Source organism: Gordionus sp. m RMFG-2023, chromosome 1 (assembly GCF_954871325.1).
Source record: "Gordionus sp. m RMFG-2023 chromosome 1, tfGorSpeb1-WG-v2, whole genome shotgun sequence".
Taxonomy (NCBI): domain Eukaryota; kingdom Metazoa; phylum Nematomorpha; class Gordioida; order Chordodea; family Parachordodidae; genus Gordionus; species Gordionus sp. m RMFG-2023.
Genome location: NC_088775.1, coordinates 30,768,918 through 30,841,006, shown reverse-complemented (window position 1 = coordinate 30,841,006; position 72,089 = coordinate 30,768,918). Strand labels below are relative to the sequence as shown.

Below are 72,089 nucleotides of genomic sequence, written 5' to 3'. Positions count from 1 at the left end.
TCCCAAGCCCAGGAAAACTCAAATATTTTATTTTGATCCAGAAAAATAGGTCTGATGTAAGGGGTTTATAAGAATTAAATCTGTCTAATTTCAAAATTATCATCAAATGAAGGGTAAATATCTGACTTACCTATGATTCTACTGGTGAGCTCCTGGTATTTATATGAAATTCATGAATACACATTAAAGTACCATTCTGAAATTATGTTCATCCTAATTTAAATTTTAAACAAACCAAATGATTTATTACTTAGTTACAAAATATAAAATTAAATTTAAGAAATTATTATTAAATTACAATAGAAAAAATAAAAAAATATGTCTAAGTTAACAAATAATAGGAGGTAAACTTCAATCATAGTCAAATTATATATAAGTAAAACAAAAAGGTTATACATTTAATCAAAAATGTTATAATAAGTTATGAATAACATACATTCTACAATTATGAAGTTATGAGTAAATATACAAAATTTTCCTATCTTATGAGGTTTTATTTAAAAATTTATATTTATTTTGGGGTTGTTTAAAAATGATATATTTATTAATTTTATTTATTTGTATTTGTAATTTATAATCTAAAAATTTATTCTTGCTAGATAAGAGTTTTGTGTTATCAAGGTGTGCTTTGTCCATTCCATATCTCTCTTATCTTTTCTGAAACCCCAATATAATGGTATAAAATCCTAAATTATACATAAATTCAAGAATTAAAATAGTATTTAAATAAATCTCTTATTGGGTACTTGCCATTTATAGTTCTACCTTATTCCTATTGAATTGGTACTTGATGCATTTAAAGTTCTATTTATCCCTAAATATTCAGGAATATGTATAATATTAGGTGTGTATTCAGTGCATTCAATGCACAGGCAAAATTTAAAAAATGTCAACTATAATTAATTTATGAAAGTTGCATGGGATATGGTTTTTTGATCAGGCCTGGCTATGTCTGCAACAAAAATTTCAGACCAATCTATAACCCATATTTAAAATTCAATTTTATCCAATATGATTTCCATCACATTTTTAAATTTTGATATTTCTAATACATGCTCACAGTATACATTGCAGCAATTTTACCTATTTTTCTCTTAAATTTTAATATTTATTAATAAAGTATATTTAATACCATACACATAAACTAAATAATTACCCTTCAACCCCATCAGCTAATATGGAAATAATAATAAACGATAGAATTTTAAAAATATCAGATATTAATTAATATCTATATAATTAATATTTTAAATTTAATTATATTCAAGTGGGTGCATGCATAAAGCATACGCCTTTGAAACTTTAATATATATATATAATTAATATATTAAATTTATTTATATTCAAGTTGGTGCATGCGGTAAAGCATATGCCTTTGAAACGGGAGGCTTGTGTTTCTCGTTGAGAGCAAAAAATTAACATTACACTATATAGTCTCCTTAAATTTAAAATACATTAGGGAGATAAGTAAACGATCGTGTTTTGATTATGGAGATAAAATTAACATTACACTATATAGTCTCCTTAAATTTAAAATACACTAGGGAGATATGAAAAATATCGTGTTACGGATTATGGAGATTATATATATTAGATATTTACTATTCCAATTATATAGTAAAAGTTCCCTTGTTAAAAAAAAGTCTATTTTAAAATTACAGAACAGACATTCAATTTTATTGTTAAATAATTGCAAAATCAACGTCGTGTTTAAAACAAATTTATGGATTATAATCACAATTGATAATTTAATTTAAATATATAACAAAATAGAATATTAACAATTTGTGAGCAGTAAGTATATTTGATTCATATATTTTTCATTATTATTATTTCGAATCCGAATTATTCCGCAAATCGAGTCGAGCGTCAAAAAGAAGCGTAGAAATTCCGAATAAAATAAAAACGCAAGCCCCAATTATGGTCACTTAAATATTATGAGTAAAGAAAAATAAACGTTAATTTAAATTTGTGAATAATATCCTATAAACTATATCAATAACCTATTTCCCAAAATATTAAACATTCCCCTTTAAATAGTGGATTACAATATATAATATGTAAACAGATAACATTCGCTAGTGATCAAAGGCGCTGTAATTTATGAGCGTTTTTACCAATTAGCAATGTAAAGCATTACTTATGAAAAAGTTTTTATAATTTACTTTTTTAAAAATAGTTATACATAAATTATAATTGTGCATGTGCCGATTGACAAATTTTTAAAAATCAGATATTAATTACCGATTCGATTAATTTTTATCTACCATCCTATATTTGAATCAATGTCATAAATAATCAATATTTCCTGGCGTAAAAAATTCCTAACTGTAAACTATAGGCAAAACAAAACACTAAAATTTTCCGCTTCTCATGGTCAAGGCAATATTTGGGGCATCATTATTCTCCAAAAGTTAAATAATTTCTTTATCTTACTTAAATCATGAACAATGTTTGATTTTAATGTTTAAACCAAAAAACAATTAATCGGTATTTTGTAAAATGTCGGCCTAATATTTAATATTGGCATAGCCCTAAAATAAATGAATATACTAGTTCTATACTTTTGAAATAGAATGCTTTCAACTGTCAAGGATTAACTTTTTTTACAGCACTGGTGATCAATAAAAAAAAATTTTAAAAAGAAGAACCTAATCTGACGGATAATTTAGTCGATATAAATCTCCCCGACATAACAGCCAATAGGGTACATAATGAATGACCAATTATGGCTCCGATACTGACACCTTTTATATCCTGTATACAAAACAAAATTATTTATTTTATATAAATATAGGTTTGTTTATTTTTTTAGAAGATAAAAAAAGTTACCTCTTTGGCCGATAATACTATAGTAGCGATTTGGGAACGATCGCCCCATTCCGCCAAAAAAGTTAGGGTAAACGCCTGAATCCCGACCGTACATAAAAGTCGCATTAAATTATCATTTTTAAAATATTTAGAGCACGTGCTCGAGATAAGACGCTTGTAGAAGGATCTGGTGTTGTGAATTATATTCCCTTCCTCCATTGACTCGAGTTCGTTGAACGAGGAAAACTACATTTTAATTATTAAAAAAGGAGACTTTATCAGATATTTATACAAAAATTAGAAATAACTTGTTGCTCTTTGCGCAAAATGTCCTCTTGAATTTCTTTGTACTCTTCTTGGCCTTCGTTGGGAGACATATAATACCCTTAATGTTTATTTTAACATACAAACGAAAAATAGGTCGCTATTCGTGGTTATCATTTAAAATAACCAAAGATTCTTGCAATTCATATCATTATATAATAAAATAATAAATTTTACTAGTTTTGCTAAATAAATTTTCGCCAACTCCAAAATGGCTTAGCCAAGTTTTTATTTTATTCTATAAAAATTCGTCCTAATCCTTAAGTTGAGGTTAAACTTAGAAATTTTAAAGTCAGTTTTTCAGGACTAAAAGTTTGATTAAGCCCCCTATTTGAGTTAGCCAAAGTTAGATGATTTAACAACACTAAATTTTTACAAAGTCAAAACACTCATTCTATTCTTTTACGAAAGAAATATAGATGCTCTACCAATAAAAAATATAAGAAAATTTCATCATATTTCAAATCATTTATACATCGAGCTAAAAATAAATTTTCAAGATTTTATCTAAAAAAGTTTAATTAGTCTAAAATATTTTTATAACATAATTATATATTTGCATGACAGAAAACTAATGATTGACTGATTTAAATATTAAAATGCATTAAAAAGTGTACAAACCTTAAAATGCGCCATTAAATGGCATTCAGACGCCATTGAAAATAACATGACTAAAGCTGACTTCAATGTATGCACCACTCGAATAATCAGCCTAAGTTAGTAAGATTAATTATTGGGATGCATCGATTTTAAATATTTGGATCAGCCCGATCATTCGTATTTTTTTAAAAACCCGCCAATGCCAATATCGCTAAATTGAATAGCCCGGTATATAAAAACGGCGGATACAAATTTTTGCGATATAATATGAGGATCATTCTCTTTAAATTTGAACAGTTCATTTAATGTAATATCCAGTTATTGTGTTGGTAAAATATATAAAACTCATAAATAGACATGTACGCCGGCCGCCGACTTTTTTGGTTATGCCGAAAACGCAGTCGCTTATGAAAATCACGCCGATTTCTTTCATATTTTATATTTTTTTATTCTAATAATTGGTCAACATCACTGTTAATTTTTAATGAATCAAGATTTTGATGAATTCTTATTTTCCACATATTTTAAAATCAAAAATATATTGACGTCATTATAAGAATTCAAGCAAATCTAAAATTCCAAAAGTTACCATAATTTTACATATTTTTAAAATGGATGCGTTAAAAAGCCCAAATCGAGTCGATAACTAGAAACGGCCCGATTAATATTAACCAAAATAATATTGTGTAAGCCTGATGATTTTGCTCATAGATGGCCGAAAGGTTTGAGCTTCTACTTACCAAATCTTGAGGCTTACACAATACTATTTTGGCTAAAATCTTGATTTAGCCCTTTTCAAAGACCCAAATCGGGCTTTTTAACATCACTAGAAGCATCTACATTTAATAAATCTATAAATAATTTTAGTATTATAACAGTAAATAATAAAAAATCATTTGTGTGGAAATTTTTAGGTTTCTTACACTTAAAAAAAGAAAATAAAACAATTTCCATAATTTCTGACAAATTTTAATGTAATTGTTAATTAGAAAAGGCTATTGTAGATGATCATGATTCAAATAAGCCATGTTCACCGAATATTTTTTAAAACATTATTTTTTATATTAAGCCAAAATCTTTAATAAATTATAATATATGTTTTGTAAAATATAATCTAACTATATTATAAACTTTTCAATCAACATTACACAGGAAATTTGTTAAAACACTTGACTTCTGATCATAATATTAAAGAAGATACTTCATCAAAATCGCAAAATTTAAAAAAAATATTTTATAACCAAACCAAAATTCCAGACAAATTGTAATACCTCCAAAAAATGGATTCTAGCAAGACACTATGTGTTTTTTGTTGTGCTGACTTATTACCTTTTCAATCAATTGATAATATAAGAATGAAAGATTTTTTGAAGGTATCAAATTTATAAAAAAATTGTTATATTATCTATAATGGATCTACCTTTATGTCTTTTTTGGTCTGAAATAGCATTGGCTGCTAATAGTTGAATTTCATCGCCATGCTAACAATATGATTACACATAGACATGAATGATTTAAATAATATTGGATAAACGCATATTAATTTGTCCTAATTATCTTTGTTTCTTTGTAGCTTTACAACCCAGAAAATTTTTAACAAATTTATTTCTTGATAAATTCTCCCTAATTTGTTTTCTAATATAAATTAAAGATATACAGTAAAAGGGGGGATATTTTTTACCAGATGTTAAAACAAAATAAAATGATATTATTATATTTTTATTTTAATCATACTTAAACATTAATCTGTTAAAAAAATATTAAACAACTTTTTTAAAAGATGCCACTTGAAGTTTGTACAATTAAAAAAAAATTAATTTTACATAAAAAGTGTATTTACAATATTTTTTATATATTTTCATATTTAATTTAATTTAATTAGTTACTTTTTCGATGTATAATATCTCATAACTTTAATAATTCTCCTCTACCCAATTACTTCTGAAATTATTCCTTGCCCATCTCAGATGAGAATGAGATGGAAAATTATGAATCATATTCTAACATTTCAACTAATAAATCTTTAGCTACCATTAATGAAAATACAAATCATCCTCTCCTCCATTATTCCTAAACCCAAAAGAACATATCATTGTTGGAACAAAGAAAAGATTGAGATGGTAATGAAAATTTTAGCTATGCCAGAGGAGGAACAGATGAAGATTAAGGACATAGCGAAATTTGTTAATAGGTCGAAGGCCTCGATTCATAAAATAAAACGGGATTCATTCCCATAAATTATTGGTGATCCCTTAAAGAATTCACTCTGAAACAAAGAGGGAGAAAAATAAAGGACACATCAAACATTGAGAGACAAATTACTATTTGGAGCTGGGCTATCGTAGACTACTAATTGACTAAAGTAATCTAATTATATAATAAATTACGATTAAATTTTAATTGAATAGGTACTACTTAGCAAGAAATTTGGGATGACTATGAACTACCATAAATATTTCATATTTTATATAATCAATATTCATGTATTAGTGTAATTTCTAATATATTTCTTATTATAATATGTAATATATGAATTGAATAAAATATTTGATAATTTATATCTCAAATATGATAAAATAGAGTGGGAGAAAAAAAACTATATTCAGAAATAAAAGATTTTGACTAAGATCTAATAACTAAGATGAATATTTCATCATTATTTTTAAATTTATTCTATATAAAATATCTTTAACTAGGTAAAAGAAAATATGTGATGACAAAACTTTTTATAAAAAATTTTTTTTAAGTGTGACATTTAAAAAAGTTGTTTAATATTTTTGTAACATAGATTAATGTTTAAGAATGATTAAAATAAAAATATAATAATATCATTTTATTTTATTTTGTTTTAACATCTGGTAAAAAATATCCCCCCTTTCACTGTAATAATTTTCTGTTATAAATTTCAAAATACTTAATTTAGAAATATCAAGTTATCAATTCTAATTCTGATTTGCCAGACAGGACAACACTAAGCCGTACTGCTCTTAATATGTTTACCTATCAATGAAGCAATGAAAGCACATGTACAAGTACAAATTAACTCAGGACCAAAATTTTGCACAATTATATTCGATATGTGGACAGATCAATACATGAGAAGAAACTATATTATATTTACACTTCATTTAATAAATGATAATTTTGAAATAATTTACTTTACTTTAGCAACTCATTATTTAACCCAAAAACAAACAGGTGAGATTATTCTAGCAGATTGATAAAATAGAAGAGGAAATTAGTTTGAAAAAGAAAAAAATACAAATGGTCACAGATGCTGGGCCTAATGTTATAAAGGGTGTTCGATTAGGTGAATATAAACACCACTTATGTTTAGGTCATGGTTTACACAATCTGGTTACAGTAGATGGTATTAAAAAGGTACCCTTTGTTGAAAATCTCATCAAAAGAATTAGAGAAATTATTACTGCTCTAAGAATAAAACTGCAGGGTTGAATTTGAATTCGAGGCAGATCAAATGCCGAAGTACAATAGATTTTAGATCTTGACAGCACTGATCCATACCCGGATACCTGTTTTCAAATTGGCAATTCCAATGATAATAATAAAAATAATTCCACGCATATGAAAACCTTAAAATTAAATGTCCTCACACGTTGGCATGGTATATTAATTATGCTAGAAAGCATATCTGGATTAAATAAAAATGTAATTAATAATGTTTTGAAAAGAATTGGGAAAAACTTTCTCAAATTATCAAACTTTGAATATGATAAGAATTATTAGCATTTCTTCAAAATTTAAAGATACTTTCAAATTTCATTCTGTACAAAAAGGGCCTACTTTAAACTTGGCGTTCCTTTTTAGAAGTGAAATTGAAACACATTTAATAGTAAATGATAGTGATAGTTCTGAAATCATTTCACTTAAGGAAAATATGCTAAAAAAACTTGCGTTACGGTTTCCGGTTTGTGATCTGCAACGTAATAATATGTAAATATATTCATTTATTTTTTATTTAAAAAATTATCTATGTATTGGCTTTTCTTTTAAATCCAAGATTTCAAAAATCGACAATTGAGTCAAAGTATATAATAGAGCAAAATTGCTCAGCTTCAGAATTTATAATAAAACATCTTAAACTATAGAGAATGATGATATTCAGGTAGTAAATATAGCTATTGAGAATCAAGAGGAATTATTAAATTCAAGATATTTGACAAAATTGGCAAATAGGCATTCAACAAATATAAATTAGATTCAACGTTAGGTGACTTAGAACAAGAATGCGACATTCTTCTTGGAAAACGACATTCACAAGATATGGATGTTTAAATTTTTGGAGAGAAAAGAAGAGTGACTTCCCAATCTTTCCAGGCTTACCGAAAAAATTCTTTGCATTCCGGCGACTAGCACACCTAGTGAAAGAGTTTTCTCTACCGCTGGGTTGATGTTAAATTTAAGGAGATCATCATTATGTCCTAAAAAATTTAAATAAAATACTTTTTATACATGATAATTATAAAATTACGAAATCGATCTTGGATTTATGAGTTTTCTTTTAATTAAATATTAAAAAATATGCCGAGATATCTGTAGAGTAGTGTATATTTGTTTTTTTTATAAAAATTTATTAACAATTAAAAAATTTTATAACTGCGCCCATTTACGCCGAATTTGTTGACGGCGGCTAAAAGTCGGCGCGCAGCCGGCCGTCGATTAGATTTTTGAAAATTGCGCCGGCCGCCTATAGTTTCGTCGGCGCACAGGTCTACCTATATCCATAAACCTTTTTTAATTATTGTAGAAAAAAAAATTAAATTAAATCAATATAAATATCGGATCGGTATCAGTTTTGAACCAATATCGGATCGGATAGGTGAAAAATATGTGGATCGTCACAGCCCTAGTTTTTTTTAAAATATATTTGAATCGAATAGATATTTATTGAAATTCAAACGAATAACTTACTATTCGAATTCGTTTTATCATCAATATTTCAAAATATAAAATAATTAAGAAAGATTAGTATATCATTTAAAGTTGGAAATTACGAGACCCGCCCAGAAATATTTACGCCAATTTTTTTTGCTGAGTTAATTAAAATAGTATCCATTAAAAATATCATAATCTTTCTCACATATTAATAAAGGGGCGAGTCGCGATGGGCCTCTTTTTTTATATAAAAAATTTTCCTATATCGCCAAAAATAAGTCCGGGTATGGGTTCTAATTTCTATATTAAAAGATTATCACCTTTTAAGATTTCGCCCACCAATTTTATGGTTTATAAAATACTTGTTTGTCAAATGTCAATAACAATGGTGACTGATGAATGTATGAAAAAATCCTAATTTCCTATACTATTCATATTTATGACCTAATAGGGAGTCGACAACTGATTCTGGTAAAAGTATTATATTTATTTTACAATGTTATACGATGTCAAATAAGTCAATAACAACAAAAATAATTTAAGATCGATAAATAAAACATTGAGAAATTAGATAAATAAACAAGCAAGATATATTACTCCTCCAATTTAAAAATGAAAGCTAAAACATGCCAATAAAATAATACCTGATGAGCCAATAACATAAAAAAAACAATCTTATCATGACTTTAAATAATATAAATCCACTCACCACGCTATAATCCTAAATAATCGCACTCATATTTTTTCTTGGGTGGGGGGGGGGGGTGCGCTAAATTAAATTCTTCCATTTGAATTAATTAAAAATTCACAAGAAATAACGTTTACTATCAGTGTTGTTAAAAGCTACTTTTAAAAGAGCGGGCTATATTTCCATAATGTCAAAACTACCCTAAGTCTAGAGCGACGATCAGAAAGTATAAGCTATGGCTAGTATTTTTAAACGGCTCAAATATAGATTAAGCCTAAGATTTAGCTAATAAATCTTCAGGCTTGTATAATATTTATTTTAAATTGAAACGTTTAACAAAACTAGCTATGACTAAATATTTTTAATATAACATATTTTTTATATAAGAAAAATCGTCAAAAATATTCATTTGAGTATTTTTAGATTTAAAAAAAAAATGTGTCTAAAGGATTTTCAATAGCATTATTATTTATTTTAAAAAAATCATCCATAGTAGATGGCGTTTTTAATCTAGCTAGGGTCAGTCTAAAATTATAATGTTAATAGGATAAAAAACTATGTAGGGAATAAGTGGATGGTCATGTTTGCCATCTAGCCAGGCCATCACCCTTTAATATTTTATCTATTCAACTAATTTTCTCAAAATTGGTTAAAATGTGAAAGGATTGAAGTAAATATTTTTAGCATGTTTTGATAAAATTTATAAATATATAAATAGATGAGAGGTTAGTTTTAAGCACGTTTAACATCCAAATAATAATTTATAAAATATTAACATTAAATAGATGAGTCTGACGATAAAATGAAATGTTAGTTATTTAAATTTTTAATTTATATAATTCTGAATATTATCTTACGTCCCACAGAAAATCAACTTTCACATAAATTCATCTGGCTTAAAAACTATTATAGATATAACTTGATTTAAATTTCACTTTAAAGATTAAGGATTGGGCTACAAATTGATATTAAATTTGTTTGATATATTACTTTAAAATAGTGTTGAGCCGATATATAAATTTTTCATCTATCCGACATATTCCGATATTACTAAAAAGCCGATCCGATTCCGATATTCATATGGTTTTTATTTACCATCTATCTTTGAACCAATGTAAAAAAATGCCAATTTTAAAAAAAACTAACTAAGTTACAAGAATGATTAAGTGTAATTTGTTTTTTTATTTTCCAAAATTTATTATCTCATTTAAATGTCTGCAATGTTTATGGGTGAATGTTTAGTGCTGTTAAAAAGCTACATTTGATCGATTTTTAAAAAGGACTAAATAAAGATTTTTAGCCAAAAGATTTTACCTAATCTTTGACGCCAATAGAAGTCCAAGCCTTTCTGCCATATATGGGCAAAATAAATAAGCTTGAAATTTACTTTTGGCCAAAATCTTGAGGTTCTTTAAAAATTGGCTAAATCGGGCTGTTTAGCAACACTAACTGAACGTGACTCTTAGATATTTTAAAATCCTTTTCTTGTTGCAGATAATATAATAAAAAATAGTGGAAAATTTTAAACTATTTTTTAAGCATTAGAACAAATAAATTGTATTTTAGTCCTTTTTATTAATTTATTATTATGAAATTATTTATAAACTAAAAGAAATTATATAATTATATATACAATCAAAAAATAATTAAAAAATATATAAAATATCGGATCGAAACGGTTTTAAAAAATATCGACCCGATCCGATGTTTTTAAAACGCCAAATATCGGTACCGATCCTATATTTAATATCGGCAAAGCCCTTTATAAAATGAAAGAAAGAATGGCACATCTTACAATAAATTTATACCTTGTGTTAATTTTTTTTATTGAGATTAAAATATTCTGCTAATTCAAGAAAAGGAACTCCATATTATCATCATTTTTCAGGGAAATTACTTTGTCGATATGATCTGCAAACAAAATTATGTTCAATATCAATCTCTATCGTCGACATTTTAAATTATTTTGAAAACTAGATTTATAATGCAGACCTTTAAATATAATATGATTATGATTTTATTAAATAAATACATTTTACTAATTTTTATGTACATTTAAATTAGTAGCGAGCTCGCTATAGTTATTCTTTTTTTAAAGTAGCGTGCTATAGTAGCGCTAACAACACGGTTTACTATCTCCAAAAAAATGCCCAAATTGTTTGTTAGAAAGCTTTATGAGAACTCCCCGATGCCAACCTTATGTAATTATACTTTGAAGATTTAAGAAATTATTACTTCTAATAAAAAAAAATCTAGAAAATATAAATGACCATTGGTATCTAAGAAACTATTAGTACTTGGAAGCTAAAATTTTGGATTTGATGCTTTCTAATGATGTTTTCCCAGCATGCAAAATTTTATCAAAATTAAAAGGTCGGGCCGAAAAGTTATTGATTTGATATGGAATTACTCCCTAATTAAAATCTAATGTAATGATATTTGATATCATAAGATCTGCTCACTAGTATGGGGACTGAGATAATCACTTCATTTGTTTTGCTTTTGGGCTGGGCCAAAAATATTAGGGCAGGGCTGTGCTGATCTCTTAAAAGCCTAAATTTTATATCTGTGCAGAAGTGATTGGGTCTAAAGACTCCACATAGACAATTGAATATGAAACATGCTTTTCAGGCTCAAGTTTATACTTAATCACAACTCAAGGAAAACATTAATACTCAGTTAAATGTAATTTAATCGTGAATCAAATGTGTTGATAAATTTTATAAGTTCCCTTGTAGGCCTATTCAAAAATAATTTGAATATTCGATTCGAATAATTCGAATCTAATCGAATAATTACGAATACGAATAATAAATTATTTGTTTTATCTGAATACGAATAATCATTTATTCGATTCGAATAAAACGAATTATTCGTAATATTTAATAAATTGTTTAATAAATCTAACATTTGTCATTTCTATTTGTTGATAAGCCAATCTGACAGGTGATGTGTTTGTGTTTATAAAAATTCTCGCACAAATTTAAAAAATTTTTATTTGCCACATTTTTTGAATCTCACGAAAAGTTTATTTTTTGAATCTCATAATAAATTATATTAAAAATTAAACACACCAGAGGTATATAAAAATATATTACATCTCTACAATAATTATTGTTAGCTAGCCTAATTATGTTAGAGGAGAATGGTTCTGATGAAATTATGCTTGATGTTGAAGATAAGAAAATTTCCTAACAAAAGTGAGCAATCATATGGGATCAATATCAAATCCTTAAAGACGGTGAAAAGGCTGCTTGCAATCATTGCAAGAGTATTATAAAATGTAAAGGCAAAACAACATCTCCTCTTATTAATCATTATAATAGGTTTCATTCAAACCTTAGTAAAAAAAATAATAAAATTGACATTTTTTTAAAGTCCACACCAAATTCTTCAAAAAAAATTAATTTTAAGGATAATTTATTAAAATTATTTATAAAAAATAATATATCTTTTAAAATTATTAATTCAAATGATTTTAAAAATTTTATAAGTGATCTTGATTGTTCTGTATGCTCCAATACTCTTAAATTGCACATGTATAATACATTTGCAGAAAAAGCACAGTTGGTAAAGGAAATAATATCTAAAAATAAAAGTCAGATTAATTTTTCATCTGGAACAAAAACCTTTTATCCTATCCTAAACTACTATATGAAACTTACTCAAATACTCATTTAATCTATTATCAGTTACTATAATCATTTAATTTAGATACCATTTATATATATATATATTAATTGTATCTTTTTGAAATAGTTTTGAAACAGTTCTTATATATATTCTATTTATCATCGTGTGTGATTGCTATTCTTACAAGGCGGATTCTCTGTAATATATAGAATCGGCACGGTAATCATAATTAAATTTTTAATAAAGTTTTCAATGAAGGACCACAATATTAAGATGATCTCTTTAAATATAAGATCCCTGAGTGAGAAACTAACTATACTTAGACAAATTATGAAAGACCAACATTACGATATCCTCCTTTTACAGGAGACCCACCTTAAAGTAACGGAGGTAAGGAACCTATTAGATTACACCTTATATTGCAGCTCAAATGCAGAACACGTATGGGCTGGGGTAGCGATTATGATACATAATAAACTAATAAGACTCGTAAGCTTCAACCCAATTTCCAGCCGAATATGCTGCCTTACCCTAAACTTAGGATACAAAAAAGTCCATTTGTTTAATATATACGCGCCTCACAATGATAGCGTTTTCTATATGGAATTGGAGAATGTCTTAAAGGAACTACCGCATCGGGATGGCATCATTCTAGCAGGTGACTTCAATGCTTCGGTAGGTAAATCTAAGAACTCTTCCTGCCTTGGAAACGCCACATTAATACAAAGCACGAACCCCAACGGTAAAAGGTTAATAGAAATCTGCGAGTTTTTCAACTTGAAAATTGGTAATACTTTCTTCAATCATCCAACTCATCACATCGTGACTTACAAGAGCCCTTCCTTTGGCACTACCTCACAGATAGATTTCTTTATAATTTCCACTAAGATTTTCAAATGGGTGAAAGACATCAGGGTAATCAGTAAACTTAACCTTACACTTTTTACTGATCATTATCCACTGGGCTGTGAACTCAAAATTAACAACAGTATCTTCCCAAACCACACTAGACAGAACAGTCTCACCACTGTAAAATACATAGCTAGAAAAGACTTGGCACAACTAAATGACTTAGAGGTGAAAGAAGAGTTCGTCTCTAAATTAACATCATGGAGAAACTCAGCAAATGACATGATAAACCCAAATCTGACCTGGAAAGACATTGAGCAGAATGTATTAGGTAGTATAACATCATGCTTAAGACCACGCACCAAGCGCAGAGAGTGGCTCACCCCTTCAACAATACAAATAATTAAGAATCTTACAACAAATATATCCCACCATCAATTCGCAAGACATCACAGGAGGTACATTACCCACCGCATAAGAGCTGACAAAAGACTGTTTATTGCTAACTTATCGAATTCTATCCAATTCAATTTTGATAATAATAATATTTATAAGGCCTTCCAATCTCTAAAACTACTCACCACCTTTAAAACCAATCCTTTACCAAGACTACAATTAAACAACAACAAGATTATAACTGACCCTAAGGAACAATTAGACTTATGGATAGACCACTACATGAACCTCTACAAAACGAGATGGCCTAGACCTAGATGTGACTACCCCTTCCAATCACCCAATCAGAATTTGAACAAGTCTGATATAGTCGGTGCCATCAAACGTCTAAAAATGCATAAAGCTGCTGGAGCTGATGGAATTTTTGCAGAACTCTGGAAGATAGAGGTAGACCTAAGTGCCAGCTTACTACTTCCCCTCTTTAGGGAGATTTGGAATACAGGCAAGTTTCCTGACGAATGGATGACATCAATTATACTAAACTTCCCTAAAAATAAGTCCCCAAACTGCCTTAAAGATTACAGAGGTATTGCACTAATTCCAGTCACACTAAAAATGTTCACATACATCATATCAGTCAGGATTAAACCAATCATTAACAGATTCCTTTCTAATGCTATCACATCATACAGGAAGGGCAGAAATACTACGGAGTTGACCATGGCGCTTAAGGTCATTCTGGAAAAGGCCAGAATGCATAAATCCCCCATCTTTGCCCTGATGATTGATTTAAGTCAAGCCTTTGACTCCATAATTCAGAATAAGATATGGCCCTTGCTGGAAAACATTGGAATAGATAAACATCTGATAGCGCTAATTAAGATAATTTACGATAATCATAGCGTAGTTCCTCAGCATTTAAATATGAAGTCCCAACCTTTTAAAGCAAATAGAGGCCTCAAACAAAGATGCATCCTTTCACCGATTATTTTTAATAATGAACGATATCCTAAATAAATCCTTTAAACAGGAATATGCACTCAACACATATTACAGTGAGCAACAACACCTCAATGATATGCACAACTCTTTAAACTTTCTATGTTATGCTGACGACGTATGTATTCTAGCCAACTCAGAATACAAATTAAGAAATATTTTATCATTATTTGTCAACAACTGTGATGGATATGGTCTAAGAGTAAACTACACAAAAACCAAACTAATCACCTCAAATACTGATGCGAGTCACTTTAACCCCTTTAACTTTGAGGGTAATACGATAGAATTAGTGTCAGATTTTAAATACCTAGGAACCAGGATAACGTCATTAGGCCTCACCTTTTTTAGATACGAAATCGAGAACGAATAATGCTAGACTCCGCTATCATCAACTGTCGAAATTATGGTCATCCAACCAAATATCAACTAATTTAAAAATAAGACTCTTCAAGTCCCTAATTGTACCCATTTTTACCTACGGCCTAGAGACTTGGCAAGACTCAAAAAGTAACATCAGCACAATTCAGACTTTTATAAACAAATGCCTTAGAAGAATCACCAAAACGTATTACCCATACAACACATCAAATACAACGCTCTGGAATAGATGCGACATCCTACCAATCAATCGTCTCATACCCATGAGGAGACTAGAATTACTAGGCCATAGCTTAAGACACTCGCAGGAAAATATGATATTCTCGTCCTTGAAATGGTGCCCTGACGGTAGGAGGAAAACCCCTAAATACTATTGGTTGGCGAAATGTCTGAAAGATATGGACCTGATTAACCTCTCGTTTGCAGATTTCATGGCACTTAGCAAAAACAAGAAACACCTAAAGGAACATTTACAATACATGCTAAAATATGGCCTAAATTAATATCGCAACCGTTCTTCACCTGTACGTTCTTGCAATAAATGGAATAAGTGTATTTGATAATGATAATAACCTGAACAACAACAACATAACTTAACTTCCTTTAATAACCCACGACCTTCCTTTCTGGACACACGATATCGGCGACGATAACGATAACAATTACGAAAATATTAGCTGTATAACAGGCAATGAGAAGATAAACTGGCTATAATAATAACGCAATAAATCGGACGAACCCAAATACCATTGGCACAGAACATACAAGATCTACAGGACATACAATATTTTGGCACACCGAACAACAAACAAGGAAGAGACTCTTCATGCAAACTTAACATAAACTCTCAATACTTAACAAGATATAAGGGTTATTTTTTTTGGTGCCTCACTAAATACCACTTAAGGACGCAGGTACATTTTTTATATGACATTATTTTTATTTTTTCCTTAACACTATTCTGCCGGAAACGGAACTAATACATCACCATTATTGTACTTCTTCCTTCTTCACTTTGCTAACAGGCTACATAGTGGTACCGTCCACTATAATAAAACGGGTAGACATCATGTATGGGATCTATATACTAGTGAAAATACATGATGCACGCTTCAACTCCTGGTGGGTGATGAAATTGCACTTCGTGCAATTTCTGGCGTGGTAATGAATGAATGAATAAATTTTTCATCTGACATTTGGACTAGCCCAACACAGGTTCCTTTTTAGGGCTAACAGCCCATTTTATTGATGATAATTTTAAAATAAATAACATAATTTTGTGTCAGTCCAATAAATGAAACACATTCAGGTGAAAATATATTTAAAGCCTTTGTTAAAATAATTAAAAATTATAATTTAGAGAATAAATTTTTTTTATATAACTTTAGATAATGCAACTAATAATAAAACATTTATTGATACATTTTCTTTAAAATATCCATTAATAAGATGCTTTGCCCATGTAATTATTATGTAATTAATTTAATATCCAAAGAAATTTTAAAAATTTTAGATCCTTCAATTCTAAAACTAAGAAACATTATTAGAATGATTCGTAATTCCCCTAAAAAATTAAATTTATTAAAAAATATATGTAGTTCCCTACACCCTCCCCTAAATTTTTTAAAACCAAAATTGGATTGTGAAATAAGGTGGAATACCAAATGATTGAAAGGGGTTTATTGTTAAAGCCTGCTATAACAAAATTAGTTAATGAAGTAATAACTAATATTAAAATTATTCAAAACAAATATCAGAGGTAAACTAAAATTTATAATTAGGTAATAATATAATACTTTGATAACATATAGAAAGAATGGGAGGATCTTATAAAAATTAAAACTATCCTATTGCCTTTATATGAAACTACAAATATGGTATGTGGGGAGAATTATCCTACTTATAATTTGGTTATACCTTATTATATTTTAATTCTTGAACATCAAAAAATGAAAAACCTGGTTTCCATAAATCCTTTAACAATAGTTTCAAATTAGCATGTTATAAATTGTTGGGCTATTATAATTTAACTGCCGATGATGCAATAATAACCACAATATTAGATATCAGGCTTAAATTAGAATATTTTAAATCAATATCTGTTGATTATGATAATGATGTATCCAAGTTAATGGACAAATTTAAAGAGATTTACAATAGATATACAGGTATTTAATTTACCCCAATTTAAATATGATTTATTTTATAAGCTCATAATTATAACTGTCAAACAAATAAGGATAAAATTCAACAAAACAGGCTAGACATTGTTTTTAAACAAAATAATATTCAACTGTGTGAAATGGATTTTTATCTGAGTGAACCAAGAGCAAAGAGTGATAATGACCCGTTAATGTGGTGGAAGGCAAATGCATATCGGATCCCCATACTCTCGAAAATGGCAAGGGATTATCTATCTATACAAGGAACATCAACTGCTTGTGAAAGGCTTTTTTCAGTTGGAACTAATTTTTTGTCAAAAAACCGTATGTTATATAAGGAAGAAAATATAAGAAAAACTCTTTGCCTTAAAAATTGGCTTAAATTATAAATTAAATTAATAATATACATTTTAATTTTGCTTATAACTTGATTATATATTATTTATTATCAGATTATTGATTACATATTATTATAATTTTTTCTGTTTAAAATCAAATTTGTAATAAAAAAATTTGTCAATATATTTGAGCATGATTTATTTTATTATAAAAATTAATTGAATCGAATACAAATCGTAGATTTTATTATTCGTACGTATTCAAATAGTAAATTATTCGATTCGTTTAAACGAATCGAATATGAATAATGCACTATTAGATTCGAATTCGTTTTTGAATAGGCCTATTCCCTTGTTTCAGTCCTTGTTAGAGCCAAACAGGTAGAAAGTAAAATTTTCTCAAGCAAACAACACAATAAAGTGAATATTTTTCTCTTAAGTAAATAATTATTAGTTGAATAGTAGACAAAATCAACAGAAAGTTATTTCTTACTAGTACAAATGATCCCTTAAAAAAATTCCTTTTTGAAATTTGAAATGTAAATAAAATTAAAAACAATCAGAGGCCTGCAGAGCTACCTTTTGCATGGCCCAGCCAGGATTTTTTTCAAAAAAAAATTTGCAAGCTAGCTAGGATTTATGTTTTCAGCCTAGCCAAACCCAGAGCTTTTTTTAAAAAAAAATTTCAGCCTGCTCAAGATTTTTTTTAAATATATTTTTTTATTTTAAATTTTTTATAGCTAATGGTGATTTAAAATATATGGCCCAGGTATTTTTTAAAAAATATTTCGTAGGCCCAGCCTGGATCAGGTATTCTGGCCCATGTACCCGGGCCTGAGGTCTTTGAAAATAATACAGCAATTATGTTTTAATCTTGTTTCTCATGTTATATCATTAGATCAATAAAAATGGACTAATTAAGAATGGGAGATGTAAAGATAATCTAGTGCTTAATTTCTACTCATTATCAACCATTAAATTTTCCCCATATTATTTATAAAATAAATAATAACTTTTAAAGTTTCTATTAAATGATCTATTACCATAACATGGTAAGTTTCTGGGCAATATAATTCTATGAATGTCAAATGCATAAAAAAGAAATGTTACCTTGTACCTTTAAATTCTATTCCATATGTGGTAGGTGAAATAAATTATCTCACTCAACAGGGTAAGCCGAGCCTGGTAAATCCTAGAAAAAAAATTTTGGACAGTGCTAGGAAAAAGTAGATACCCAACCTACTTAATAGAGATTAAAGAATATAAAGAAATTATTCTAAAGTCAATTTTGTTAAAATAATATTTTTTTATTGATTTATATTTTTAACAATGACAAATTATCAAATTTTTTTTTTCATTTTAATTTAATCTCAAAACAAGATCATAGGATATATTTCTCAATGTATTAGACTTAGATGAATTCTGATATTTGATAGAAGTGATAATTCATAAAGTAGTGTTTTTAATTAAACCACTCCCCAATATATTTTGATGTTCAATCATAAATATTTCAGGTTATGCCTTAAAACACTGACCATTTCAAAAAATGAGGACAGGCAACCTTAGTAAAAAAAATAAAATCAGGTTGGATCAGGCAAAAATTTTGCAGGGCCCGGCAAAAACTAAATTCTCACTAGGCATGGCCTGACCTGAGAATTTTGCCATATACAGACCACTATTGAAGTAGGACTAGGTTCATCCTTAAAAAATGGTCATGATCCATCAAAAATGTTAATAAAGTCCTTCAATGAAAAATATGCAGAAAAAAATAGTTGGTAAAAAAAATAATATCTAAAAAAATAATCAGATAAATTTTTCATCTGATATTTGGATCAGCTGAACTTAGATTTCTACTTTAAAAATAAGAACCCATTTTATTAATAGTTTTAAACTAAATAACATAATAGTGCAATAAAAATTTGAAAAAAAACTGCCAATCTATTTAATATAAATTTATTTATAATAAAAAAAACTAGAATCAAATACAAAGAATGTATTGTTCTCGATTTCAAATAGGCTTACACCATGCTAAATATTTCTTAGATATAAGCAAAGCTATCTTAATAGCCTTATCCAAAAAATATATATCCCTCATTGGAAAAAATAGTGCTTAATCAAAGCTGAAAAATAAGTTTTATAAAAAATTAGGTTATATTTTTTGCATGGTAATTTCTTTCTGAAATAGCAAGTAATATGCCAAATATTTTAGCATTTTAAATGTGTTTTATATTAAATAAAAATTACCTTCATAAAACATTTTTCCACCAAAAAGAAAAAATAAGAAAGTAGATGAATATACAACTATATATCTTGGGATATTGGTAGCTAGCATTCCCATACAAGCTTTATAAATATGATAAATAAAATATATTTTTATTTTTTAACTTTTAAAATAAGTTTATATTTAAAAATTAAATATAGGTTATACACTTGAATTTCATTTCTCTTAATGAAAAAACTTTATTAATCATTTAGAGAAATATCAATAATGTTATTACCTGAACAAATAGTTTAAAACTGTCATTACAGCATAAAAAAATACTGATTAATTACTTTTATGTAAAAATAGTTATCTTATACATGCCTGACAATCATTTATATTAATTACCAGATAAAATTGTCATAACTATCAATGCTGATATAGCTCCTGAAAACACAATTAATCTAGAGTGCCTCATAGCCATAATAGCCGCAATAAAAAAGGTCTTGTCACCCAATTCTGATACAATTGTAATAGACAAAGAACTAAAAAATGCATGATAAAAGCTGTCAATTGGATGGATATTTAATGTAGTATTTGATTTGGTTGAGTAATATTGAGTGAAAGTGTTATTATCTTTAAATATACGATTTTTATCCATTTCTTGGGGTGTTACCGCTCTCTAGAAATATTACTACCCGAAAAAATAATAGATTATAAAATGGAAGAATTATTTATTTCATATTTTTACATTTTCAGAGATGCTACTAGAGCGTGTAAGAGCTTGACCCAGTCAAAATTTTTAAAAATATAAATCATAATTTTGTCTTTTTTAAAGCACTATCCAGCCCAATGACAATTGATCCAGCCAATAATATATATTAATAAGTCGTTCATTCGTTAAAACCATACCGTATTTTGCACGTCGAATATTTTCGATTAAATGATACTAATGTGCATTCAAATGCTAAAATGACCCCTTCTAATTATTCAATCGCTAAATTATAAAAAGTATAAAATGTAATTCAAAAATGAATTCTTTAGTTAAAATAAATGAAAAGTCAATTGCTTTCCTTATAGTAAACTTCACGCTTCATCACTGAGTCGCTTACTGTCCTTTTTCAAACGCATTCAGTGTCTTATATAATGAAATCCGAATTGGACACTAAAATATATTATTAGAAGAGAATTTACTACTTTAATATATAATATAACCAGTATCGTAACAAGGGGGGGTGGGGGTCTGGGCTATAGCCCCCTTAAAAATTTGAATAGCCCTCTGAAGCGTAAAATTTTTTTTTATTAATGGCTCCCTAATATCCATCTGAATTAAAAATAATTTTTTGATAGCCCTTTGAACGATTTCTTTTATAATTCTATTAAATATTATATATATACATTTGATTTTATTATTTAAAAATTAATTAGACTATCTAAATTTTTATAAAATGAGTGCTATTTTAATTATTAGATTAGAATAATGTAATACATATAAATTATATTTTATTATTTGAAAATTAACAAGACAATCTGAAATATTTTGGGGGGTTATTTATTAAATTTTGAGATGAAATAGGACAAAATTTATTGCTGTAAAAATTAATACTTTTATTATAGTATTATTATAATACAATTCATCGACAATCTATATATTGCAAACAATCATACCAGAGTTGTACATTTGCTCAAAATAAAAAGGTCTTTGAAGATCGTAAAATTTGAAGATCTTTTATTTTTTAAAAATTTTGTGTAACGATCTTCATGATATTTATTTTTTTACCCCTTTATTAAAAGCCCAGATGTTTTTCAATTTTATTAATATAATATTTCTTTTATGTTTCATACCTTTCCTCCTGCCTTGATGAAAATTGAAAAACATCTGGGCTTTTAATAAAGGGGTAAAAAAAAATAAATATCATGAAGATTTTTGAAGATCGTTGATCGCAGCGATCTTCAAAGATCCAAAGATCTAGATCTTTGAAGATCGTTACACAAAATTTTTAAAAAATAAAAGATCTTCAAATTTTACGATCTTCAAAGATCTTGCTCAAATTTTTGAGCTAGATCTCGCTCAAAAATCTTCAAAGAAGATCTTTTGTACAACTCTGAATCCTACACATTGTTTTCCAAATATCCTTTTAAATGTAATTTAAAAGGTTTAGATATTTCAGCAAGGTCATAATGCCATGATAATTAATTCATTGTAAATAATTGAGGTTTTAATTGAATTTATTATCTAAAAAATAAATTCTTTCACAAAATATCGATAGTTGGTAGTAGAGATAGATTAATTTAAGTTATCCTTTATAAATTCTTTGAAAAGAGTATCAATAAATAAATAGGTGAAAATAATGATAGAGACACTGCCGCCGAAGTTGGCGGGAATATTTTAGGGGGATGGGCAAAGGTTTTTGAAGGGGGTTTGCATCCAGTAAAAATTATGTCATGTAGACGCTGGAGACACCGCCGCCGAAGGCGGGATTAATTTTTTAGGGGGGTAGGTAAAGGTTTTTGAAGGGGGTTTGCATCCAGTGAAAATCTGTCATGTAGACGCTGGTTGGAATAAATCTTGAGTTTTTTATTTTAGAGATTACCAATAAAATTTAATTGAAGAGCTTGAGAAAATCATCAGTTGAGGTTAGGATTCATTTGATTATTTTACTTAATTACATTATTAACTAATTATTATAATATATTGATATTTTATAAAATTTATTATCTTCTTGATATAGCAATATAAAATTGTTAAATTTTAAAAAATATTTATTATTAACGAAGCATTTGATCAACGTACAAGCTACAAAATGGCGCTACAGCTGATTTCAATGTTAGGACGTTTTTTATGCATGAATCGCCAATCAATTAAACAGCATCTATTATTTGCATGTCAATGTAATTTAAGATTATTACTCCTGCTGCTGAGAGCATTTGATTACATAATTTAGATAAGCAATAATGGTCAACTGTCTAGTCGGTCGGGTATATATCATTAAAAATGGAAGATAATCTTTTAGAAATTTAATATCTCACAATAATTTTCTCGATTACAATGTCTTCTAGGTCTAACAACCATATAGTATATTAATGATAGATACTTCCTCAAGGTAGTACCTATAAAATTTGTATTTTGTTTATTTTTCATTTGGAAAGATACTATCAAATTTATTTGTAATATATAATTAAAAAATCATGATTTTTCTAAAGTATCTGTGGCAATGTCGGCAAGAGCGTCGCCTACTAATCCGATGATTCTGGGTTCGAATCCCAACAAAGAACTCTTTTTTCCTTATTCAAACTTGGTGGTTCTGTCCTTGGGGGGATGATATATAAGAGGACAGACTCGACCATGTGATACCTAAGGATTTTATTTAGTGCTGTAAAGTCACGTCAAAAAAGTAACATCGTTACATTTTTTGAAGAAAAGGAACTCCATTCGTTACCTTCTTCTAAAGGTAACGAGTAACGGTAACGCCTTTTTTGTAACGGTAACGCAAAACGTTGCTCGTTACTTTCAATTTTTTCTTAAAAAATGTCATTGAGAATTGTATAGAAAATTTAAAAAATATTTAATTTTAGAAATCATGGGTGATATTTTAAAAATTACATTAAACATATTTTTCTTATTTAACACCTTTCGGCGAATTTATTTTTAGTATAAATATTAACGTTTTATTTTATCGTATGAACATTATTTTAAAATCAATTTATTTTGACAATTGATATATTTTTTGATATCAAGTTAAATTCAATTTTAAACGAACATTTCCATTTTATATAATTGGTTATTTCATGATTTTTTTATTTTTTAAAAAAGATATAAAAGGAATATTTTTTTGGTTAAGGAGGATAAATAAAATGTAATTCATAATAATAAAAAAAGAGATAAAATGTAATTTATTTTAATATGGATAATAAAAATGTAATTGTAATAATATAACGAATAAAAATGTTATTATATGTTAATTCTTCTAAAAAATTTATAAGCCACCTCATATACTTAAAAAAATAGATAATTTTACAAAAATGATAAAAAAAACTATAAAAGATTTCCCCTAAGAGATTGTTTATTTATAATAAAATTCATAAAAGAATTCCTCAAAAAAAATTTATTTGCAAAGATGATTTAAAATTCTCATCTAATCAAAACATGTTCAAAAATCTTTTTGAATTTCAAAAAATAATTTTTGCTTAAAATTTTGGGCGTGAAAATCAATAATAAATTGTAACATAAATAATATTAGCATATCATTTTTTCTATCAACAAAACATCAAATAAATAAATCCATTTTAATATTTCATTTCATAATATAATAATCTAAATAAAAAATATTAAAACATATCATAATAATTAAATATTAACATTAAATATAAATAAAATAAATTATTTTACTATAAATAATAATTAATGCTAGGCTTATCTTACGGAACGCTGACATACGATTAGCTGATGCAGAATTTTTGACTAATTAAGTTTAAGCCGATTTCATATCTAAGCCTAATTAGATTTAGCCGATATTTAGGCTTAGCCTAATTTGTGATCCCTAGGGCTTTCTTCTAGAGTACTAGTAGTGGAGACCGGTGATATACAGCAGGCGTTTTGCTCTTTCTCGATAAAATTTTAATTTTGTTTTAGAGGATAAAATCAATCGTATCATTGGATTGGATAACCACATCATTAGACTACAGAATAAAAAACCCGGGCTTTCCTTTTATTGTGGGTGCTATTTAGGGTTAAGTAAAAGTAGTGATTTTTACTATTTACCGATGACCCTGGGTAAGATAGCAAATATAATATTTGACATATAAAACAAAAATTTTTTAATTTTTATTGTTATAATACACATATTATTTAAAAATGTCAAATGTTTTTAAAAAATTAATCTTTACAATAGAGGCACACTTAAAATGTAACCTTCCTAGCACAACTTGCATTCGGGACATTTGGAACTCTTCGCATTTTTTATTTTAGTTATAATTTTTACTGCACACTTCACAATTTCAATTATTTATTATTTTTTTATCGTTTTTAGATTTTAATTTTTTCCGAAGCAATTAAATGCTCTTTTATTTGACATTTTACACCCTAGGGTTTAACCCCGGGAGTAGGGAGTTCGCCTAATTGGCTGTAGAAACCTTTCTAGACTAGAAACTTCGCACTAAATTTAATCCGTAGCTAAGACATTGGTAAATATGGCATATAAATTTCATAAAATATGAAGAAGTAAATTTTCCTCAAGCCAAAAAGTACTTAAATGAAAGTTAAATTGTTTTTGATCAATATTTTTGAATAAAGAGATCCCATTTCTAAATAAATCTATAATAAATATATCCTTCGATCAAATTAAAAAATCTATAGCCGTTTACCTTTATACCCCGCCTGCTGGATAGTCCCAGCCTTTCCTGCTCTAATGTAGCAAAGGTCAACGATCAGGTGCTATCGGTTTTAGATTGATATTTTGTTATATTTACTTTTATTTTTGATCCTTCTTTTAGTTCATTTTTTTGCAATATACTAAGAAAACGAAGTCAAAAAACAATGTACTTATAGTTTCAATAAAAAAACGTAAAGTATGTTTTCACTACAATACCAAATTTAATGCGCCGTCAGCAAAGTTTTTTTTAAAATAATTTAATTTTATTCTATATAAAAATCATTAGGTACCTTAAGCATACATCTGATAAAACATCTAGTTTTTAACTATCATGGCTAAAATTTAAATAAAAATACATTTAAAATCCAATCTACTATTAATTTTTTTATGCCATCCACGAGCACAGAGTTATTTTCCTCATAGATAAATATTAAACTGAACATTATGAACTAAATGATATAAAAATGGTTTATAATAAAGATAATTGAATATCCGTCCATCGCCATTAAATTGATCCACTAATTCTTACCAGTGCATTTCGACAAACAAAGACATTAGCATATATTTAAATATTTTTTTTTGCTTAACAAAATACATTCTTACCATTTATTTCTTTGATTATATTTTGCCGAATATCTAAGGCTAATTCTGCAACATTCGATTGAATATTTTGGGAATTAATTTTAATATTACCTAAACCTTCTAATATAGGATCCAGAATTTTTCTAAAGCCACTATCATCGATTAATGTGAATGGTCTACCATTAAAAGTTACCAGCTCAGTACAAGCATCAATTATTATTTTTTTATTTAGCTTCGCTGATATAGTAGTTTGTTCTTTAAATACTTCTGCTATTGTCTGTTGGTTTGATGGCATCTTAAGCCTTTTTATTTTATTAGGAATTTGTTGTTGTGATATTTTAATTTTATTGAATTCTATTGGGTGGTTTCTTTTTATGTGACGCTCCAAATTTGCGCCATGATTACCTTTCATATTTATTTGACAATCAGCAATATTACATTTTGATGTGTCATTAATAATATTATAAGTAAAATAATTGTATATGGGGTTTAATTTTGCTCTAGGCATTATAATTTATAAGCTTAAAAAATTTAAAAAATATTGTAAAATGGCAATATACTTAATTTCATAAAAATTATGACTGACACTTATCAATCAAATGTGATTGATTAGAATCTTTAAAACAATTCGAATATAATTAAAATATTTTGCAATATACTAGTAATAACTTACACATAATTTTAGCAGCATAAAATCACGAGGTTCGAACCGGTTCAGAGGCATTTTAGCGGTTCGGTTCAGGTTCGGCTAGAAATTTTTTAGCGGTTTAGGTTCGGTTCAGGTTTGATAAAAAATACCGGTTTTTAGCGGTTTAACGGTTCGGTTTGTATCCCTGGTTAAAAGAGGATAAATAAAATGTAATTCATAATAATAAAAAAAAGAAAAAATGTAATATATTTTTATATGAATAATCAAAATAAAATTATAATAATATAAAGAATAAAAATGTTATTATATGACAATTCTTCAATAGCATATAGAGAATAAATTTAATAACAGATATAATGGTGTGGTATGGGCTTATATAAATTGCAGAATAACTTTTTAAAGACGAAAGAACTGGGCATCAAGAATAAATTATATTAAATCAAGTTGCGGACAACAGAATCAGTAACGAGTTATTTAAGAAATATTAAGAAACTAACCCGTAGATGAGAATTTGAAGATAATATAGAGCTACGAATTTGTGATCAATTAATCGTGGGATTAAAAATGTCGCAACTAGATAAAGAACTACGATTAAGATACCTAGATGCTTGAGATGAAGAGTAACCGTTAAGCCTAGGCAAGGTTATAGAAACTGCTTTAGCGATGGAACGGCCGACTTAGAAATAATTAATAATAATGTGGTTTATAAAATCAAAGGGACGAAACATAATGATAATAATAAACGATTAAATCAAAATTATAAAAATAATCGGCAGTTTAATGATAATAGGCAGTATCAAAATGATAATAAAACATACGTAGAAAAGAAAACCAGTTCAAGGTTATAATAACTACCACACGAATAATACAAGAAAACAGTGATATTTTTTTATTCGTTTTAATGCTATTCGGAATTGTCCAGCATATGGAAAAACGTGCAGTAAATGTAAGAGATTAAACCACTTTGCCGTGTGTTGTAAAAATGGAGGAAAAGTTTACGGTACAATTTACAATAGTAACTACGGTGATTCAGATTTCTTAATAAAACGTCTTCAAATATGGACTGCACCCAATAATTATGGTATTAATAAACAACCACGAAATTAAAATGGAATATGATACAGGTTCAGCAGTAATCATTTTTAGTGCAACAATATGGAATAAAATTGGGAGGCCAAAATTTATAATGGTTAGAGCTCCAACTACATATGGAAACAATACAATAAAAATTATGGGAGAAGCTTATGTAAAAGTTCAATTAGATTATAAAATAAAATGGCTTCCGTTATTAGTTACAAAAACAATGATGCAGTGCTATTTGGATTTCCATGGACTATAGAATTTGATCTAACATTACCAACAAAGGTAAAAGTCAATATGGCCATCAATAAATATAATAATAATGGTAGAGGAAACGTGAATATTAAAAAACTATATAAGGAATTTGCTACTGTTTTGAATAATAAATTATATTAATAAAAAATGCAGAACCAGTAAAACTAAAATTAGAAGAAAATACAAAACCAATAGCTGTGCCAGTAAGAAGAGAACCCTTGCCTTTAAAAGTAGAAATTGAAAAACTGAAACGTTTGGAAGAATATAACATAATAAAAAATTAGATCGATCAACAAGAGTAGCCTGGAGTACTCCAATGGTAGTGGTAAGTAAAACTTCAGGTGAACTACTATTATGTGCTGATTTCAAAATAACATTAAATAAATTTTTACTAAAAGACTATCACATTCCACCAAGATCACTAATGGAAGTAAGTATACAACATTAGATCTAAAATACGCATATCTACAAATGAGTATTGAGGAAGAATCGCAAGAATTATTAACTATGGTAACATTAAATAAATACTACCACTATTTACGATTACCTTTGGTATATCTTCAGCACCAATAATATTTCATCGATATATGAACGATTTACTGGCTGACTGTAAAGATACAGCAGTTTATTTAGATGATGTTATAATCACAAAAAATGATACAGAACATGTAGAGAATATAAAATAAGTCCTCAAAAAATTACAAAATGTGGGATTAAAAGTCAAAACAAGCAAAATAAATTTTATGAAGGAAAAAGTATCACATTTAGGATACATAATAGATGAAAATAGAATACACCCAGATAAAAGTAAATAATAGCAATAAAAAAATATCTAACTCCAAAAGATAGACATGAAAATCATTTTTAGGTATATTAAGCTATCATACACGCTTCATATCAAACTTACATTATCGCCGAATTCCAACTAATAAAAATGTTAAGTGGAATTGGACTAAAAAGATGATACATTATTTGAAATAGCAAAAGGAATTGTAAGAGAACAAAATACTATTCACCTTTATAAACCGGACCTCGAGTTAATATAAGAAACAGATGCATCTAACCAAGGATTTGGAGCTGTACTCCTGCAAGATATAATAACGGAGACGAATTTCTGATAGCGTACATCTCGGCTGAAAAGAATTATTCTACAATAAACATAGAATCTAAAGCAATAATAAACGGCGTAGAAAAATCATAGCTATTTGTATCTAAGTAAGTTTATAATACGAACGGACCATTAACTTCTAATAAAGATATATGGCAATAAAAGATATTTAAGTATATTAACAAATCAAATATTATTACGTGGCCTATAAATTATCCGTATTACGATATTATATACAAGAAAGGCGCTAATACTATAATTGCAGATGCTTTATCGCGAAAACCAATAGAGAAAAATGATGATAGAATAACAAGCCAAAATAAAACAGTGATTTATATAAGCAATCTTACTTATGACACACTAATTCTATCTAGAAAAGAAGTTAGAGAAGAAACCGCAAAAGATCCAATCTTAGGAAGAGTAAAAATATAGGACAAAATATGTTGCTGTAAAATTTAATACTTTTATTAAAGATCTGTTATAATACAAAGATATTGCTGATCAACAACCAAATCCATATATTGCAAACAACCATAGACATTTTCCAAGTTAATCTGCTATCCTTTTAAATGTGGTTTAGACATTCTCAGCAAACTCATAATGCTATAATAATGCATTCATTGTAAATGAGGGGTTTTTAATTGAAATTGTGTAGCGAATTTTTTTAGGGGGTTATGCATAATGAAAATCTTGTCATGTAGTCGCTGATTACATCAATGAAATCAGTTACGAGACATATATGATGGGAATTAGTGATCTGCATCGAGCCTAATTTTTCAAAGCCAGACCGGCCCCAAATTTTTTACAAAAGTTTTGCAAGCTCGGTCCGAACTTATTTAAATATAGAAATTAATTTTTATAATTACTCAAAATAAAAGACATATGTTATATGTCATCTAATTTCTATGAATAAAATCAAATATATTTATTTTACATAAAAAATTGATAAATTTAGATATATTTTAAAAAATTTCTAATATCCAACCCGGCCCAAATTATTTTAAAAAAATATTAGGCCTGACCAGGCCTGAACCCGATTTTTTTAAAAAAAATTAGGGCCGGGCTTACTTTTGCAGATCTCTAATGGATTAGATAAGGATGTTGAAAAACTAGTAACAGCTGTATAGGATGTCAAACAACGCAGAAATATACCAGATGTTGCCATATATCCGTGGAATCCACTATCGCAACCTTGGGAAAGGGTACATTTAGATTCTGCCGGGACCACTGGACGAATTTTATTGGGTGGTAAGAATCGATGCGTACTCAAAATGGATAGAGATCGATAGAATTAATGATACAAGAATTTAATAAATAGATTAGAAAAATCGGTTACTCGATATGGTTTTCCACGTCAAATTAAAACCGGTCCACAATTGATAATTGGTGTAAAAACAAGATTATACAACATATAAAAACTACAATCCGAAAAGTAATGGATTAGTAGAAAGATGCATTCAGACTATCAAAAATCGATCGCAAGAGAACAAACGAATAATGGGGGAAAACGCTTAAATGAAGTGCTATTTACGTATAGAAATTTAGAACACTCATCAATGGGGCGAATACTAGCAAAACTATTTATGGGAAGGAGACTAAATACATTATTGGATAGGGTCAAACCTTCTATTATTGAAAAATTAGAAACTTCTGAAATGAAACCTAACCAGTTAGACAAAGGAAGACTTAAATATTTTAGAGAAAACAATTTAGTTTGGATAAAAAACCCAATTGAAAAAATAAGGCATGAAGGAAAGATAATAAATCAACAATTCTCTTATAAATAGAAGAAAAAGAAAAAATAGTACGAAAACACAACAACTAAGAAGAAGGAAAGAACTAGTTGAACCCGAATCAATAATAGATGACAATATTGAGTTAAGAGAATATAAAATAGTAGAAAAAATTAAACCAAGTCAAGAAAGAATTCAAAGCCGATATCCAACGAGGGAACAAAGCAAACAAAAAGATTAATAGACGAACTTGAACTTGGTAGAAAACAAGATATGTTATATTTTATATGTTTAAAAAGGTTATAATAATCAACTTTATTTGAATAATATATTTGTTAATAGCGTATTTATATTTAATATTATATAAAAGGTCAGTTAAATTGAATAATTATAGAATAGTATTACAAGAATTGAGAATATTAAGTTACCATTGACCATATATTATGGGGTCTCTTCAGTGCTAATCACTTTTTTCAAAATTGGTGCTAATTTTTAAAAGAGGGAGCTTTAGTATCTAAAACACCGAGCTAACAACGCCCCTTAAAAAAACTTAATTTTTAAAAGTAACATTACATAATACCGTTTGATTTACTCTTTTAATATTACAAAATATAGCCAATTTTATAATTGTATTCCTCAATATTTATTTTTTAAGGCAAAAAATTACACCAAAAATATTTTTTAAATAAATTGCGCATGCTTAAAAATTTAAATATTAATTTTGCTCTATACGTTTTCTTAGGTATTTTAAAACAGATTGTGTTATATTTTATTAATGGTAGGCCAACAATATTAAAAAAAAACAATTTAAAAAAATATATATTATGATATAATAAAAATTATTTTGTAACAGAATGGGAAAACAATTGATATAATATAGGCACTAAGTGAAGAAAATAATTATATAGGGTAAGTAACTATATCATTGTTATTATTTATTATCTTTTAATTTAACGATATATATTTTTATAATAATATTATATAAACATTCATAATAATAAGCTTATATTAAATAATAGTAATAATTATGGCAACTTCGATCGTTTAAAATTCATGGTTAGTGTATTATACATTCTTAATGCATTTCATTTTCACGATTGGCTAAGATTGATACAATAATTAAAAGATAAATCATTCAATAATCTTTTTTGTTGTACTCTCAACTATAATTTCTTAATTTATGATAGATATATAATCAAAATGGTTAAAATACAATTGATCTGCTTTGGTTAAAGGGTTTCTGTCTTTCGCGGGAGTTAATATGGCAGGTTCGGTAGTAAACTCATCGTCAAAATTGCTGACATCCTCAATATTTTTCTAAAACAAAAAATAAAAATAATTGCACATTAAAATTTTTAAATAAAAATATGTCATACTAAGACAGGGGTAAATGGAGGCTTTATTTTGCGAGCTAATAGGTTGGCCCAGTCAATGTCCCTGAAAAAAGGTTGACATTTCACTTCTTCCGCGTCATTTTCACTAGAACCCAGCCGTTTCAAAGGGTCTCGTCTTAATAACTTTAAACATAATTTAATTTTTTGATAAGTTAAATATCAATATTTTGTGGGGAGGGGGGCAGATTAATATACCTTAAATGCAATGTATAAAAATATCGTTTTTTAGGTGATAACTTGAAAGTGAAAATTTTTTATTGGTGATCTATTCCCATTAGCTACTTTGCTATAATCTGATGGGCAGCTATTTTAAAATAATTTAGTAGAGGGGCATTAGTGTGCCCATGAGGGGCCTGAACATCCCGAAATTTTATAGGATCCCATGCCTCTTGGATAATTATACTTACAAAAATCTATATTTTCCTATTATTCCTATCCTCAAGTGTAAATAATAAATGAATTGGTTGTAAAATACACAAACCTTTCGCATTATAGATATGGATTCAGTAGACACAAATCGGGGGTACCGTACTTCGTCATGCACAATACTATCGAAAACTTCCTCTTCATCGTCACCAGGAAATGGAGACTTTTGATTGGTAGGGATATTGTAATATAATGATAACGAATGTATTAAATTATGTCTAGTTTTCATTTTTAGATATAAATGACAGTTTTCTCATAAGGAAGAATTAAAACTTTATAAAAATGAAATATGCAATCGCAAAACCGTTATTTTCCCAACATTTACAATAAATCTCGAAAGGATAGAACCAACTGAATCCTTATAAATAATATGTTCAACTCAGCAACCTGTTCATTGTGATTATAGTTTTAACCTCTGTCAATTTATCTCAAATTATTGCAATCGTAAAGTTTTATAAATATATCTAGCATATGTTTTAATTGCAATAGGCACAAAAAATATTTATAAATGGCAAACGACGAACCTCTCCAACCAACATCTCGAATATGAGAACGCCAAGACCCCACCAGTCAATGGCTCTGGTGTAAGATGTTTCAGTCAAAACTTCGGGCGCCAGAAATTCGGGAGTGCCGCAAAAGGTGCCGGTCCTGTCACCGTATCCGATTCCCTCTTTGCACAATCCGAAATCAGCCATCTTCACGTATCCATCTTTGTCGAGCAAGAGATTGTCCAATTTCAGATCCCTTACGTTATCATCAAGCACAATCAATTAGATTTATAATTTAACAATTCGATTTATAACTTTTTTTATATAATGAAATTGAAACGCTAGTAATAAAATACCTTACCTTTTCGGCCAGGTCAAAAATAAATTTAAAATATGCGACATTCCTCAAAAATGAAATTATAAAAAAATAACCATTTTTCTTATCATGCAAAAGATAATCAACCAATATCATAAATAGTTTTGCCATTAAATTCTTATCCATGGTCGCCACAAATCAGAACCCTGAATAGGCAAGGTACCAAAACAGGTTTTATGAAGGGTTATAATTCAAGCTACATTGATGAGCTAGCTATAAAAGTATTTGTAGATGACCATGAATAAATTTAATGTTATTAAAGTAACAAGTTACATTTTTTGCAAAAAATAACAATACATTTGAATCTTTAAATGTATTAAATAAATGGTAACTATATGTATGATTAATTTTCAAAAGTAACGTTTAACAATATTAATAAAAATCGAGGCCTGAAATGAAGATATTTTCATCAATTATTATAACCAATAGCTGTATTGTTTAAAATTAAGAGTCCTAAAAAATTCAATAGTCAAATATAATCCTAATCAACCCATTTGCAACCTGTATATAATCTTATTTTCGTGCAAGTATTGCAAACCCAGAACGACACATGCGGCATAAAAACATGTCCTGAATTCGGAAAATACGTCGGTGTGTATGTGCATCATCAAATCGCCCCCACATGAATATTCCATAAGAAAGCATACGTGTTCCTAGTTAAATAATAAAATTATAATGTATATATTGTGTAGTTTATCAGATAAAAACTTGAATCAAGGAATGGAGATTTAATTAATTCAAAAAATGACCCAATAAGCAAAGAATGTGTTGATATAGTCCTAAACGAACGTGTCCAGTTCGATCAAGATAGGATCTGGCTCACCTTACTTTTATTTTTGAAAATTCTGGCCCGGTATGGGGAACATTTTTATTTCAGTGTTTTATAAATCAATTTCTTAATGCTTATCGGAAATTATTTTAAGTCGACCTGGATTACTTATTTTCAAAAATAATAGTTTGGATCAAACTTTCGTAAGAGTGGGACTAGACAGACGAGAAATTTTGGATTGGGTTAGAAAATAAAACATGAGTAATGGCCGTCAGCTGTTCACCATTTTGAATATGTTTATTAATCTAAAATAAGTATATGATATTGCCATTACTCTATTTTTGTTTTAAATATAATATAATTTAAAAAAGGTCCTTCTTCTTTTTTTAATCTTCTGCTTAAAATTTTAATTGCAAAATCCTACAATTTATATTATCAAGCCAAGCGCAAACAAAATGGCGAACAGCTGACTCCAATGAGTGCAGTTTTTTAATGTATTGATTGCCAGTCCAATGTTATAATTCATTATGTTATGTGCTAAGCCTTGGTAAATACTATTAATCCAAGTTTAGTAAATCAATTAAAAATATCAAATTTAATATTGTCTTAAAAATCTTGTTATATTAAATATAACATATTAACTTAGATGAGTATGCTATATCAATTAACCCGACCGAAGTTCGGGCAAAAACGAGCTTGGGGGTATTGGGGCGAAGCCCCATCAGCGTCTACATGAACGGGGGGGGGGGGGTAGGAACAGTTTTCATCCTATTTTTTAAGGGGGGGGGTAGGCAGCTTTAAGGGGGGTAGGATAAATTTTTTGTTATCTATTAAATTTTGAGATCAAATAGGACAAAATTTATTGTTGTAAAAATTAATACTTTTATACCAAATCTATATATAGCAAACAATCAGACATTATTTTCCAGATAAAACTTTCTGCTATCCTTTCAAATGTAATTTAAAAGGTTTATACATTTTCAGCAAGCTCATAATGCTATAATAATGAATTCATTGTAAATGATGGGGGTTTTAATTGAATTTATTATCTAAAAAATAACTCCTTTATATTAACAAAATGTCGATAGTTTATAGTAGAGATAAAATAATTTAAGTTATTCTTTTTAAATTTTCTGAAAGAGTATCATTATAATAAAAAGGTGAGGGAAATTTTTTAGGGGGGTAGGCATAAAGGGAGTTTGCATCCAGTGAAAATCCTGTCATGTAGACACTGCCTCCCATAAATTATTATAAAAGAAAAACTCACGTTATCTGGCAACCCTGTTTAGGATCCATTGTTTTTATATTTTAAGTATATTAATAAAGTATTAAGAAATATAGCTTCGATTACTCGTTATAACTTAAAGCTCATCAAATTCTACCGGGTAGCCCCCTATTATTATACATTATATCCTAATTAATTTTTAAATAATTTAAATCAATATAACCAAAATTTATATTCGGTGAAAGAACGAACTTATATTTATTAATTTATTTATATTACCTATTTTATAAATAAGTAAAAGTAGAAAAGTAGCTAAACCAATGAATCAAATAATTTTAAAAATTTGGCTGACAAACTGGCTAAACAAATTTTTTAGATAAATTCGGGGGAAGGTGGTTAATTTTTTTTAAAAAACGATGGTTGGGCGAACGAGCAGGTTAAAGGGCATTCAATTTAAAATCCGCCCATTGCCGACCTCTAATGTGCATCGCCAGACCTAAAGCCGCCATTGAAATGAGCAGAGATGTGGAGCCTTGTATAAAGCTAATAAAAATAAGGTTGCGAAGGTCCAGTACGAGGTCCTAATCTATAAACCCGGACCGCTAGATTAATTATAAACCAGACAGGGATAAGGAATAATAAAACTGGACTTTCATTAAGTGTTGTATTAATATCAATAATGATTACGTGGGTTTGAAAGCAAGCAATCAGGTTGACCAAAAAAGGATGTTTAACGCGGTTAATTATCTCGAATATTCTCTTTTCCGACAATAAACTCTCAACCTCGTCACGCGCTATTATATCCGCCTTTTTAAGGGCTTTTATCGCGTAGTATTCTTTCGATATTTTGTATTGAGCCAAAATAACCTAATCACGTGACATATTTTTAACTACTCGTTAAACATTTAATTAAATATCTACCTTCCCGAAATGCCCTCGTCCTAAAACGCTAACAAATTTGAAATCTTCCATTTTGCATTCAGTCGTTAATCTAAAATGAATAAAAAAAATAGGTAAGATTTTATTTGAAACAAAAAAAAGGTGTTGCCATTGTAAAATTACTGAGTAAATGCTTTTTGACTCGGCAAGTAAAAATCGGAATCATTTTTATTGGAAGCGGTAAATATGCTGGTCAATTTTTTGGCCTCGTCATCTTTATTCTGGAAACTATCTGGCGCAGTAACGTTGAGATTTATATTAAGATCTGCCATATTTGGTAGGGGCGGAACTTTGGCTGTTTTGCTGACATTTTTGTAGGGAGAAACATCTTGCGATGTCTTAATGTTTTGCCACTCGCCCAGATTCACGACTTCATGCCTTTGCTGACCGTATCTGTGATGATGGGTAGATTTAGGCTTGATATCAGCAGTAACATTCTCGTTAACAACGGGTTCGAAATTGAGGGATGATAAATAGAGAGGGGAATTATTGTCATAATTACTTATTTTCGGGGTAAAACAACTGGGGGAAATACTATCTATATTGGGAGATGCGTCAAATATACTAGTCGTTATCACGGCATAATCGTTGATAGGTGCAATAGTTGTTGATTTATCACCCTCCTATTTTTAATGCATATACAAACAAGCAAACACCTTTATGTTTAAAATTTAGATATTTTGACAGTACCAAATTAATATTTGTGTCGCTATAAAAGATCAACAATTGCTCTACAAACAAAATGTGAGTATATATAATAAAAAATTTTAAATGTTATTATAAGGGGCAAGGAATTTCATGTTTGGAACGGGTTCCGGGAACGGAATTTAGGATGGTTCTGAAACGAGAATGAAGCATATTATTTTGGCCGGGATCAAATGGTTCAGATAAATATAAGTTACTTTGATTGATGGTGATTCGGGAATAAAAAATGGAAGAGTCATTTTATTCAACAGGGTGGCTTGTGAATCGATGGATGTCTTGGCAGATTTTTCGAAATTATAAGTATTATCTAAGGTATTTATTTTACGAAGATAATAATAAACATTATTATATCAGATATCAAATGTTTAAAATTTAATGTTTTGAAATGTGAAAATATTAGTAGTAACTAGTTACAACTGACAACTAGTTACATATGAGACATTGTAACTAGTAACTAGTTACATATGAGACATTGTAACTAGTAACTAGTTACATATGAGACATTGTAACTAGTAACTAGTTACATATGAGACATGAGACATTGTAACTAGTAACTAGTTATATTTTTGGAATATTGCTAAAAGTAACTAGTTACTTTTTAAAATATCCATGTTAATTTTATTTTTGATATATAATATAATAATAAATTAATTAAATATCTGAGTCTGTGTGCGGGCTTTTTTATATAGTTAATATTGATAAATAAATCAGACTGACACATAATCATAGCATTAGCCTGGATTTTGATAGAGGGGAAAGCATTATTATGTGTGTTTTAGTTTTTATTGGTAGATCCAATTATTGTAGGTTTGGTTATGTTATTTTTTTATAAAAATTATTTCCAGTTTTCACTCTTTTTCTAAACATTTAGAATTATAGTAGTTATTTTAAAAAGTATCTTTTACTTATTTTTCTTAGAGGGTGGTGGTATGTAGGAAAAACATTATTAGCTTTACCCCTTGCCCCCCTTCGGTTACACACAGAATTTAATATGAATTCTGACTCTCACTTGTCATTTAATACGGATGAAATTAATTGATTCAAAATGATGAAATAAAAATTATACAATCCCTTTCTACAAGTATTACCATAACAGACTTAAATGTTATTATACATTGGCCAAGCTTCAAAAAGTATTTTGGATTTGACAAAGAGAAGGCTGGTAGTACAGGCAATTAAGTATCTCCTATAGTGTTGTTATATAGCCAGTTGGGTCAATTAAAAGGACTCGATTAAGATTTTAGTCAAAATAATATTATGTAAGCCTGGAGATTTTATTCATAGATGGCAAAAAGGTTTGGACTTCTATTTACCAAATCTCGAGGTTTACATAATATTATTTTGGCTAAAATCTTAGTCAGGCAGTTTATAAAAATCGCCCCATTAACAACATTTCTCCTATACATTCAAAAAGGTTTTATTTCAGCATCAAAGTCATCCACAGCCAAGCTATAGGGTAGGGAGGGATACATCTCAGCATGATTATATTCGCTCAACTTGTCTTAAATAATTCTGGTAAATTTTAGAGATGCACATGTAAGAAGATTTTTGTTTTGCTATATATTAGAATTACAATTAAATAAAACTACCATAATAATTAAAATGACTTTGTGAATATGTTCTTATCATACATTAAACTTAGTAGAAATAGAAACACAGGATGAATCCTTTTAGAGAATGATCATTACAAGAAAGCATATAACATTGCCATATTAAAATACCAATATTTGTGGAATTTACAAAATAAATCTGGACCAATATCTGAACTAATTAAAAAGAGATTAAATTATTACTTTTTATTAAATATGTTGTCTTACACCAAATGTTCCCGAAGAACGCTTTCTCAGCAGGGAAGAAGAAACAAGAGCGTACTTTAGACATAAATTTGGGAAATAGTGTTTATTGTTAAAGGCAAATAGATTTGGCCCGAATTTTTATAAAAATAATCGGTGAAATATGGTTCCATGTCAATTCAGCGAAACTTTTATCGCGAATGAATTTTATAACGAAACTTTGATCGCGAATCCATCTTAGCGAATACTTTTCTGCGAAGACAAAATAGCTATACAAATATTGCGAATTTTTTATAGCGAAACTCTTATCGCGGAACCTTTAAAGCGAATACATTAGAGTGAAATTTTTATCGCGAATCAATAATCGCGAAAATTTTATAGCGAAGTCAATATCGCTAAACATAAATCGCGAAGACAATATAGCGAAAACTATTTAGCGAAATATAAAGCGGCCTATTATTATTTTTTTATTTTTATTAAAATAATTTATTTTATTTATATTTAATGTTAATATTTTATTTATCAACAAATAAACATATTATATGATATATATTTTTTATTTATATTATTATATTATGAAATAAAAAATGGATTACTTTTATTTGATATTTTTTTAATAAAGAAAATGATATGCTACTATTGTAATATTATTTTTGTTACAATTTATTACTGATTTTCACGACCAAAATTTTAAACAAAAAATGTTTTTTGAAGTTCAGAAAGATTTTTGAACATATTTAGATAAAAATTTTAAATCTTCTTTGAGGAATTCTTTTGTGAATTTTATTATAAATAAACAATCTTTTAGGTGAAATCTTTTATAGTTGTTTTATCATTTTTGTAAAATTATCTACTTTTTATGTATATTAAAAGAGGTGGGTTTTATAAATAATATTTTTTAAAAATATTTTTATTTAACTTATTTATGTATATGATCTATTTAAGGAAAATAATTTAATCTGACAACTGTTATATTCGTTATTGAAGATGTTCCTTGGAAAAATGACAATTATCATAATCGGTATTTTTAAACATATTAGATTTTTTTACGGTAAAATATGTATTTTTAACATGTTAAATTAAAATTTCAATTAATATGCACCATATAAAAGTGACAATTATCATAATCGTTATTTTTAAAGTTTTTTTGACGTAAATCGGCTAAAATAAGTAGTGTTAATATGTATTAATAAAACTTCAATGAAGATGTACCCTAGATAAGTGACAATTGTCATAATCCTTATTTTTAAAGTTTTTGAATTTTTTTGATGCAAATGGGTAAAAATATAGATTGTAAACTTGTTAAATTAAAATTTCATGAAGATGTACCACAGAGAAGTGACAATTGTAATCATCGTTATTTTTAAACTTTTTTTGCCGTAAATGGGCCAAAATAAGTATTAATAACATGTTTAAATAAAACTTCAGTGAAGATGTACCCAAGATAAGTGACAATTGTCATAATCATTTTTAAAGTTTTTTGACGCAAATGGGCAAAAATAGAAATTGCTAACATGTTAAAATAAAATATCAATGAAGATGTACCATAGATAAGTGACAATTGTCATAATCGTTGTTTTTAAAGTTTTTTGATATGGATAAAAATATAGATTGTGAAAATGTCAAATTAAAATTTCATGAAGAAGTACCATATAAAAGTCACAATTGTTATAATCGTTATTTTTAAAAGTTTTTAAATTTTTTTAAAGCAAATGGGCTAAAATATAAATTGCTAACATGTTAAAATAATATTTCAGGGAAGATGTACCCTAGATAAGACAATAGTCATAATCGTTATTTTTTAAAGTGAATTGTTTGACGCAATTGGACAAAAATATAAATTGTTAACATGTTAAAATAAAATTTCAGTCGAAACAAAAAAACAAATCGATATTTTCATGCTCATAATCGTTGTTCCTTTTATCCTGCTTAAAATTTGATAAAAATATGCAAAGTGATTATTAAAGATAGTTGTAACCTATGTTAAATTCTAAACTTTTAAGATATGGATTCACAATCTTATTCCTTTAATTAATAAATTTTAATTCTACAATATAAAAATGTATAACCCTGCATATACTCATGGCAAAATAGTGCTTGAGTCTGAAATCAGGGTAGGATTTTTTTTAAAAGAACTTAAAAACCATATGAATATTATTTAAAAATGTGATACAATGAACATCCTATAAATTTAATGTTAAATTTTATTTTTATAAACATATGGTTAGAATGGATTACAATCTATATTTTAACCCATTTACATCAAAAAACTTTAAAAATAACGATTATAAAAATTGTTACTTCTTCATGAAATTTTAATTTAGCATGTTTACAATCTATATTTTTACCGATTTGCTTCAAAAAAATTCAAAAAAACTTTTTTAATAATGTTTATGACAATTGTAACTTATCTATGGTACATCTTCACTGAAATTTTATTTCATGCTAGCAATACTTATTTTAGCCCATTTACGTCAAAAAAATTCAAAAAAGTTATAAATTAACGATTATGACAATTGTCACTTTTCTATGGTACATCTTCATGAAATTTAAATTTAACATGTTTACAATCTATATTTTTACCCATTTACGTTAAAAAAATTTAAAAATAATGATTATGATAATTGTCACTTATCTAGGGTATATCTTCACTGAAGTTTTATTTAAACATACTAGCAATACTTATTTTAACGCATTTTGGTCAAAAAAATTCAAAAAACTTTAAAAATAACGATTATAAAAATTGTCACTTTTCAATGATATATCTTCATGAAATTTTAATTAAGCATGTTTACAATCTATATTTTTACCCATTTGCAACAAAAAAATTCTAAAAACTTTATAAACAACGATTATGACAATTGTAACTTATATCTATAATACATCTTCGCTGAAATTTTATTTTAACATGTAACAATTTATATTTTTGCCCATTTACATCAAAAAATTGTAAAAAAAACTTTAAAAATAATGATTATGACAATTGACGCTTTTATATGGTACATCCTAATTGAAATTATAATTTAACATGTTAAAAATACATATTTTTGCCCATTAGCGTTAAAAAAATCTAATATGTTTAAAAATACCGATTATGATAATTGCCATATTTCTAAGGAACATCTTCATTGAATTTATAATTTAACATCTTTACAATATAAATGATATTTTTATCCTTTTGAGTCAAAAAATTTCAAAAATCTTAAAATAACGAATATGACAATTGTCATATTAAATTATTTTCTTAAAAGAACATATAAAATAACATAAATAAGTTGAATATAAATATTTTAAAAAAAATTATTTAGAAAACCCACCTATTTTAATATACTTAAGAAATAGATAATTTTACAAAATTGATAAAAAAAACTATAAAAGATTTGACTTAAAAATTGTATATTTATAATAAATTTCACAAAAGAATTCCTCAAAAAAGATTTAAAATTTTTATTAAAATATGTTCAAAAATCTTTTCAAACTTCAAAAAATATTTTTTACTTAAAATCTTGGGCGTGAAAATCACTAATAAATTGTAAACAAAAATAATATTAAAATAGTAGCATATCATTTTTTATTAAAAAACATCAAATAATAAATAATATGTTGTTTTCCTTTAAATAAATGCATTCGCAATAAATTTATTGTTTTGTGCTCGGTATAATGACTTCGCGCAAACATATTCGCGATAAAAAATTCGCTGTAAAGTGTTCTGGTAAAATGTTTCGCAAAAATGTATTCGCTCTAATAAATTCGCGGTAAGTTTCACGGAAATAAATTCGCGGTTAAAGTTCCGCGGAAATAAATTCGCGACAATGGCTTCGCGAAATTGTCTTCGCTATAAATGTTTCGCGGAGATAAATTCGCAGAATTGGTTTCGCGATTTTACCTTCGCTATAAAAACTTTTCGCGATAAAAGTTTCGCGAAAAAGTGTTTCGCGATAAAAGTTTCACTGAATTGACCTGATACGGTGAAATACATATGATATTCTGATTTTGGGTGTAAATATCTTCCGATTTATTTTCAGTGTAGTTATATTTTTAAATAAATAAATTGTATATTTTCCTTTAAATACCAATGATCAAGATTTGTAAATCGTAGTTTTTTTTAATATTAAATAAAAAAAAATGATGCGTTATATAAATGATTTATAAAGTATCACATAATAACTAATTACTTTTGAAATATAACTATAATTAGTATCTAGTTTCATCTAAAAAAATGTAACTAGTAACTGGTTATCATTTTATGAATGTAACTAGTAACGGTAACTAGTTGCGTTTTAAAAGTAACTTTTAACAACGTTAGAAATATAAAATAATTATTAATAATCATACCATACCAAATGGGGAAGCTAACATGGATGTATTATTATCGTGTTGATTCAAAGCCTTCTTCATCAAACGCCCCCAAGTGGCGACATTAATATTCATTTGGTTGGGCCTCAAGAAATTTTTACCTGTAAAATATTTAAATATTTAGTAAGAGTGCCCCATCCAAAAAATATAATAGTTATATACCTGGATGTTTAAAAAATATTTTCTTCTGACGCTGAAGTTTAGGTTTTCTGGCTATTATCGGATTTAAAAAGTGTATCTATCATTAAAATAAATTATATGAATTTCAAAATCATAATGTATAATAATAATAAATTATAGATTAAAAATACAAATGCTTGTTGAGCCCTCTGATCCAACTCTTCTTTAAAACTGAGGAAAAAAATTAGGGTTTGGTATTTGACCGGCCATAAATAATTCGGTCAATATGCGTTTCACGACGATATCTACTCTACTTCATATAATATAATTGTAAATTTATAAAATATGTTTATAAATGAATGTGTATAATTAAATTCTATGAAATTTTGATGGATTTATTCTAGAAATAAGTTTGATGATTCAACTGTTACTAGTATTTTTTTCTTCATAGTTTTAAATCGATTTAGATTCTTTTTATGAACATTATTACACAGACAAAGTTCTATTTATAAAGTAAGTTGACAACATCTGATTAATGTTTAGATTCTAGAGTATTTCACATATTATACTTACCAAAGACGGTTTTACATAATCTTCTTCTTCTCCGTTTTATGGCGATTTCAAGGTTCACCCGGGTAGGCCAATGACGCTTTTACATAATATCAACTAACTGGCGTTAATATTACAACCTGACAAAAATTTTAGTTCTTTTATTATATCACATACTTGATCGAATTCAATATTTGTAAGATGTCTGCTAGATATTAGAGATAAAATACAGGAGTAGCATTGTGGGCAGTTGTAATGAGATTTTTTAAAATTTATTTCAAATATATTTTTAATATTTACTTCTTCTACTGAAGAAGATATTGGATTGTAGCACGACTGAATATTATGCTGTTATAAAGATAGCTCTTATTTTTATTGGGGGGAGGGGGGGTTCAGTGTAATTTTTTTATCCAAAATTGATCATCTTCTAAGATATTAATTTTCACTAGGGCATACACTACCCAAAAGCTCTATCTAAGAGAGGTCCCAGCAATAGTTTTTGATTGGGTAAGTTGTAAATAGTGTACTCTTTTATTTTTTTTTATTAATATAAGGATTTTCACTGGTGTGAAACGAATTGCTTATGAACGTTTCATAATAATTTAGGGTTTTATGAGTATTATTATCTTATTTGCAAAGCATTTAATATATTTCTTCTTGATTAAAGGTTGGCCAGCGTTTGTCATGATGGAATAAAATAACTAGTACAAATGCCATTTGGGTAATTACATGACAAATCGACCAGCGATTCGGCTGACCGACCATCTCAAAAATGAATAAAACTTGGCATGTTAGTTATTTATGTTTTAAATGTTAATAAAATCAAAATTTTAGAGTGCTAGCTCAACCAGATCCAAAGATATAAGCCTTCAAAGTGGAAAATCGCGAAGTGTGTGATTTCATTAAATCTTATTATTTTAAAAAATACTAAGATAGAGTTACAAATTATATATCATTTTATAGCCCTTAAAATTTTACGTTGGATAATATTAAAAAAAATTTCAAGTGTTTTCTTATTTCCGGTAAAAATAAAAAATTAACATTGGATTTTTTTTGGGTGTTAATATTCACAAAAATGTTTATTACCTTTATATTAAACGATTTAATAAAAAATCTCGATAGCCATTTTTATTTTTTTAATTTTATTTGAATTTTTATTATTTTTATAAATAAAAAATGCAATAAAGATGGCGTTATATTATTTTCTTTTATAATATATAATTTTAAAAAAAAATATGAATAGTATTGTGATTAAAATTAAAAAATCAATTGAGTATAACCAAGAATGATGTCCTGGGGCGATATGTAAGCAGGCAAGCCCATACAGATATTATTTTATTGAAACTATATTGTAATAAGCAAATTTTAGAATTTTATACACAAACAATATAAAAATAAATACCTCTTGTTTTAATCTTATCCCATTTTGTGCTTATTAATAGAATTTCTTGAGACGATAATTTGTAGGTATGTCCTGTCACTGTAATAGGATCCACTACTGTTATTATTTGATTAATGGGTAACCATACCTTTTCCGCAATTGTATAAAAGAAGGATGGTGATGGTCCATGGGGATGTAAAAAGGAAATATATATCTCCTCAGTAATTTCTTTCTTTTTTAGTACTATGGCTAACCAAAAATCGTCATAAACACATGTTACGAATCCTTTAATATCGACAAAAGACAAATTGCAAAAGACAAATTATCGGCATTTGAGATATTGTTAATTTGAAAGTCCTCTGCATATGAATATATTTTTGATTTAAGTTTACTTAAACTCAAAAGAAGTTCCTGGAATAGAACGAGCTAAATTGAATCTTTCTTGTAGTTTAATCTCTTGTAAATTTATTGTTCGTTGGTTATATATGTAAAATTTACTGATGGCATGTTTTGTTTGAAAAATCAACTAGCGTTAAAATGTGTCCAGAACTGATGCGCTGAAGGCTTGAACGTGCTGCTAATCTTTTTAATGTTCCGCCAAGGCCGTCACATGGACCTTTTCCATGGAATGTAGCTGAAAAATGCCATTCAGCTGCTACACCATAATCTGATTCATGATAACACATATTTATAAAAAATTCTGTTTTTATATTGCGCAGCTGATCCATCAGAGCAGTAATATATTTTGTTTGGTTTTTTGCTGAATTGATTGGTCAAAAATTTTATCATTTTAGTCTGGTATAAATGTACTGCAATAACATTATATTGAAGTGACTCTGATATTACCATATAATTTAGGTTTTCTATATTGCCATTATTATTATAATATGCTATCATAGGATGGATTGTGGCTTGATTATTATTCCAGTGAAATCCTTGAATAGTGTCTTGGATTATAAATGCATAATTTTCAAAGAAATCACAAATTATCATAAATTCATTTGGTTGTAAAAAATGTTTAAGTTTTGAAATATATGATGATTGATTGGTAGCGATGTTAGGAGTAAAAAAATAAAATAAGCTGATAAAATCGTTATTTTCAAATAATAACGATAGTAGATCCACAACAATAAAAGAATATATCTACAAATTATGGCCTTAGGAATTTCTATTAATAGGCGCAAAATTATAATGGTTTTGAATATAAAATTTTAAAATATGTTTATTTTACAATATAGTTGGTTATACTCAGAGTTGGGCAGTACCGCGAATACTTGTATCTAAGATACAAGATCCTTTTGCATCTTGTACTCAGTATCTTATTGACATTTTTAATAAGATACTAGTATCTGTATCTAAGATCCTTTATTTTGAAAAGAATCTTGTATCTTTTTCATTTTCTTTAAAAAGATACAGATACAGATTCTTTTTAATATTCATGTTTAAAACATTTACATATCACACAATGTAACTTTATTTTCTTCGTGAAATCTTGTATTATTTTCTTTATTTTTTCTTGCTATATTTTAAATATATTGATAACCAAAATTAGTTGGGAATTTTACAGATCACAAAGATAGATAGATTAAAAATAGCAACACCAAAACTAAATAAGTAAAGGTTATATTTTGTATGTAATATTTTTTAATTTGTAGAATGTTTAACAAGATGAAATTATGGAGATAGGTTCTCCTGAATCAAATCTGAATCATGAAATTCTAGATGGAAAATTTTATAAAGTAATTCATGTGAAAAAGGACAGGGCACAAGCCGAATGTCAAAATTACACAAGTAAAAATGTTATTAAAGATTGAACATACTCCTCACAAACTTTGTTAAACATATTAAAGTATAATATACATTTTTATTTTATAATTATTAACATAATACCTATACATAAGTCCCTCTTAGATAATTGTTATTAAAATCTTTTATAGAAGATAGTTGATTATCAAATTAAAATCATTTTGGATATATATTTTTTAGGGGTGTAACCGATACTACTTTTTAGAGGTTGATCCGATATCAATTGATATCGGCCTATTACTGATCCGATATCATATCTAATTTTGTATTCTGTAAAGATAACAATGGTTTTAATTTTTAATATACTTTTTATTAGTATAACATCTATAATTTAACTATACCATAACTTATGTCATTTAAATATATTATAATGATCAGTTTATAGTTTATATTCAATTCAATTACAATTCTAAAAGTATATAAAATATTTTTATTGTTAAATCACTTTTATATAATAAGTAATAACATTAATCTATATACATATTAAGTAATAAACAATTATATTATGAAATTTGAAATAAATATTTAACATAATATAGGGAAGATTTCTTTTTAGAAATACCAATATTTCCGATTTATCAGAGGTCAGCTTGCGGCGATAGTAACTGTCAATATCACCAGCTTCACTAAAAACAGATTCTGTAGTGATTATCGCACACTTTTATAAACAGAATGCGCAAAAAAATAACAATATGATAGAATGTTTATTAATTAATTATTATTATTAAAAAAACTAACCAGAGGTATATAAAAATATATTACATCTCTACAATAATTATTGTTAGCTAGCCTAATTATGTTAGAGGAGAATGCTTCTGATGAATATATGATTGATGTTGAAGATGAGAAAATTTCCTCACAAAAGAGAGCAATCATATGGGATCAACATCAAATCCTTAAAGACGGTGAAAAGGCTGCTTGCAATCATTGCAAGAGTATTATAAAATGTAAAGGCAAAACAACATCTCCTCTTATTAATCATTATAATGGGTTTCATTCACACCTTAGTAAAAAAATAATAAAATTGACATTTTTTTAGTCTACACCAAATTCTTCAAAAAAATTAATTTTAAGGATAATTTATTAAAATTATTTATAAATAATAATATACCTTTTAAAATTATTGATTCAAATGATTTTAAAAATTTTATAAGTGATCTTGATTGTTCTGTAAAATCAATATGCTCCAATACTCTTAAATTGCACACGTATAATACATTTGCAGAAAAAGAACAGTTGGTAAAGAAAATAATATCTAAAAATAAAAGTCAGATTAATTTTTCATCTGACATTTGGACTAGAACACAGGTTACTTTTTAGGGCTAACAGCTCATTTTATTGATGATAATTTTAAAATAAATAACATAATTTTGGATGTCAGTCCAATAAATGAAACACATTCAGGTGAAAATATATTTAAAGCCTTTGTTAAAATAATTAAAAATTATAATTTAGAGAATAAAAATTTTTATATAACTTTAGATAATGCCTAATAATAAAACATTTATTGATACATTTTCTTTAAAATACATTAATAAAAATAGGGCACATCCGATGCTTTGCCCATGTAATTAATTTAATATCCAAAGAAATTTTAAAAATTTTAGATCCTTCAATTCTAAAACTAAGAAACATTATTAGAATGATTTGTAATTCCCCTAAAAAATTAAATTTATTAAAAAATATATGTAGTTCCCTACACCCTCCCCTAAATTTTTTAAAACCAAAATTGGATTGTGAAATAAGGTGGAATACCAAATGATTGAAAGGGGTTTATTGTTAAAGCCTGCTATAACAAAATTAGTTAATGAAGTAATAACTAATATTAAAATTATTCAAAACAAATATCAGAGGTAAACTAAAATTTATAATTAGGTAATAATATAATACTTTGATAACATATAGAAAGAATGGGAGGATCTTATAAAAATTAAAACTATCCTATTGCCTTTATATGAAACTACAAATATGGTATGTGGGGAGAATTATCCTACTTATAATTTGGTTATACCTTATTATATTTTAATTCTTGAACATCAAAAAATGAAAAACCTGGTTTCCATAAATCCTTTAACAATAGTTTCAAATTAGCATGTTATAAATTGTTGGGCTATTATAATTTAACTGCCGATGATGCAATAATAACCACAATATTAGATATCAGGCTTAAATTAGAATATTTTAAATCAATATCTGTTGATTATGATAATGATGTATCCAAGTTAATGGACAAATTTAAAGAGATTTACAATAGATATACAGGTATTTAATTTACCCCAATTTAAATATGATTTATTTTATAAGCTCATAATTATAACTGTCAAACAAATAAGGATAAAATTCAACAAAACAGGCTAGACATTGTTTTTAAACAAAATAATATTCAACTGTATGAAATAGATTTTTATCTGAGTGAACCAAGAGCAAAGAGTGATACTGACCCGTTAATGTGGTGGAAGGCAAATGCATATCGGATCCCCATACTCTCGAAAATGGCAAGGGATTATCTATCTATACAAGGAACATCAACTTCTTGTGAAAGGCTTTTCTCAGTTGGAACTAATTTATTGTCAAAAAACCGCATGTCATATAAGAAAAACTCTTTGCCTTAAAAATTGGCTTAAATTATAAATTAAATTAATAATATACATTTTAATTTTGTTTATAACTTGATTATATATTATTTATTATCAGATTATTGATTACATATTATTATAATTTTTTCTGTTTAAAATCAAATTTGTCAATATATTTGAGTATGATTTATTTTATTTAAAAAATTAATTCGAATTATTCGAAATATTCGAATCGAATACAAATAGTAGATTTTATTATTCGTACTAATTCAAATAAACGAATCGAATATAAATAATGCACTATTCGATTCGAATTCGTTTTTGAATAGGCCTATGTGTGCATATACCTTATTTCATGAAAATTATATTTATAAAATACTTCCGCAAATAAATATCCTTGGGGTTCCAACGTTAATATAAGTCCATGAGGTTGATTATCTAAAAAGTCTTCCAGCCTTAAAAATTTTAGGGCGCACAAAGATCTCGAATCTTTCCAATAAATATCGATTTCCAATTCACGAGACTACAATATTTAACAAAACGTTTAAATAAAATAATGATTTTGTTTAAACACCAACTTCATCCATCATATCAACCTAATACATACCAACTTATTTATGACATGTTGTCGAGGTTAATCTAACAATTAAGAATTGGTAACATTATCAATTTAATGCATCTTTGAAACTTTATTGAGTAGAATTAAATCATTATTATTCCTGTTCATGCATAACAATATAATTTACATGATGGCAATATTATTAGTTATTAATATTATACAACGTACTCTATCCAGTTGCAATATAAATTTTTGATCCCATGCCTTCTGCGAGTACTGGCTCCATTTGGTTTGCCCGACAAACATGTTATCCAATTTAAGAATTCCGCTGATTTCGTCTAAATTCATTAAGGTAAATATTTAATAGAAGAATAATATGTTATAACTCGCATGTATATAATAAATGCTTTCTTTTATTATTATTAAAGATACGGATTAATAATATGACATTTAAAATATTTTATCCTAAGCGCCAGTTAATCAGCTACAAAAATTCAAGAAAGGAATGTTTTGACTTGATATCTCGTCTTTAAAGCTGTAAATTTTGCTGGATTTATGGAAAGATCTTACAATCGATTTTAGGTCAGTCGGTGTGGACGGAAATGATATCAAGGAATTATTATTATGATTGGGGATCATTGACAGCTGCTGCTCCTTCTTGTCCTTGCCGGAGATATCTTCCAACAAATCTTGACATCCTAAGAGTCTAAATTTCGTTTTAAAATAGAAGATGTATTCGTTCATACATTTTATCTATCACGCAACCCCTCCAATCAAAAAAACACAAGAGAGCCATAAGTAAAAGTATGTTGGGCAAACTTAATAACTTACCTAACTTCCAATATGCCAGTTATGGCTATGGGTTTGGGTATCGATCCAATGCTACCATTCTTGATTCCAGACGCATTAGGAAAATAATTGAGGGATGAAGTCAAGCTACCAATCCTTTTGATAGTATCCAATTCCGATTTGAGCTGGGTAATTTTATGGCCATGGTATTCGCCGGCGTTTTCGTGATCGTACATCACGGGAAGGGGTTGCTTGGAGCAAATCTCTTCAACCCTCTTTTTGAAAGCTAATTTTAGCATGTCCAATTTTTGCTGAGATTCAAAGAGCCTTAGTTGGGCCTAGTTTATTAATTTATAATATAAATATTGGGAAAGTAACCGATTAGAAAAATGCTAACGGAATATGAATGCATACACGCACTTCGTTGATGGATTTTTTATCGAGATTTTTTAGACCTTGCATAATCTTTATGGCATTTTTAGCGCCTTCTATTATAGCCAATTCAATCGTCATTCTGTATCTGATATCTTCGATCCTTAACTCCAATTCCGAAACTAAATAGACAATTTTAAATTAAAATATTTTATAGTGAATCAAAACAATGTATGAAAAATTCGGTACTAATCTATATTAAATATAACTTTACCAAAAAAAACTTTATTTAATTTGAATTCGCTCAGGTTATTAACTTACACAATTGGCGTCTTCTAACTTACTGGCTTGTTTAAAATCATATTCTACTCTTATCTTTATCAAAAGTTAAAGCAAGATGATATATTCACTATCCAGTCCCAGACTCAATAATTAAATGGTTAAATTTTTTTAATAAGCCTAAGGCTAAGACCATATTAAAGCGCTCGAGTGCATCATGTTAAAAGATAGCAAATCCAAAGACGAGCGTGACAAAATATCGTTTCTAAAAAATTGGGTATTTTGAACGTTTACAAATGATTTTATCGTCTGTCTGCTTACTAGCTGTATTAATTGTAAATGATTTCTATATTTTAAAGTAATAAAGTAAGTGTATATAAAAAATACTTAAACTAACCAGGAAAATTTATAACTATATTTATAGTTTTAATTTTTTTATGACTATTAAACGAATTTCTCATAAGCTTAGAATGCTATGATATTGTTTTAGCCTAACCCCCAAAATATATAAAAACAGCCTACCATATTTTGGTAGACAAAATATTTTTATAAACCAAAGGAAATTTAAGAAGGCATTTGTACAAATAAATACGAAAGCGTAATACATTCGTTTTCAGAATTTGAATGAGCAGAAGCATTATGATCTATATTGGTTCCAATAGCTTGAACTTTTAGAATTTGCATTCTAATATATTCGATTTTCATTTTGGCGTCACTGAGCATGAGTTGTGCTTCGGACATCATTTTACGATCTTTGGATATGGCGGGATTCATGCTATAATTCATATACAATATTTTGTAATAGAAAGGCTATATTTTTTTTTGTTCGACCTGGCTCAATCCAACTATGGACGCACCCAGGAGATCCGATAGATCCGTGCAATTATCTACTAGCTAGATATGAGGAAAAATGTTTCTGAACCTTAAAGATTTTTACCGGTTCGGTTCAAGTTTGGATAAAAATAACGGTTCAAGGTTCAGGTTTGGTTCATAAAAAATAAAAATATCGGTTCGGTTCGAACCTCTAAAACCCGATTTGAATACTTTTTAATTCAAACGTATATTCGAACTATATATAGGGAAGAATATTTTTTTTATATCATCAATAAAATAAAAAACACATATAAAACCTTCATTTTTATTAATTGCACATTATAAAATATTTAATTTATAAATGTCTAATATATATAATCTCCATTATCAAAACATGATCGTTTTCGTATCTTCCTAATGTATTTAAATTTAAGGAGATTATATAAATTAATGTTATTTTTTTGCTCTCTACGAGAGTCGAACACAAGCCTCCCGTTTCAAAGTCGTATGTTTTAAGCATGTATCAACTTAATATAATTAAATTTAAAATATTAAATATATATATATATATATTAATTAATAGCTGATATTTTTAAAATTCTGCCGTTTATTACCATACTAGCTGACGGGGTTGAAGGGTAATTATTTAGTTTGAGTGTATGGTACTAAATATACTTTATTAATAAATTTTATATAAATATTAAAATTTAGGAGAGAAAGAGGTAAAATGTTGCAATGTATACCGTGAGCTGTATTAGAAATATCAAAATTTAAATTTGTGATGGAAATCATATTGGATAAAATTTAAAATAGAGATGCTTTAAGATTTTTGAATTTTAAATATGGGTTATATTGGCCTGATCAAAAAACCAAGTCCCATGCAACTTTCATAAAATTTTGTCATTTATTTTTATTGTAATTTAATAAAAATATCTTAAATTTAATTTTATATTTAGAATAAAATTTAGATTTGTGATAGAAATCATATTGTGTAAAATATAAAATAGAAATGGTTGAAAATTTTTTAATCTTAAATATGGGTTAGACATTGGCCTGAAAATTTTTTTTGCAGATATAGCTAGGCCTGATTAAAAAACCAAGGCTCATGCAACTTTCATATTCTGATTGTATTTTTAAATGAATTATGACTTTTACATATTTTATTTCAGTCTTTCATATTCTGATTGTATTTTTAAATGAATTATGACTTTTACATATTTTATTTCAGTTCTTAACTATCAATATTATTATGGCCTTTAGCGGGCTTGAGAAAATTTTCCCAACAATATGGTTTTCAGAGATTTACCTATCTCCAGACTTGGGAAAGAATTACAAAATTATTATGGGTTGGCCAGGTTTGAGAAGAAAAAATTAAGGCCAATGTCTGGTCCATATTTAAAATTAAAAAATTTTCAAGCATATCTATTTTAATAATATGATTTCTATCACAAATTTAAATTTTAAAATATAAAATTAAATTTAAGATATTGTTATTAAATTACAATAGAAATAAATGGCAAAATTTTATGAAAGTTGCATGGGATTTGGTTTTTTGATCAGGCCTGGCTATGTTTGCAAAAAAAAATTTCAGGCCAATGTCTACCCCATATTTAAAATTAAAAAATTTCCAAGCATCTCTATTTTAAATTTTATTCAATTATTATTAAATTACAATAGAAATAAATGGCAAAATTTTGGGAAAGTTGTATGGGACGTGGTTTTTTGATCAGGCCTAGCTGTGTCTGCAAAACAAAATTTTGAGGCCAATGTCTAGCCCATATTTAAAATTCAAAAATTTTAAAGAATCTCTATTTTTAATTTTACCCAATATGATTCCTATCACAATTTAAATTTTGATATTTCTAATACCCTTAATGCTCACGGGTTACATTGCAACAATTTTACCTCTTTTTCTCCTAAATTTTAATATAAAACATATTTAGTACCATATACACAAACTAATTAATTACCCCTCCCCGTCATTCTTGACAGGTTATTAGCTAGTAACAGATAAATATCAATGATTAATTTTAATATGAACAATATTTAACTTTATTTACTTAAATTTTTTTTTATAAGCTGCACAATTAATATATTTTCAAGATTCGTCTCACTCAAATTACATCAATAAGGAGATAATATAAATTTAATTGTTGAAAAACATCTTTCCACACTAAGTTGGGTAGCCAGCACTGCCAGTATAAAATCAGACAATTTACATAATTCTAGGTATCGATTACTCTGATTTCTCCACAATCTAAAATATTCATATTTTTATTTAAACTAGGTTCTTTAGAAAAATTAACTAAAATATTTCTAATATTCTCCGATTTTTATAACAGATTCTGTTTGTTACCATCTTTTCTAAGACTACTAAATCCTCTTCAAGTGAAGATACATTAACCGGCGTTGATTCATCTTCACTAGGATCTTCCACTCTTATAAAAAGTTTAATTCCATGTTAAACCATATTTTAATAATACGCTCAGCCTTGATTTTTTCTTCTTCAGTCAGAAGCACTTGACATCTATATAATAAAAATTAAAAATATCATTAAAAACATCTTATTATTTTTTATGAATAGATAGAAAAATATATAAAGTAAATTACAATTTTTAATTAAAGTAAATAAAATTATTAATTAAATTTATATAAGATATAATATAATATTTTTAAAACATACCTTAAATCTAGATATAGGCATGATAAAAAGGCATTGTTGTTTAAAGTTGTTTCTCTAAAATACATAGCATATATTATTGAACCAGCAAAGGGTGAAGTAATAGAAATTTCTAATTTAGCTTTTAGCCATATGCCATAAAAATCCCCTAAAGTTAGCTGCTCAAGTTGTAATTCTTGATAGCTACTTTAATTGGTTTTGGGATATTTATCAACCCTATAATTGCTTCCCAAAGCTGTAAAATAAAGTTCACTGTATGATGCTGATAATTCCTCACACATTATCTTTTAATTCTTACAATCTCTCTAGTATGTCATATAGGTTGATAACCATCTGTGACAATCCAATATAGGTCTTTTTAAGTTTAATTTTTTTAGTATGATTGATATCGATTTTGTCCTTAGCTTCTTGCAGGCAGTACGAGCTTTAATAATAATATTAGAAACTGAGCAATTTTTTAATTCATGATCTACCACATGAGAAGCACATCTTATATTTATAATATTATATTAAGAATCATCAAGATTGATTATTAATTCATCATTTACATTTGTTAAATTAGTAGAAACATATTTCAAATTATTTATATTTTGTATTTGCTCTTCTTCATCATTTTCAGGCATTTGATTGTCATAATCACTATCCTCTATAAAAAATTTTACCATCTTAATAAGATTTGCCCCATTGTCAGTTGTAATAGTTTATATTTGTGATGTTTTGATTTCATAATAATTTAATAGTTTTATTAAAAAGAGTTTTAAATTTTCGGGCCGTTCAAAAATTTCTTTCATTGCTAGTGTTCCCAGAACAATTTTTACTTTTTAAATATACTGAAGATTAATCCCAATAATGGACGTGTCTAGACGAGTTACAGTAAATTTTTAGAGATAATAACTTACCATTTATATCTTTGATTATATTGCCGAATACTTAAGGCTAATTCTGCAACATTAGATCGAATATTTTGAGAATTAATTTTAATATTATCCATGCCTTCTAATATAGGATCAAGAATTTTTTTTAAACCGTCATCATCGATTAATTTGAATGGTCTACCATTAAAAGTGGCCAACTCAGTACAAGCATCGATTAGTATTTTTTATTTAGTTTTACTGATATTGTTTGTTTTTTTCTACCGTCTTTATTAGGCTTTTGTCTCCAAAATGGCCTTTCATATTTATTTGACAATCAGTAATATTATGATGCGTCATTTATAATACTATATATAAATAATTTATTTATTGGATTTAATTTTTCTCTATGCATTATCATTTATAAGCTCAAAATATTTAAAAAATGTTGTAAAATGACAATATACTAAAGTTAATAAAAATTATGACTGATATTTATCAATCAAATGTGATTGATAATAATCTTTAAAACAATTCGAATATAATTAAAATTTTTGCAATATACTAGTAATATAATAACTTCCACATTATTTTATAAGCATAAAATCATGAGGCTCGAATCGGTTCAGAAGCATTTTAGCGGTTCGGTTCAGGTTCGGCTAAAAAATATTTTAGCGGTTTAGGTTCGATAAAATATACCGGCTTTAATGGTTTAATGGTTCAGGTTCGGTTTGGATCCCTGTCTGTAGTATAAAATAGTGTAACTTTTTAGGATTATTCTATGTGATGATCAGTACCTTATCGTCTGTAACAAATTTTCAGCTCCTTGCTTAACCTTTTGTTCAATGATTAATTGTTTTTGCAGAGAGGCCAATCTTTCGCTCACAAGATGGTTGTCGCCAGGATGCGCCTCCATTGTTGTATCTATCTTTATTTTAGTTGCCCAATCTAAAGGTGAGGTTAAGATTAAATTCATAATAATTATATCATAATGTATAATAATACTAAATTATAAAAATTCAAAACTTTTTTATGTGAATTTATTGTTTTAACTTATTAAAAAATACTGTTTTTTAAATTTCTAGACTTCAAAAAAAAAGAAAGATAAAGCGTTAGTCACATATTCAATGGTAAAAGTTATTTTTAAAAAAATTCTTTATAAATACAGTTTAATACCTAACACGCTTTTATCTTTTTATCATCATTCCTACTTCATTTTTTTATAGGCAAACTAAAAACTAAATTACAAAATTTAACTAATTATCTTTTTATAACAACATTTCTTTTTCCTCCTTTTATTAGGCCGACTACCATAATTTATTACCAATCACGACATTCTAAATCTAATCAAGTAACAATTATTACGTTTGATAATTTAAAAAATAACGTATCAGTTGTTTGTTAAATTAATCAAATGTTTTCGCCTAATTCTGGTTTCGTTTAAACTCTTTGATCAATGATATGAGTGCTGTTATGTTTATGTGTCTTGACATAAATTTTTTCTAAAATTTATTTTATCTGCCACTATTGCAAAAACTCAGTGCAAGCGTAAAGCGATACAATCCTTATCAATTACAAAAAAGAGTTTGACATCGTTATCAATCGCACTTGAAAGAATTGGGAATCTTAATTATACTTACAAGGAATATATTTTATAAAATAATGATTTCCCCCATGCTTAGTTTTGATTTATTTGATGGTCATCCATACTTCTAGATAAAAAATAAAATTATAATTTCGATTTGATCGATGGTTACCATTATTGTCGTCTCTTTCTCGTAGAGCGAAATCAGGAGTTTTTTGGGTGAATCTTTTTGGGGTGGGTATGTTGTGAGAATCGTTTTCGGCGTCCAAGACGTAAGAATTAATATCACATTTTGGGTCGGACGCTGATTTGCGCACAGCGGGTATTAACCTGCTTACATCTTTCGAGTCGATAGTAGGAATGGAAGTGCTCTTTTTCCCAGGTGTTACATTTACTTTTGACGCTAATTCGCCAATACGAACTTTTAAATATACAAAAATTGTTTATTTTATATATAAAAAATAACTAGATTTTATCTAATTATCTAAGATAGTATAATTAAGGTGTAGACATTAATAATCATTAAATCTATTAGTATTTCAATATATTTATAAAGTAAACAAAATATATACTATTAAATTATTTTTTTCTTAGTTTTACTAAAAAATTAAAATCTGTTATGAAAGGATAAAAAAATTACAATTTTGGAAGGGAAGAAATAATAATCAGAGGCAATTATAAAACAAACATAATTTGCTTAAGGATGGTATATATATATCCTTAGTCACAAATAGAAGCCCTCACGAGGTAATTTGACGACCGTCTCTAAAGAAATTATTCGCCAAGTCCCCATACTTTGTTAGTCGAGCAAATTATTGGTATGAAAATATAATTTTATAAGTCAGCGATAACAATTATTAAATTCTGGACCCTGTTCATTGCATCTTTATTGATATTGGATGGGTAATTAGTGTCTAGACATGATAAATCACATATTAAAAATTTCCCTTGAAACCACGGAATTAGGATAATTTCATCGGGAAGCTTACTGGCGGGAAAGTTTATAGGGTTCTAATTAGGTGGAAAAGATCGCTGATTTCAGTGCGAGAGATATAACTTGATTGCATTTCGCCTGTCGGGTTGGCCGACCAGGATTACTATTACATTAGGGATGCAACGCCATACTGTCATCATCTGTACGGCATTTTCTACACCTATAAGCATCCATAAACATATGAGGTTATAACAATCAGCGAAAAAACCAAAAGTCCGATTCTTATTATCACCCAGGAAATATTCAGATTAATCGGATCTTTTCATAAGGATGTGGTATCTGTTTTCAAAGGCATTTATCATGAACAATCAAACCTATCGATTGGATAAATTTCCCAGTTAACAAGATTATAAATGCAGCCAACTCCGTTTATCACCTTATTTTGAGCCTTTCACCTATAAATAGATCCTGATTCGATGAACTTATCAAGGATCGCGGATAAGAATTTTTAGAAGTTACTTCATCTCAAAATCAACTTAAATTGAATAACCACGAACATGCTCTGTGACAAGCTCAACATTCCATTCTCATTACCATATAGATATAGCAAATTTCATACCGATTATGACAGTTTGGCCGAAATGCAATCAAGTCATATTTCTCGCACTTAGATCAGCTGGCTTTCCTACCTCCTTGGAACCCTCTAATCTCTTTCCCGGTAGTAGACGTCTAGATGGAATCCCGCGAATTCCATGGTCATTAGTAGTGATGCAAAATCGCTCCATTTGACCGATTTTAAAAACAGCTTATTCAATATTTTAGCTAAATAAATTTTGCCTAAGCCTCGAGATTTCATTAATAGACGTCCGAACCATTAGCATCTATGAGCAAAATCTTCAGGCTAGCTAGCCGTTTTTAAAAATCGGCTCAAATGGAACGATTTTACATCTCTAGTCACAAGGCAAATTTTTAATATGGGATTTTTCATTTCTGAACATAAACCCCCAGTCCAAATTTTTAATATGGGATTTTTCATGTCTGAACATAAACCCCCAGTTCAAATTTTTAATATGGGATTTTTCTTTGAACATAAACCCCCAGTCCAACATTAACAAAGACGATATGAACAAGGTGTAAAATTGTTAAATACACCGGTTCTCGTTTTAAATCGTTAAAACCAAAATCTCTAAAAATTGGGAATCTCGCTAATATCTCCTATAAAATTTTAAAGTAAATTTGAAATTAATACTAATCGATGCTAGGAAAGTAAACAATTGTTTGAGTTTTAAAAAAAGACGCTAAAAATGGAGGAAATAATTTTAAATTTACCTTAAAATTTTTCTAGGAGATAAAACAAGATTATCAATTTATAGGGATTTTTGTTCGAGATTTAGAACCTATCCCAATTCACAGGCTAATTCATCGAATTATATTTTCGTCAATAATCTTCTCTACTCTAACAACGTGTGAGAATTTGGCGAAAAATTTCTTTAAGATATCGGTTTTCAAATCAGGAAAAAATCGGGGGGTGGGCTCATAAGGCCTCTATTTAAGATTCAGAGGTTAGCAATAGCTTCCTTAAGGCAAATTATGCTTATTTTATTAATTCAATAGCCCCTGATAATGTATTCCTCTTCAAAAAAAAATATTAATAATATTATTATAAATTCGTAAGAACACAAAAAATATTTAGTCTTTTACATTTGGGTTGGTAAGAATGTTATTATATTGCGTGATAATATGGCTAAATACTCTCCATTCGACCAAATTGTTGTCATTCATTCATAAAGTATTTACCATATATAGTCACTACGCCCCCCCCCATGGTAGATTAATTAAAATGTTTAAAGTTTATCCAATCCACAAAAAATATCAATATAAATGTGACCTATATTTTGATGAAGAAAAAAAAACAATCTTGAAAATTTACAAAAAAAACATTTACAGCCGAAATTTGATGTTTTTTGAAACAATTTTCTTTTCATTAAAAATTCGATATCAAAAGCAAAATTGTCGTTAATCTCTTATCGATCGGCATGTATCGCTAACATCAAAATTAAATATGATAGTTTTGTAAAAAAAAAAAATCAACAATTGTTAAGATTATTTTTATAGTGGCCTTGTAACTTTTAGCTTAGATTCTAAATAATTATAAGTAAATATGTCGTATTGGGATCAATGATGAATATATATACTAATAAATTTGTGATTCATACATTAAATGCATTTTAAAGTGCCAATATATAAGAGCCAAGGGTAGCAGTTTGAATAGCGGAAGGGCAGGCCAAAAACCATAGGACGCACTGCATTAATATTACCAGATTCGTTACTTTTAAAATGGGATTTGCGAATAAACATTTTTAAATAAAAATTAGGCCTGTGCTATGAGCAATTTATTATAGCAAAATATAAATAATTTGTAATAATAATAAATAACTGAATTGGAAAATTATAACCAAAATTTATGGAGTAATTACACCTTTTTTAAATTACAACTCACTTAAAACGGCTAAAAAACAAATTAGGAGATTTTCTGTTTGGGTAGCCCTTAAATTTTTAGAAAATTACGACCCTGACGCCAGCCCTGGTTAGGCCTATTTTTTAAAATTCTTTTAACGAACGAAAACTTTCTCTAATTCTCTTACTTTCGAGTTTGACACAATTGCGAAGTTAAGTTTTTTTTATATAAGGTCAATTTTCTTTTTAGTTTAGGGTGTCGCGACAAGACTCACTCTCCTGATGATGCGAATGTAATATGAGCGCCTTCCTTAATCTGTCTTATTATTATTTTTAATCTATTTTATTATCATTGATCCCCTATTTTTCATATAATATTAATGCCTTATAGCTAGCTGGTAATTTTCCCATAAATTATAAATAATTATTTTTTATTATTATATTTCATAATATCCTTTTATAACTTATCGGAAGCTTTCATATTTAAGGCTAATGAAATATAGTTATATATTATATTGTTACGTAAATGTATGTATTAGATAAAATTAGGATCGCATCGATATTTTTTTTTCAAAATATAATAAAAAATGGTGGAATGAATATTAAGATCAAAAGCTATAAAAATGCCAACCATCCTATCGTCCTTAAAATAAAATTATCGGTAAAAATTAGTAGAATGGCGATCTTTGTCTATAAACTAACGCGTATAAATAATTTAATAAACCCGTATTTCGTGTTTCGGCCTTGTTGACGACGGGGGTGGAATAACTACTAACGGATAATGACTCATCGATGTTCGAGGATGGAACGCTCCCCACCATGACTAAGTGGGCTTCTAGTTCGACCAATTGAGCGCGAAGCTCTTCCAAACGCGCGTTGGCCTTCTTGACGATCGATTTGACGTTGGCCAAATTGGTCCTATCTGTGGTAACCAGTTTAAGCTTCGAGGCGCCGTCCTTGATTTTCAGTTCCTTGCGAATCTCGTTTTTCAGCTTGATCTTGATCTCCTCCAGTTTGGCCTGGAGGTCCCTGTCAATCAAGGATGAGGAGTATGTTTGGAGGAGAGTATAAATGTTTTGGTTGTTTAGATTATTCATGTTCGATTTCTTAACTTTCACAAACATAACCTAAACTGTAATTTATTTATTTTATAAAATTATTGATTTGAAATAATTTCGATTCAGATTAGTTTTAGACTTAAACACGTGATTATTAGTTTTGACCATTTTCATTATAATTTCTTTTGTATATACATATAATTAATTCGATCTTTGGTAAGACCAATATTTAAAAAATTAATTACATTTTGAATCTAATCTGTTATCTTATCATCTATTCATAAAAAGATGTTAATTTCGAATTCAAAACTTATATGATAACGCAGTATTACATAGATATTAGATACTATAAAGTTATTGATAAAATTTCGATGTTGGACTGTGACTTTTTTTGGTTGGTTGACTTTTTTTTTACTAAGAAACAGTTTTTTAAAATAGAGCTTATTGCATCAATTTTTATACCGAATTGGGATTTTGTTAAACCCGATTATATTTTCTTTTGTTAAAAGAAGGTGATAAAATAATTGGCTACTCGTTCCAAGCCAAAGGGCTTAATTTAAATTTAAAAAATATGATTCAATCAAAATTTTTATATAAATATATAATATAATAAAATATGATTAGCCTTATCCCTTAAAAATGAAATTAATATAACCAAAAACCCTTTTTAAACCTAAATATTTTCATGTATCAGAAATAACTTTATATTTAGTACCAGCAACTGCTCCTCAGCACAAGTTCGGGAAAAGATCCCAAACTAATGTCCAGTCCGGTCCCTGTTTTATAGCCCAGGTTTCAAACTCCGATTTCTATTCATTCGTTGTAATCTAATTTCCCAAACTAAAAAAGTGGAGATTAAAAAGCCATTTTTTTCTTAATAAAAAGTCCATTTTGAGTGGGGGAAAGGCAATTATTTGTTGAGAATAATCTTATGTTTTATATACTGTATTAGAGATCGAGATTCATTTCAAAATCAAAATGTCATGAGTCTTAAATTTAATTTATCTAAAAAAAAAATTCAATATGACTTGAAATCAATATATGAAAACTAATTTATTTTTTTTATTGAATATAGGTTTTTTTACTTATTTTTTAAATTATAGCTGTGTCCGACCTTAGCCTAAGATAACTTATGAGAAGCTCTGCATCGATAACTAGAATAGGATTTTAAGCAGGGCCCTTTTTAAATTCAATGTTTGAGTACGACAAATTTTAATAAATTAAGCCCGCCAGCCTTAGAGAACGTGTTTAGAGTTTAGGTAGAATCGGAGGTCTGAGTAGAATTAAATTATAAAAGGCTAGTTATAAGTTATTTTTTATATTAGGAAAGTTAATTTGCGGTGTCAAAATAAAATGAAATAAATGGGGAAGGAGGAGTGTGCCATCTAAATAAAAATATAGGGAATTTCATGTCAACTAATAGTTTTATATTTATTTTATATAATTCTAATCAACTTATGAAACGTCATCATCTATCTTCATATAAATTGATCGATTCAACTATTCCTAAAGATTATAATTAAAAAATATGTATTCCGCTGTTATAAATAAATGAGAGTGATTCAGCCCTTTCGGTAATAAATTAAAATCGATTTAATCACGGCCATATAATTAAATCAACTAAAGATTCAACCAGACTCCCCACCCCTTCGTTTAAAAAATATAACAATTACCAACTCGGTTTACTTCCTGAGGATATAGCCACCTTTAAAAACTCAAAAATTATACACTCCATTTAATTTTAATTCTCAAAAAATAATTTCGCCAAAACCAATTTTATTATATAGCCTTTGATATGACAAAAGATTTATAAAGTGAAGATCAGCTTTACTAAAAATTGGAATTTATGATAAATAAAAAATTTTCTTTTCTTTTTTATTGAGACTAAGATGCCTTATATTTGTACAAAATCACAGGTTGGGATGAGCACTGATGTCCAGTGGTATGGATAATATCCTACATAAATATAATTTATATTAAAAATATACAGTAATTTTTTTACAAATTATTTATACTACATAAAATAGACGGGTAAATTTTTATTACAATGATTGAGTAAAATTTGACTCTCATTTTTTGTACCATGGGGATAAAAAGCATGATCTGAAAAAATTATGGGGTTCTACATATTGAACATTCATTCAAAATTGAATTTTCGTTCCAATAAACTACCAATATATCACTGGTCTCTTCAAATTTCTAATAATATTATCCCTTTCCTTTTTTACTGCAATTAATTGTTTCTAGGGAATTCAAAAATTTTCTCTTATAATCTAAATTTAGATGATATAAAAGCTTACAGAAAGATTAGGAAAGGAAGTTATATCTTACCTTTCATCAATATAGTAGAGCCTTCTCAGAAAAGTCTGAAGAGAAATTTATTAGTAATAGATTTCCATAATAATATTCTAATATTATCGAAAAATTGTATATATGACCTAAATATGATTATAAAAATTTTAATAATTTGTAAATTATTTTTTTATTTATCGAATTTTCATGGATAATGATAATAGTAAATTTTCTTGAAGAAAAATTTACCGAATAAAAAGAAAAATTTTATATATAAATATTTTAGACAGAAAAATATTACCAAGCCTAGAGATTTCACTAATAGATAAGACCTGTTTGCCATCTTTGAAGAATAGGCTTGCGTTATATTTTGCTGGATAAAATATTGAGTTAGCCATTTTGAGAAATCGGCTCAAATCTAGTGGTTTTAAACAACACTACTACAATTTGGTCGGCAGCTATAATAGTACATAAAATTATTTAATCATAAATTCGAGAGCAAGCGAAATGATTTTTAAAAAATACTCTGACAAATGGGGGGTAGTTTAGAACATGTAGAATTTTAAACGTTCAAAATTCAAGAAATAGAATATTTTCGAAAATTTTATAGAATATTAACTATAGGTATATATCTTTAAATTATTTCAGCTCCAAAAAATAATATGTAACATTTTAAATAAGTAATAAATTATTATAAAGAGGTATTTATAATTTTAAACCTTGTTATTTTTCAAAATATATTGTATAATTTCTTTTTTTTAAATTGATAAACTTTGATTTGAATTTTTTCTTAAAAATTAACATCTGCTAATTATTTTTTAATTATTTTGAGAAAATATTTTTGGAATAAATAATTGAATTGGCATTAAGTTGAGTTTTAATATGACTAAAATATTAAACAATATTATAAAATATATAATATAAAGCATGGTCATTTAATAGTTTAACCTCAGTTGAAATGATTTTTTAAAATAAAATTTCATCATAGTTTTGATTGTTAAATAAAAAAATTTTTAGATAATTTTACATATTGCTATTTGACAATGAAGACTAACCAAATTAGTGTAGGTTCTCAACCATAAAATTTATTTCATCATTTTATAATACTGAAAAGAATCTTAAAATAATTATTTACTGTTTATTTGTTATAATTTAATAGGTATTTTCTTGATAAAGTTTTTAAAAGGTAGTTCTTACTTCTAATAGTTGCGAAAGGTTAGAACCAGTTTTTAAAATAGCTGATACTTCTTTGAAGGGTGGGGGGTCATGAAAATCTTTAAAATTAAAGGGGGAAGGAGGAGGTATGGTTTGACAAATTTTTATTTCCCTTTTTTGCTAATTTTGATTTGATTAGGAGTGGTGCTGAGGGGAGGGAGTAGAAATTAGATATGGAATATTAGTCATTGGCTTAAATGCTTAAACCCAGTAATATACATATTTTTTTTACTAATTCAATTTCATATTTGCTAATCTTAGTAATTAAATTAAATAACTATATTATATCTTGTTTCAAATTTAATTTGTGAAAAAAATTTTCATCTTTAATTTTTATTAGTAATGTGTTGAAAATCAAATGTAAAAAAAATCATTAAATATAAAACTTAATTTGATTCAATTGTACAACTTAATGAATATTTAAATTTTAACTAAAAAAATTAATTCATTTTAATATCAATATTTGAATAAATAAATTAGAAAGAAAATATTTTAGGATAAATTTATTGATTTTAATAATAAAAACTTTTTTATATTTAAAAATAATTTAAATATAATCATATTTATCTATTGATTGGTTATTAAAAATAATTCATTGTATTTTAAAAAATAAGGTAAAGCAGAAAATCAATGATAAAATTTGTACAAGTCATATATAATGCCTTATTATAGTTGAAATGTTAAAATTTGGCTATAGATTTACCAAGAATTTATATTTTTAATCATTAAATATAACATAAAATCATGCATCCCAAGAGTCATTGATTTTGTAAAAAATTTATTAATACCTCAAGGTCGTGAATAATATTCGATTTACTGTAAATTTACATTATAAGTTGCAGTAATTTCCAAAATTTATAAATTTTTGATCATGGTTGGGATTAGGAGTATGGCATTTATCCGATTTGAATAAAATCTGATTTATATAGATTATATTGTAATTGCATTTTTTTTATAATATAATGTTAATAAACTAAAATATTTTAAATTACTATATATTTAATAAATTTTTATTTTTTATCTATTTTTTTAAAAAAATATATCTCTTTTAAAATATATTTCCCTTATAATGGGTTTATATTATATATAGTTAATTGCATTTATGTATGATTATTTATCGAGTATACTTAATTATAAAACTTATGAATTTTTTTTAAATGATATATCATTAACAAGTAATAAAATTTTAGACAATGTTTTACTTATGATATAGATTAAGGCTCATGTAAAAATCAAAATAGAGGCCAAAATGGGTAAACAACTCATATTGCATCTAAAAGTTATTTATATCTTGTATTTTTAAAAAATATTTTTATACCTTAAAAAAAATTATATATGAAAAATAAAATTATCGTATTTGAATGCAATCAATATATGGACGACGATATGGATTAAAATTTATATACGAAGAAGTGAGTTAATTATGAAAAAAAATTTTAGAACTAATGATTAATTACTAACTTATAAAAAATTTTAACAGATTTTATCTATAAAACAAGATAGAAGCCATAATTCAATCTTTATTATATATAAAAAACATTAATCATTATAACGTCAAACTTTTGCAAAAGTTAATCATATTGTTTTTAAAAAAAATCCAGTAAAAAATTAATGTTACAATTTTTTCTTCTTTTTTTAAAATCCATCAGTATTTTTTAAATTCTTGATTGACATTTTATACAAAAACATTTTCATAATTAAACAAATCAAATATTAATATAAAACTAGGACACGAAAAAATATAAAAACTTTGTATTCCCTACTCCCCTTCTCCCAGAAAAACAAGAAATTACAGAACATAAACTTTTGGGATAACTCTCGATTATAAATTTTTTTAACAACACGTCTTTTCAAATTTGTTTTTTTAATTTTTCAATGATAGAAATTAAGTATCTACTAATTAAACCGAATATTCATAATATCTGGTGATATGAAATAAATCAATTATGTCCAAAACTGTAGTAGGGAGGAGGGGATGCAGGGTCCTACCAATTTTAAAATACTTTGAGCCTCCTCTAAGAAAATCTAAAAATTTTAAATTTTTGTATTTTAGTATATTATTATAAATAATTTTTATAATGCTGCAAATATTATAAAATTAATATAATATATATTCTATAAGCCAATCTAACAAAAATCAAAGATTTTTGGATAAAATGGGTCTAAATTGAGCATTAAGCTGTTGTTCGTACTGTTAAGGCAGTTTAAAATAATTATGTTGCCCTTTGTACGCATTTAAAAAATTTAGCAGAATCTAACAATAGTGTAAAATTTAAAGGGATGTAAACTTGATTAGTAAGCTGTGAACTTATAAGATCTCGCCTTGATATATTGGGTTCTATATCCAATCTGTCTTTAATGCTTCTGACAATAACATCAGTTTACATATAGCTTAAAAATAAAAAAGGGAACGATTTGTCTTCTATAATCGTTTAAGGGTATGTCTGTAGGATCAATATCTCTTTTTTAAACTTTTAACTATTTATCAACTGCTGAGATAGTTTGGATAATGGATAAATAAAATATTTTTTTTTAATATTAAAATCCCAAATTTGAACTTGAGAATGATAAAGCCAAAGTTAGATTGAAATATTTTGATTTCTGATTCAAGTTTTTTATTCATATTTCATATTAAAATATTTTGAGCTAAAATATAATTTTAATAAATTTACAAGAACACAAATAAATTAAATATTATTTTAAAAGAAAGGAGAAATTCCATATTTTTTAAAAAAATGAAAAATATCACTCTTTCATTTATTAAAAATAAAAAGGTATTTTTATTTGCTTCTCCATCATTTATTTTTTAAACGCAAAATTACCTACTACATTAGCTGGATTTTCTTATTTTTATTAAAATAAATAAGGAATTTTATATTTGATTTCCCAATATTTATTTTTGCGCATTAAAAAAATTACACCAAAAATATATTGTTATCAACTATAAAATTACGCATTTTAAAGCATCGCTGTGTGAAAATTAGCTTGAGACCACCTGACATGCCATTTTGGCAACGTATATAGGGGATCCATAATACTTTAAATTGTTTGAAATTGATCTGCTAAACACATATTTTTTTATGAGAATAGCCTTGAAATAATTGTGAGGTCGACTATTACATTACTTTAATCACATTAAAATTTTAATATTTTATATATATTTCTAACCAAGATCGCCGGGGTGGCTTAGTAGGTTTATAATGTATGTTTGGAAGCCGAAGGTACCAGGTTCAATCCTGATAAGGAACTGTAAAAATTTTCAGATATTTTTTCGATTACTGGTGTGTAAAGACATATGATAAGATGAAATTCTGAGCTTAGAAATGCCACCCCGGTCACCGACAGGCTTGGACAGCCGGGTGCTATGATACTTGTCTAATAAACCAAATGAAAGATACAACAAAAATATAAATATGAAAGCTAGGCCGTTCCCTCCAAGTGACCGACAGGGTGTAGACCTCCATCCTTTGAAAAGTAAAATAAGGGTCAAAGCAAAGAAAACAAGGTTAGCAAGCTTGAATATTGGCACACTTAAAGGTAAGAGGAGAGAATTGGCATCCATGTTGAACGAGAAAAAAGTTGATATAGCATGCATGCAAGAGTGTTAGATCTTGACTGAGGATGATGCCGACACCAAGAGACAGCTACAAAAGGCATCATGGTGGTTTTGGATAAGGAGAAAGAAATGATGAAGGAGAGCATGTACTGAAATTTACGCAAGCCTTTGACCTTGCCTTAACCAACGCCTACTATAAGAAAAAGGACAATCATTTAATAACATATGAAGGTGGTACAAGAATAACCTGGCATGCTAATTAATCTCTCGCAGAAGATTAAAAGATGTAATTGACTGCAAAAAACCTAGGAAAAGATATTGCTATGCAACACAAGTTACTAGTCATGAATTTACACCTCACAAATAAATCCACTCAAAACAAGATAAAACTAGAACCATGCATCTAATAGGGTAGATTAAAATCAACGACAGATGTCTTTGCAATCAATGCAAACATTGAAACAATAGATTCCTCACAAGTTAGTGAAAAAATGTATACAGACCTTTCATCTAGATTAATAGATACTGCCAAATCTACACTAGGCTTGACAAGGATAGGTAACAAATCACACAAAGAACTATGGTGGTGGAATGAAGAGGTATAAGCCACTGTACAGGAAAAAAAACCCTATATAAAATATGGTACAAATCCAAAAACCCATATGACAAGACATAATACAAAAAGTCCAAGAGAATAGCTACAAAACGGTGGAGTAATGGCATACGATGACATGTACGAAGAACTACACACTAAAGAGTGGCAAAATAAAGTATACAGATTAGCCAAACAGCGAGAAAAGAATTATTGGGATATAAACAGAGCTCCAAAAGTAATAAAAAATACAAATGGGAAATTGATAATAAAGGAAAAAGAAATAATGAATAGATGGAAAGAATATTTTCAGGAGCTCCTCAACTTTAATCCCTACATACTACATCTAGATGAACCATGTCAAAACTTTATACAACCAGTAACGGAACAGGAAATAATCACATGAACATATGAAAAACAGCAAAGCTAGGGGTCCTGATGATATTCCAATAGAAAGCCTTCAAGCACTAGGAGGGGAAGGAATACATTTCCTCATAAATCGGTTCAATAAAATACTGGGAAACGAAGAGATTCCTCAAAAATGGAGGCAGAGCCATCTAGTTCCTATCTTCAAAAATAAGGGGATCCACACAATTGTCAAAATTACAGGGGCATAAAATTAATGCCACACTATCTTAAACTTTACGAAAAAATAATCGAGAAAAGGTTAAGAGACATAATCGAAATAAGAGAGACTCAGTTTGGCTTATGCAATTTAGGCAAATGAGTGAAAAGTACAGAGAAAAGGATATAAAGCTACACATGGTCTTCGAACTAGAAAAGGCTTTCGATAGAATTCCAAGAAAACTTATGTGGTAGGCGCTACGCCACAAAATGTTACCGAAAATGTATAAGAATAATACAAGATATGTATATGGGCCATGTAACAATGGTCGGTAGCACAACTGATACTTCAGCAGGCTTCACAATAGCCGAAGGAGTTTATTAAGAGTCCGCTCTCAGCCCACTTCTCTTCATAACAGTAATATAGTATTATCACAGTCAGTGGCGTAGCTACGGGGGTGGTTTTCGGGTTTGGACCCCTCCCAGAGCTAAATCTTTTTTTCTAGATTATACGTTAAAAGACTTAAAAGTGACTTTATATTAAATAAATACCATTAGTATTTATATTTTCTGGTTTTGATGTTTGTAGATGGATACTATATTACTATTGAAATTATTCTGGATAGTACTATTATAAAGTCATTGAGAATAATCTACTAAATTATAATAACATATTATTGATGCATTTAAAAAATATATATATTATATATTATAAAAGATATGGTTATGATTTGTAAGATTAACCCGGCCGAAGGCCGGGGAAAAGGGCCGAAGGCCCGTCAAAGAGGGTCTGGGGGCGAAGCCCCCCAGGCTTTTATATGTATGGACCCCCTCTAAGAAAAATTCCTAGCTACGCCACTGATCACAGTCTATACCGCAAACAGTCCGGTGGAATATGATATTTGTAAATGATATTGTGATACTTGCAGAATCCATTGATAAATGAAAGAAAGATTAGTGAGTTGGATAAATATCCTATAAAAGCGCGAACTAAAAGTAAATAGAGAAAAGAAGGAGTATATAATGATAGGAGGAGATGAAACAGAGAGTATTGATATAAATGAATGGCAGATAGCAATGCAAATATTTGGGCTCCACTATACAAACAAACGGCACAATAGAAAAAGAGATAAAGAGTAAAATTTGGAGATCTTTATCTGGAGTGCTATTTGACAAAAGAATCCCACACAAATTGAATGGAAAAATTTAGAGTTCCATAGTATAACCAATTATTCTATATAATTTGAAAAAGGTAGCCAACCAAAGAATCAGACGAGAGAAATCTACAAACTATGGAGATGAAAATGCTGAGGATGATTGCTGGGGCATCAAGAAAGGATAAGGTGCAAAGTACAAGAATACTAGGAAGTTTAAAGGTAGTTCCTATTAAGACTAAGATAATGGAGCAGACATAGGTGGTATGGACAACAATGAGAAGGCCTATAAACTATATAGGAAATAAGGTTAAGAGTTTGGAAGTGATGGGCAAAAGTAAAAGAGGAAGGCCAAAACTTCAATGGGGCCCTAAAGTTAT

At 27.6% G+C, this 72,089-nt stretch overlaps 2 protein-coding genes across 3 annotated transcripts; both read right to left on the bottom strand.

Moving 5' to 3' along the window:
* Positions 1 to 1,709: 1,709 nt before the first annotated feature.
* On the bottom strand, positions 1,710 to 21,144 carry LOC135931141 (putative divalent cation/proton antiporter TMEM165). Its single transcript, XM_065468042.1, has 7 exons — positions 21,029 to 21,144; positions 20,686 to 20,971; positions 20,322 to 20,420; positions 3,120 to 3,196; positions 2,833 to 3,057; positions 2,652 to 2,757; positions 1,710 to 1,927 (listed from the first exon to the last, which is right to left on the bottom strand). The coding sequence occupies exons 2-7, from the start codon at positions 20,936 to 20,938 to the stop codon at positions 1,830 to 1,832; spliced, it is 858 nt and encodes a 285-aa protein (XP_065324114.1). The 5' UTR covers positions 20,939 to 20,971; positions 21,029 to 21,144; the 3' UTR covers positions 1,710 to 1,829.
* A 10,801-nt stretch (positions 21,145 to 31,945) lies between these two features.
* LOC135922977 (serine/threonine-protein kinase N2-like) lies at positions 31,946 to 66,759 on the bottom strand. Of its 2 annotated transcripts, none has more exons than XM_065457546.1 (21): positions 65,348 to 65,366; positions 62,003 to 62,410; positions 58,060 to 58,308; positions 57,100 to 57,250; positions 52,564 to 52,733; positions 51,728 to 51,861; positions 51,350 to 51,645; positions 51,034 to 51,224; positions 50,747 to 50,856; positions 50,339 to 50,482; positions 43,690 to 43,765; positions 43,512 to 43,628; positions 37,576 to 37,685; positions 36,797 to 37,296; positions 36,656 to 36,725; positions 36,422 to 36,601; positions 34,242 to 34,393; positions 33,401 to 33,620; positions 32,932 to 33,039; positions 32,433 to 32,573; positions 31,946 to 32,373 (listed from the first exon to the last, which is right to left on the bottom strand). In XM_065457546.1, exons 2-21 carry the CDS (start codon positions 62,400 to 62,402, stop codon positions 32,230 to 32,232), a joined length of 3,663 nt encoding a protein of 1,220 aa, XP_065313618.1. In that variant the 5' UTR covers positions 62,403 to 62,410; positions 65,348 to 65,366; the 3' UTR covers positions 31,946 to 32,229. The 2 variants fall into 2 exon arrangements, with proteins under 2 accessions (XP_065313618.1, XP_065313617.1); XM_065457545.1 differs by lacking the exon at positions 65,348 to 65,366 and adding an exon at positions 66,632 to 66,759 and having other exon boundaries at positions 31,947 to 32,373.
* Positions 66,760 to 72,089: the final 5,330 nt, after the last annotated feature.

What these genes read in the sequence shown, in the direction of transcription:
- LOC135931141 (XM_065468042.1), bottom strand. Translation starts at nt 20,938, where the DNA reads ATGGATAAAAATCGTATATTTAAAGATAATAACACTTTCACTCAATAT. An exon ending in AGTTATGACAATTTTATCTG is followed by an intron (nt 20,421 to 20,685) that starts GTAATTAATATA and finishes ATATTTATAAAG; the next exon opens with CTTGTATGGGAATGCTAGCT. An exon ending in TAAATTATCCGTCAGATTAG is followed by an intron (nt 1,928 to 2,651) that starts GTTCTTCTTTTT and finishes ATAATATTTAAG; the next exon opens with TGACCATAATTGGGGCTTGC.
- LOC135922977 (XM_065457545.1), bottom strand. Translation starts at nt 62,402, where the DNA reads ATGTTTGTGAAAGTTAAGAAATCGAACATGAATAATCTAAACAACCAA. An exon ending in AATTTGTTACAGACGATAAG is followed by an intron (nt 52,734 to 57,099) that starts GTACTGATCATC and finishes TATGAATTATAG; the next exon opens with CATGAATCCCGCCATATCCA. An exon ending in CTTTAAAGACGAGATATCAA is followed by an intron (nt 50,857 to 51,033) that starts GTCAAAACATTC and finishes TAATGAATTTAG; the next exon opens with ACGAAATCAGCGGAATTCTT.